Source organism: Somniosus microcephalus, unplaced genomic scaffold (assembly GCF_052327205.1).
Source record: "Somniosus microcephalus isolate GS21.2 unplaced genomic scaffold, FLI_Smic_1.0 unresolved_chr1, whole genome shotgun sequence".
Classification (NCBI taxonomy): Eukaryota; Metazoa; Chordata; class Chondrichthyes; order Squaliformes; family Somniosidae; genus Somniosus; species Somniosus microcephalus.
Window position 1 is genome coordinate 3079834 of NW_028225179.1, and position 58220 is coordinate 3138053.

Below are 58220 nucleotides of genomic sequence, written 5' to 3' on the forward strand. Positions count from 1 at the left end.
AGATGTTTACAGGTAATCTTGCCAACTGCCATTTATCACACCTCGGCAGAGAGATAATCACAGCAATCAAAGGTGTGAATGGTGTCCAAACAGGCCAGTCAGGAAAACATTACATCAAAGAACAATGAGGTGTGGTCACAAGGGGTCAAATATTGCAGATGCTGGGGTCTGTATGAAAAACAAAAAAACAGACAAAATACATTTTTTTTGCTGGAAATCACAGCAGGTCCGGCCGCATCTGTGTAGAGAGAACAAGCCAATGTCGACTCATGTCTGGATGACCCTGCATCAGGTGGGGTTACATGTAGCGTGACATGAACCCAAGATCTCGGTTGAGGCCGTCCTCATGGGTGCGGAACTTGGCTATCAGTTTCTGCTCAACGATTTTGCGTTGTCGTGTGTCTCGAAGGCCGCCTTGGAGAATGCTTACCCGAAGATCGGAGGCTGAATGTCCTTGACTGCTGAAGTGTTCCCCGACTGGGAGGGAACACTCCTGCCTGGTGATTGTTGCGCAGTGTCCGTTCATCCGTTGTCGCAGTGTCTGCATGGTCTCGCCGATGTACCATGCTCCGGGGCATCCTTTCCTGCAACGTATGAGGTAGACAACGTTGGCCGAGTCACATGAGTATGTACCATGTACCTGGTGGGTGGTGTCCTCATGTGTGATGATGACATCTGTGTTGATGATCTGGCATGTCTTGCAGAGGTTGCTGTGGCAGGGTTGTGTGGTGTCGTGATCACTGTTCTCCTGAAAGCTGGGTAATTTGCTGCGAACGATGGTCTGTTTGAGGTTAGGCGGCTGTTTGAAAGTGATTAGTGGAGGCATGGGGATTGCCTTAGCGAGGTGTTCATCGTCATCGATGACATGTTGAAGGCTGCGAAGAACATGGCATAGATTCTCTGCTCCGGGGAAGTACTGGACGACGAAGGGTACCCTGTTGGTTGTGTCCCGTGTTTGTCTTCTGAGGAGGTCGGTGCGATTTTTCGCTGTGGCCCGTCGGAACTGTTGATCGACGAGTCGAGCGTCATATCCCATTCTTACAAGGGCATCTTTCAGTGTCTGTAGGTGTCCATCGCATTCCTCCTCATCTGAGCAGATCCTGTGTATTCGCAGGGCTTGTCCATAGGGGATGGCTTCTTTAACGTGATTAGGGTGGAAGCTGGAGAAGTGAAGCCTCGTGAGGTTGTCCGTGGGCTTGCGGTAGATGAAGTGCTGAGGTGTCAGTCTTTGATAGGGATTCGTGTGTCCAAGAATGAAACCGATTCTGAGGAGTAGTCCATGGTGAGTTTGATGGTGGGATGGAACTCGTTGATGTTATCCCGTAGTGTTCCTGCTTAGGCCAACATCCCCAGCAGCGAAGCTTTGACCACGCTCGATCAGCTCCGATGGACGGGTCACATTGTCCGCCTGCCCGAAACGAGACTCCCAAAACAAGCACTCTACTCGGAGCTCCGGCACAGCAAGAGAGCCCCAGGTGGGCAGTGGAAACGCTTCAAGGACACCCTCAAAACCTCCTTGAAAAAGTGTAACATCCCCACCGACACCTGTGAATCCCTGGTCCAAGACCGCACAAAGCGGAGGAGAAGCATCCGGGAATGTGCCGAACACCTCGTGTCTCTTCACCGGGAGCAAGCGGAAGCCAAGCACAGGCAGCGCAAGGAGCACACATCAACCCAAGCACCCCACCCACCCGCCCCTTCAACCACCGTCTGCCCCATTCAGCCCCTTGAGCCTGCTCCGCCATTCAATGAGATCATGGCTGATCATACAAATTCAGTACCCTGTTCCTGCCTTCTCTCCATATCCCTTGATCCCTTTAGCCTTAAGAAATATATCCAACTCCTTCTTGAATACATTTAATGAATTGGCCTCTACTGCCTTGTTTGGTAGAGAATTCCACAGGTTCACCACTCTCTGGGTGAAGAAATTCCTCCTCATCTCTGTCCTAAATGGCTTACCCCTTACTGCCAATGGATTTGCAGGATCTTGCGGAGGCAGCATTGGTGGTACCTCTCCAGTGCTTTGATGTGCATGCTGTACATGGTCCATGTCTATGAGTCATACAGCAGGGTGGGTATCACTGCTGCTCTGTAGACCATGAGCTTAGTGCCGGGTTTGAGGTCCTGGTCTTCAAACACTCTCTTCCTCAGGCGACCGAAGGCTGCACTGGCACACTGAAGGTGGTGTTGGACTTTGTCATCGATGACAGACACCCACTCACATACAGACAGACTCACACAGACTCTACAATTTGCAGACACACAGACACTCACTCACATACAGACACACTCAGACAGACTCTGCAATTTGCAGACACTCACATTCACACATCCATTTTGAAAGGGGTGCAGCCTGGGAGCGGTTGAGTCATGTGACCCTGTGGCAAGGCCTCTGACCTCACAATGGGACATGACGTGATCAGTTCGAGCTGGAAACCCTTAAATTATATTAAAATCAAATCAACGGCCGGAAATGGTCACACAATGGGGCAGTGACGTCATCACTTGTAATGGTCACACAATGGGAGCAGTGACATCATTAATTGTAATGGTCACACAGACACACTCAGTCCGGGTCTTGTTTCCTGCAGCACCCTCAGGAGTCTCTCTCCAGATGAACTGAACTGATTCCTCCACGGCCTGAAACTGATTAAAGATTAAACAGGAAATAAACAGATTGAACATCAGTGTGAACAACCGCGAGACAGGGGTTAATATTTCAATAATACAGTAATTACAGACAAATATTACCCAGAAAAGTGACTGAATCCCATTGATATTTTATTTAAACATTAACACAAACACTCACCCGATCCACTCCAGACTCCTGCAGGTCAGTATGAGGCGGTGGAGAGCGGGGACAGATCGGTCTGTGAAGGAGTTTGATCCCAGGGTCAGAATCCTCAGTGAACGGTTTGTACTGAGACCGACACGACTCAGACTGGGGATCAGAGAGAGAAATAACAGGAATCAGAGTAAATCCCCAGAGTTTATTAATAACAGTGTTACTGATACTAATAATAATGTGCAGTGTCAGACATCCAGTTATTATAAACACTATCTCACACAGTCTGGTACTTACAGCAGTTTCTGTATTTTACAGTCCGGGATCCTCAGAGCCGCAGACAGTAGTTTCACTCCTGAATCTCCCAGTTTATTATCACTCAGGTTCAGATCCGTTAGTGAGCGGTTTGTACTGAGAGCGGAGGCGAGATCCTCGGCACAAGAATCTGTGAGACCGACAGACCATAGACTGGGGATCAGAGAGAGAAATAACAGGAATCAGAGTAAATCCCCAGAGTTTATTAATAACACTGTTACTGATACTAATAATAATGTACAGTGTCAGATATCCAGTTATTATAAACACAATCTCACACAGTCTGGTACTTACTGCAGTGTCTGTATTTTACAGTCTGGGTTCCTCAGAGCCACAGACAGCAGTTTCACTCCTGAATCTCCCAGTTTATTATTACCCAGGTTCAGATCCATCAGTGAGCGTTTGTACTGAGAGCGGAGGCGAGATCCTCGGCACAAGAATCTGTGAGACCAACTCTCCGTAGACTGGGGATCAGAGAGAGAAATAACAGGAATCAGAGTAAATCCCCAGAGTTTATTAATAACACTATTACTGATACTAATAATGTACAGTGTCAGACATCCAGTTATTATAAACACTATCTCACACAGTCTGGTACTTACTGCAGTTTCTGTATTTTACAGTCCGGCTTCCTCAGAGCTGCAGACAGTAGTTTCATTCCTGAATCTCCCAGATTATTGTTGCTTAGTCTAAACACAAACAGAGAGAGAAACAAACTGAATCAAACCCGGAGCTGATATAATTTTCTCTCTCGAATATTACAGCAATCACAAAGTATTTCAGGAAATTAATAACTCAGTTTTCCCTGTTGGTGGTGGGCCGGGTCGGGTGGGGCTGGGGGGCGAGGTTGGGTCGGGTGTGGCCGGGTTCTGGGGAGGGGTCGGGTCCGGGGTCGGTGGCGGGTGCGGCCGGGGTCAGTGGAGGGTGTGGCTGGGGTCGGTGTAGGGTCGGGGTCAGTGGAGGGTCGGGTGGGGTCGGGGTCGGTGGAGGGTCGGGTGGGACCAGGGTCGGTGGAGGGTCAGGTGGGGATGGGGTTGGTGGAGGGTCGGGTGTGGTCGGGGTCAGTGGAGGGTCGGGTGGGGCCGGGGTCGGGTGGGGTCGGTGGAGGGTCGGGTGGGGCCGGGTGGGGCCGGGGTCGGTGGAGGGTCGGGTGGGGCCAGGGTCGGAGGAGGGTCGGGTGGGGCCGGGGTCGGTGGGGGGTCGGGTGGGTTCGGGGTCACTGGAGGGTCGGGTGGGGTCGGGGTCGATGGAGGGTCGGGTGGGGCCGGGGTTGGTGGAGGGTCAGGTGGGGTCGGTGGAGGGTCAGGTGTGGTGGGTTCGGGTGGGGCCGGGGTCGGTGTAGGGTCAGGTGGGGTCGGGGTCGGTGGAGCGTTGGGTGGGGCTGGGGTAGGTGGAGGGTCGGGTGGGGCCAGGGTCGGTGGAGCGTCGGGTGGGGCCAGCGTCGGTGGAGGGTCAGGTCAGGCCGGGTGGGGCCGGGGTCGGGTCGGTTGGGGCCGGGGGCAGTGGAGGGTCGGGTGGGGCCGGGGTCGGTGGAGTGTCGGGTGGGGTTGGTGGAGGGTCGATGGGGTCAGGGTAGGTGGAGGTTATGGTGGGGCCGGGGTTGTTGGAGGGTCGGGTGGAGTCGGTGGAGGGTCGGGGTAGGTGGAGGGCCGGGTGGGGTCGGTGGAGGGTCGGGTGGTGTCGGTGGAGGGTCGGGTGGGGCCGGGGTCGGTGGAGGGTTGGGTGGGGTCGGTGGAGGGTCGGGCGGGGTCAGGGTAGGTGGAGGGTCGGGAGTGGCTGGGGTCAGTGGAGGGTCGGGTGGGGTCGGTGGAGCGTCGGGTGGTGTCAGTGGAGGGTCGGTTGGGGTCGGTGGCGGGTCGGGTGGGGCCAGGCTCGGTGGAGGGTCGGGTGGGGTCGGTGGAGGGTCGGGTGTGGTCGGGGTAGGTGGAGGGTCGGGTGAGGTCGGTGGAGGGTCGGGTGCGGCTGGGGTCGGTGGAGGATCGGGTGGGGCCGGGGTCGGTGGAGGGTCGGGTGTGGTCGGGGTCGGGTGGGGTCGGTGGAGGGTCGGGTGGGGTCGGGTGGGGCCGGGGTCAGTGGAGGGTCGGGTGGGGCCAGGATCGGTGGAGGGCTGGGTGGGACCGGGGTCAGCAGAGGTTCGGGTGGGGTCGGGGTCGGTGGAGGGTCGGGTGGTGTCGGTGGAGGCTCAGGTGGTGTCAGGTGGGGCCAGGGTCAGTGTAGGTTTGGGTGGGGCCAGGGTCGGTGGAGCGTCGGGTGGGGCCAGGGTCGGTGGAGGGTCAGGTCAGGCCGGGTGGGGCCGGGGTCGGGTCGGTTGGGGCCGGGGGCAGTGGAGGGTCGGGTGGGGCCGGGGTCGGTGGAGTGTCGGGTGGGGTTGGTGGAGGGTCGATGGGGTCAGGGTAGGTGGAGGTTATGGTGGGGCCGGGGCTGGTGGAGGGTCGGGTGGAGTCGGTGGAGGGTCGGGGTAGGTGGAGGGTCGGGTGGGGTCGGTGGAGGGTCGGGTGGGGCCGGGGTCGGTGGAGGGTTGGGTGGGGTCGGTGGAGGGTCGGGCGGGGTCAGGGTAGGTGGAGGGTCGGGAGTGGCTGGGGTCAGTGGAGAGTCGGGTGGGGTCGGTGGAGCGTCGGGTGGTGTCAGTAGAGGGTCGGTTGGGGTCGGTGGTGGGTCGGGTGAGGCCAGGCTCGGTGGAGGGTCGGGTGGGGTCGGTGGAGGGTCGGGTGTGGTCGGTGGAGGGTCGGGTGAGGTCGGTGGAGGGTCGGGTGTGGCTGGGGTCGGTGGAGGATCGGTTGGGGCCGGGGTCGGTGGAGGGTCGGGTGTGGTCGGGGTCGGGTGGGGTCGGTGGAGGGTCGGGTGGGGTCGGGTGGGGCCGGGGTCGGTGGAGGGTCGGGTGGGGCCAGGGTCGGTGGAGGGCTGGGTGGGACCGGGGTCAGCAGAGGTTCGGGTGGGGTCGGGGTCGGTGGAGGGTCGGGTGGGGTCGGTGGAGGGTCAGGTGGTGTGAGGTGGGGCCAGGATCAGTGTAGGTTTGGGTGGGGTCGGGGTCGGTGGAGCGTTGGGTGGGGCTGGGGTCGGTGGAGGGTCGGGTGGGGCCGGGGTCGGTGCAGTGTCGGGTGGGGCCGGGGTCAGTGGAGGGTGGGGTCGGGTGGGGGTCAGTGGAGGGTGGGGTTGGGCCGGGGCCGGGGGAGGGTCGGTTGGGGCCAGGTTCGGTGGAGTGTTGGGTGGGGTCGGAGGAGGGTCGGGTGGGGTCAGGGTAGGTGGAGGGTCGGTGGGGGCCGGGGTCAGTGGAGGGTCGGGTGGAGTCGGTGGAGGGTCTGGTGGGTTCGGGGTAGGTGGAGGGTCGGGTGGGGTCGGTGGAGGGTCGGGTGGGGTCGGTGGAGGGTCGGGTGGGGACGGGGTCTGTGGAGGGTCGGGTGAGGTCGGTGGAGGTTCGGGTGGGGTCAGGGTAGGTGGAGGGTCGGGCGGGGCCGGGGTCGGTGGTGGGTCGGGTGGGGTCGGTGGAGCGTCGGGTGGGGGTCACTGGAGGGTCAGCTGGGGTTGGTGGAGGGTCCCGTGGGGCCGGGGTCGGTGGAGGGTCGGGTAGGGTCGGGGTAGGTGGAGGGTCGGGTGAGGTCGGTGGAGGGTCGGGTGTTGTCGGGGTCGGTGGAGGGTCTGGTGGGGTCAGTGGAGGGTCGGGTGGTGTCGGGGAGGGTCGGTTGGGGCTGGGGTCAGTGGAGGGTCGGGTGAGGCCGGGGTCGGTGTAGTGTCGGGTGGGGTTGGTGGAGGGTCGGGTGGTGTCGGGGTAGGTGGAGGTTTGGGTGGTGCCCGGGTCGGTGGAGGGTCGGGTGGGGTCGGGGTAGGTGTGGGGTCGGTGGAGGGTCGGGTGGGGCCGGTGGAGGGTCGGATGGGGCCTGGGTCGGTGGAGGGTCAGGTGGGGCTGGCGTCAGTGGAGTGTCGGGTCGGGCCGGTGTCAGTGGAGGGTCGGGTGGGGTCGGGGGAGGGTCGGTTGGGGCCGGGGGCGGTGGAGGGTCGGGTGGGGCCGGGGTCGGCGTAGTGTCGGGTGGGGCCGGTGGAGGGTCGGGTGGTGTCAGGGTAGGTGGAGGGTTGGGTGGTGCCCGGGTCGGTGGAGGGTCGGGTGGGGTCGGGGTAGGTGTGGGGTTGGTGGAGTGCCGGGTGGGGTCAGTGAAGGGTCGGATGGGGCCTGGGTCGGTGGAGGGTCAGGTGGGGTCGGTGGAGGGTCGGGTGGGGTCAAGGTAGGTGGAGGGTCAGGTGGGGCCAGGGTCAGTGGAGGGTCGGGTGGGGTCAGGTCGGGGTAGGTGGATGGTCGGGTGGGGTCAGTGGCGGGTCGGGTGAGGTCGGCAGAGTGTCGGGTGGGGTCGGTGGAGCCGGGGTCGGTGGAGGGTTGGGTGGGGTTGGTGTATGTGGAGGGTCGGGTGGGGTCGGTGGAGGGTCAGGTGGGGCCGGGGTCGGTGGAGGGTCAGGTGGGGCCGGGGTAGGTGGTGGGTCGGGTGGGGTTGGTTTCAGTGGAAGGTTGGGTGGTGTCAGTGGAGGGTCGGGTGGGGATGGGGTCAGTGGTGGGTCGTGTGGGGCCGGGGTCAGTGGAGGGTCAGGTGGGGCCAGGGTCGGTGGAGGTTCAGGTGGGGTTGGTGGAGGGTCGGGTGGGTTGGGGTCGGTGGAATGTCGGGTGGGGTCGTGGTTGGTGGAGGGTCGGGAGGGCTGGGGCCGGTGGAGGGTCGGGTGGGGTCGGTAGAGGGTCGGGTAAAGTCACCCATGATAACTGCTGTGCCCTTATTGCACGCGTCTCTAATTTCCCATTTAATGCTATCCCCAACCTCCGCATTACTGTTTGGAGGTCTGTATACCACACCCACTAACATTACACGAGGTCAGCCCGCTGGATGGAACCTCAGGTGCCCTGAGTTTGATCTCCAGTCCCGACTGCCCCCTTACATCAGTATCCCCTCACTTTTATACCCTGCAGTGATTCATCTCTGGCACCTGACTCTTCTTTGTCTTCTCTGCTGGGTTTTGGCAGGAAGCGAGGAAAAGACAGCTGGAAGTTCGCTAATCTGTGATTTACAAGGACACATTCCCTGGTTCCCAACAGTTACTTTTCTTCAGTAATGTTCTCATCATCCCTAAACTACCATGCCCACTGTTATTTATGTTGTTTCTTATAGTTTTACAATTATACGTATGAACAGCACACATTATAATTTAATCTATTCTACTACTCACTGTGCTTTAAGCTTATATTGTGTTTAATAACAGACACACCCTGTTCTTTCCCCTGATCTGACTACAGATTCCAACCAGTCGATTCAGTGAATGGAATGTCTTATCAGTGTTGCCATAGCGACCTGTCTGCAGTGAAACACCTGTTTGAATTTCTAACTCAGACTAAACTTCTCTTTCCCATAATGCATATTACATAAGACATTTGATGTCAATGAATTTTAGCCTTGTTATGTTAATATCTCTAAAACCTACAAGAAAGAAAGACTTGCATTTATATAGCACCTTTCACCACCTCAGGACGTCACAATGTGCTTCACAGCCAATGAAGTACTTTGGAAGTGTAGTCACTGACAGTGCTGTATTGTAGGAAACAAGCAGCTCAGATACACAAACGTTTAAAAGTGGGAGGACAAGTTAAGGCTCACGGTATTAAATGGAGTGGGGCAGCGTGGATAGGAAGTTTTGTAAAGGACAGAGAGTAGTGGTTAATGGATGTTCAGACTGGAGGGATGTAAACAGTGGTGTCCCCCAGGGTCAGTGTTGGGACCATTGCTCTTCTCAATATAGGCAAATGATCTGGGCTTGGGTTTATGTAGCACAAGATCAAAATATCTAGATGAGACCACAATAGGGAGTGTGGGGAACTGTGAAGAGTGATTTCAATGTGATATACATGGGTTAGTAGATTGAACAGGGAGAGGTCAGATGAAATTTAGTGTAGAGATATGTGAAGTGATACATTTTGGGAGGAAAAATGAGGAGAAATGTACATTTTAAGTTGAAACATATAAGATTTTGAGGGGTATTGACAGGGTAGATGCTGAGAGGTTGTTTCCCCTGGCTGGAGTGTGTAGAACTAATGGGCATAATCTCAGGAAAAGGGGTCGGCCATTTAAGACTGAGACAAGGAGGAATTTCTTCACTCAGAGGGTTGTGAATCTTTGGAATTCTCTGCCCCAGAGGGCTGTGAATGCTAAGCCTTTGAGTATATTCAAGGCTGAGATAGATAGATATTCGGACTCTAGGGGAATCAAGGGATATGGGGATCAGGTGGGAAAGTGGAGTTGAGGTCGATGATCAGTCATGATCTTACTGAATGGTGGAGCAGGCTCGAGGGGCCGTGTGACCCTGTCCTGCTCCTAATTCTTATATTCTTATGTAAAACTTTAAAAGGAGTAGAGGAGCAGAGTGATTTATGAGTTCAGGTACAATGGTGTTCCACAGGGATTGGTGCTGGGATCACTGCTGTTCATAAACGATTTGGACTTGGGAGTCAGAAGAACAATTTCAAAGCTTGTCGATAACAACAAAAGAGTTAATACTGAGGAAGACAAAATGCAAGGAGCCATTGATAAATTTCAGCATCGGGGTGTAATTGGCAAATGAATTTCATGGAAGATCAGTGAGAGGTGGTGTGTTAATGAATTTCACTATAGATCAGTGTGAGGTGGTGTGTTAATGAATTTCACTATAGATCAGTGTGAGGTGGTGTGTTAATGAATTTCACTATGGATCAGTGTGAGGTGGTGTGTTAATGAATTTCACTATAGATCAGTGTGAGGTGGTGTGTTAATGAATGTCACTATAAATCAGTGTGAGGTGGTGTGTTAATGAATTTCACTATAGATCAGTGTGAGGTGGTGTGTTAATGAATTTCACTGTATATCTGTGAGGTGGTGTGTTAATGAATTTCACTGTAGATCAGTGTGAGGTGGTGTGTTAAAGAATGTCACTATAGATCAGTGAGGTGGTGTGTTAATGAATGTAACTATGGATCAGTGAGGTGGTGTGTTAATGAATTTCACTATAGATCAGTGTGAGGTGGTGTGTTAATGAATTTCACTGTAGATCAGTGTGAGGAGGTATGTTAATGAATTTCACTATAGATCAGTGTGAGGTGGTGTGTTTTGGTGGGAAGAATAAGGAGGCCACACATTACTTGGACAAGGGGGTGAAATTGGGTTGCTTTGTGCCTCCTGTGATATTCAGCGGGAGGTTAACGGCGGCGGCAGCCGGTAGTGCCCCGCGGCACTGCACCGCCGGCAATGACATCATCACCATGCGCAGCACCCTGGCTGCAACCTTGGGTAGCGACCCCTGACCTATCACCGGACAATATGTCCGACAGGGTCAGGGGTCGTTCCTGCAGCCGCGGCGACACCACTTAAAGGACAGGTGTCGGGCGGCAACTTTTTATTTTGGCCGACTGCCAGCACATGCCCCCTTCCCCTGTCTTCTTTGGGGTGTCGGCCGCAATCGCTCAGCCCTGTGCTCCTCTTGATCCAACACCCCGCTCCCCGGTGGTCCAGCAGGGCCCCGGTGAGCGCAGTGCTAGGCCCCTCCCCTTTAATCAGGGAGGGAGGCCTGCTATGACGCGGTGCTATGTGCCGACGGGCATGGCGCTGTTACACGAAGCACCGTGAAATTCACTGGTATCACCTCAAGAGGGAGGGGAGTGCTTCCAGTAGCACCCCGCCTCCTGCTTGGGGCGCTACCACTGAATTTAATGCGCAGGGGCACTAACTTTGTCAGGGGGCTAAAATTAGCCCTGGTGACCTTAGCGACCCAAAGGGGGCGCCACCGAATTTCCCCCTAAGAGTCTAAATGGGCTGGAGGAGCAGAGGGATCCAGGGATACAGATACACAAATCACTAAAAGTAGCAACACAGGTTAATACAGCCATTAAAAAAAAGCACTGGGGTACATTCCTAAAGGAGCCTTCTGTTCCGTGCCTAGGAGCTCTGAACCATGGCAGAGAGCGGCTGGCACATGTTTCTCACACGCCTCGAGATTAACCCTCATGGGGACTTTGCTGTCAGTGAAGAGAGATGAGAAAGACCAAACTGCCGTTTGCCCCTCTCAGTGTAGCCCTGAAGGACTGTGTCCAGGCTGGAGTTCTGTTCCCGCTGTACGATCCTCCCCCCGATTGTCCTTTCTGAGCTCCAGCCAGGTGATGCTAAACACTCAGGTGGGAAAGAAGAAAATCTACAATAATGTGTTTAAAACAAAGCTGGTTTATTTGACATCTATCCAGAATATTAAACCCCAGCCCAGTTATAGGGGTTATTAATATCAGCAGAAACAATCCCCACCTGTCAGAATGAACATGGTTCAGTCCTGGATGTGATTAACAGCAGCAACAACAGCAGAATCCAACCCCTGCAGTCACTTGTGAACTCGCTGGTGTGTCAGCAGGTTGGATGACTGAGTGAATCCCTTCCCACACTCAGAGCAGGTGAACGGCCTCTCCCCAGTGTGAACTCGCTGGTGCCTCAGCAGGGTGGATGAGCAAGTGAACCCAGTCTCGCAGTGAGAGCAGGTGAATGGCCTCTCCCCAGTGTGAGTGCGCTGGTGTACAGTGAGCTCAGATGACTGCCTGAACCCAGTGCCACAGTGAGTGCACCTGAACGGTCTCTCGTCAGTGTGAACACGTTGATGGAACATCAGTTCCCCGGAACTTTTAAAGCACTTCCCACAGTCCGAGCATTTAAAAGGTCTCTCGTCAGAGTGAACTCGCTGGTGATTCAGCAGGGTGGATGAGCGAGTGAATCCCTTCCCACACTCAGAGCAGGTGAATGGCCTCTCCCCAGTGTGAGTGCGCTGGTGTATAGTGAGCTCAGATGACTGCCTGAACCCAATCCCACAGTGAGAGCACCTGAACGGTCTCTCGTCAGTGTGAACACTTTGATGGCGTATCAGGGCCTCGGGACTTTTATAGCACTTCCCACAGTCCGAGCAGTTAAAAGGTCTCTCATCAGTGTGAACTCGCTGGTGTCTCAGCAGGTGGGATGTCTCAATGAATCGCTTCCCACACTCAGAGCAGGTGAACGGTCTCTCCCCGGTGTGAACACGCTGGTGTATCAGCAGTTTGGATGAATTAGTGAATCCCTTCCCACACTCAGAGCAGGTGAACGGCCTCTCCCCGGTGTGAATGCACTTGTGTCTCGATAGGCCAGAGGGTTGGCTGAAGCCTCGTCCACACACAGAACACGTGTACGGTTTCTCCCTGCTGTGAACGGTGCTTTTTGCTTCCATGTTCAGAGTCCGGTGATATTCAGATCCGATGAGTCGACTGACTCTGTCAGATCTTGAAGTGATGTTTGGTTTGAGCTTCCTGTCTGTAAGTCCTCCCCTTCCAGTGCCCTGTAAAATTAATTTAAAACATGGAGCGTGAGAGACAACCCACAAAGGCAGGTTGTGAAATTGAGCTCAATGAATCTGGTCAATTGTGGGGCCGGCACTGGAAAAAAGTGACCATGACAGCTGCTGGATTGACATAAAAACCCAACTGGTTCACTAATGTCCTTCAGAGAAGGGAATCCACCACCTGGTCTGGGCCTACACAAGACTCTGGCCTATATGGGAGGAGAGAGAGAGAGAGAGGTGGGAGGGGGAGGGGGAGGGGCGAAGGAAAGGAACTTTATACATCTGCAACTCGACCAGAATTTTGATAGAACCTCCAAAACCCGCAACCTCCACCACCTAGAAGGGCAAGGGCAGCTGTTGTATGGGAGCATCATCACCTCCAAGTTCCCCTCCAAGTCACACATCATCCTGACTCAGATATATTCATCGTTGCTGAGTCATAATCCTGGAACTCCTTACTGAACAACATTGTGGGAATACCTTCACCACACGGACTGCAGCGGTTCAAGAAGGTGACTCACCACCCCCTTCTCAACGGGCAACTGGGGATTGGCAATATTTGGTGCACTTGCGAGCGACACCCACATCCCAAGAATGAATTAAAACAAATCTGTAGATGTAAACTGGATTAAAAGCCTGTACAGAAATACTTGTTCCTAAAACAATACTCTTTTACATTGTACGGACAGTGTCTGATTAACAACCTAATCTCCCCCAGAATCCACCTCCCCTGACAGTCTCACATTGGAAATTGTTGTGTCCTCCTGGGCTCAGAAGTACTGGCGGTTAAACCCAGCAGCTTCTCCTCCATCTCCACTCCAGCTCAAACGGAAGCATAGAAACATACAAACATAGGAGACAGGAGCAGGAGTAGGCCATTCGGCCCCTCTAGCCTGCTCTGCCATTCAATGCGATCATGGCTGATCATCAAAATTCAGTACCCGGTCCCTGCTTTCTCCCCATACCCCTTGATCCCTTTAGCCTTAAGAAATATATCCAACTCCTTCTTGAATATATTTAATGTATTGGCCTCTGCTGCCTTCTGTGGTAGAGAATTTCACAGGTTCACCACTCTCTGGGTGAAGAAATTCCTCCTCATTTCTGTCCTAAATGGCTTACCCCGTATCCTTAGACTGTGACCCCTGGTTCTGGACTCCCCGACCATTGGGAACATCCTTTCTGCATCTAGTCTGTCCAGACCTGTCAGAATTTTATAGGTTTCAATGAGATCCCCTCTCATTCTTCTAAACTCCAGTGAGTACAAGCCCAATCGTCCCAATCTCTCCTCATACATCATTCCTGCCATCCCAGGTATCAGCCTGGTGAATCTTCGTTGAACTCCTTCCACGGCAAGAACATCCTTCCTCAGAAAAGGCGACCAAAACTGCACACAATACTCACGATGTGGTCTCACCAAGGCCCTGTACAACTGCAGCAAGACATCCTTGTTCCTGTACTCAAACCCTCTCGCTACAAAGGCCAACATACCATTTGCCTTCTTAACCGCCTGCTGCACCTGCATGCTTACCTTCAGTGACTGGTGCACAAGGACACGCAGGTCTCATTGCACTTCCCCTTCTCCCAATCTATTGCCATTCAGATAATAATATGCCTTTCTGTTTTTGCCACCAAAGTGGATAACCTCGCATTTATCCACATTAGACTGCATCTGCCATGCTTCTGCCTAATCACCCAACCTGTCCAAATCATACTGGAGTTTTTCGGCATCCTCCTCACACACGCCCACCCTGCTTTGTGTCATCTGCAAACTTGGAGATGTTACATCTAGTTCCCTCGTCTAGATCATCATTTATATATATTGTGAGTAGCTGGGGTCCTAGGACCGATCCCTGCGGTACCCCATTAGTCACTGCCTGCCACTCAGAAAAAGACCCGTTTATTCCAATTCTTTGCTTCCTGTCTGCCAACCAGTTCTCTATCCAAGTCAGTACCTTGCCCCCAATCCCATGTGCCTTAACTTTACACGCTAATCTCTTATAGGGTACCTTATCGAAAGCCTTCTGAAAGTCCAAATTCACCACATTCACTGGTTCTCCCTTATCTATTCTACCAGTTACATCCTCAAAAAATTCCAGTAGATTAGTCAAACATGATTTACCTTTTGTAAATCCATGTTGACTTTGTCCAATCCTGTCACTGTCTTCCAAGTGCTCTGCTATTACATCTTTTATAATGGACTCTAGCATTTTCCTCACTATCGATATAATTCCCCGTTTTCTCTCTACCACCTTTTTTGAATAGTGGGGTAATATTAGCTACCCTCCAACCCATGGGAACTGTTCCAGAGTCTATCGAATTTTGGAAGATGACCAGCAATGCATCTACTATTTCTAGGGCTACTTCCTTAAGTACCCTAGGATGTCAATTATCAGGCCCTGGGGATTTATCGGCCTTCAATCCCATCAATTTCCCTAACACCATTTCCCTACGAATACTGATTTCTTTCAGTTCCTCCCTCTCAATAGACCCTATGTTACTCCAACATCTCTCAGAGGTTATTTGTGTCCTCCTTTGTGAAGACTGAACCAAAGTATGTATTTAATAGGCCAGCCATTTCTTTGTTCCCCATTATAAATTCCCCTGATTCTGACTGCAAGGGACCTATGCTTGACTTCACCAATCTTTTTCTCTTCACATATCTAGTTAGCTTTTATGTTCCCTGAAAGCTTACTCACATACTCTATTTCCCCCCTCTTAATTAATCCCTTTGTCCTCCTTTGCTGAATCCTAAACTGCTCCCAATCCTCAGGTTTACTACTTTTTCTGTCCAATTTATATGTCCTCTCCTTGGATCTTATGCTATCCCTAATTTCCCTTGTTAGCCACGGTTGAGTCACCTTTTTTGTTTTATTTTTATGCGAAACAGGGATGAACAAATTCTGTAGTTCATCCATGCGATCTTTGAATGTTTGCCATTGCCTATCCACCATCAACCCTGAGTAACATTCCCCAATCAATCCTACCCAACTCGCGCCTCATACCATCGTAGTTTCCTTTATTTAAATTCAGGACCCTAGTCTCTGAGTCAACTACTTCACTCTCCATCTTAATGAAGAATTCTATCATATTATGATCGATCTGACCCAAGGGGCCTCGCACAACAAGATTGCTAATTAATCCCTTCTCATTACATAATACCCAGTCTAAGATGGCCTGATCTCTAGTTGGTTCCTCGACATATTGGTCCAGGAAACCATCCCGTATACACTCCAGGAATTCCTCCTCCACAGTATGGTTACTAATTTGGTTAGCCCAATCTATATGTAGATTAAAATCACCCATGATAACTGCTGTGCCCTTATTGCACGCATCTCTAATTACCCATTTAATGCCATCCCCAACCTCTGCATTACTGTTTGGGGGTCTGTATACCACTCCCACTAACGTTTTCTGCCCCATGGTATTTCTCAGCTCTACCCATACAGATTCCACATCAGCAGAGCTAATATCCTTCCTTTCAATTGTGTTAATCTCCTCTTTAAAAAGCAATGCTACCCCATCTCCTTTTCCTTTTTGCCTATCTTTCCTGAATATTGAATACCCCTGGATGTTGAGTTCCCAGCCTTGGTCACCCTGGAACCATGTTTCCGGAATCCCAATCATATTATATCCGTTTACCTCTATTTGCGCAACTAATTCATCCACCTTATTACGAATGCTCTTCGCATTAAGACACAAGGCCTTTAGGCTTGTTTTTTTAACACTCTTACACCTTTTAGAATTATTATTTACTGTGGCTATGTTTGATTTAAACCCATGATTTCTCTGACCGCCACCTTTGTTTTTCTCCTTCCTGTCTTTTGCTTCTTTCCTTGTTTCCCTTTCCTCTGTCTCCCTGCTCAGGTTCCCAACCCCCTGCCATTTTAGTTTAAACCCTCCCCCAGAGCACTAACAAACACTCCCCCTAGGACATCAGTCCCGGTCCTGCCCAGGTGCAAACCGTCCGGTTTGTACTAGCCCCACCTCCCCCAGAAGCGGTTCCAATGTCCCAGGAATTTGAATCCCTCCCCTTTGCACCATTCCACTAGCCACGTAGTCATCTGAAATATTCTTCTATTTCTACTCTGACTAGCACGTGGCACTGGTAGCAATCCTGAGATTACCACCTTGGAGGTCCTATTTTTTAATTTACCTCCTAACCCCCTATATTCAGCTTTTAGGACCTCATCCCATTTTTTTACCTATATCGTTGGTACCTATATGCACCACGACAATTGGCTGTTCACCCTCCCCTTCCAAAATGTTCTGCAGCTGCTCTGAGACATCCTTGACCCTTGCACCAGGAAGACAACATACCATCCTGGAGTCACATTTGCGACCGCAGAAACGCCTATCTATTCCCCTTAAAATAGAATTCCTTATTACTATAGCTCTCCCACTCTTTTTCCTCCCGTCCTGTGCAGCAGTACCACCCACGGTGCCAGGAAGTTGGCTGCTGCTGCCTTCCCCTGATAAGCCATCCTCCCCAACAATATCCAAAGCGGCATATCTGTTTGAGAGGGGGATGGTCACAGGGGACCCCTGCACTACCTGCCTGTGCCTACTACTCTGCCTGGTGGTCACCCATTCTCTTCCTGCCTGTGCAGCCTTTACCTGCACTGTGACCAACTCCCTAACCGTGCTATCCACGATGTCGTCAGCATCGCAAATGCTCCAGTATGTATCCACTCGCAGCTCCAGCACCGCAATGTGGTCTGTCAGTAGCTGCAGCTGGATACACTTCCCGCACACATGGTTATCAGGGACACAGGAAGTGTCACAGGAATTACAGACACCCTATGAACTCCGCCGCCTCGCTCTTTATATCACCGCCGCCGCTCCTCACAGGTCCGCTGCTGTGGGGCCTACCTGCTCCACCACCTCGCTTTATATCACCGCCGCCGCTCCTCACAGGTCCGCCGCCGCCGCCACTGTGGGACCTACCTGTGCCTCGGATAAAAGATACATAGAAGATCGGAGCAGGAGTTGGTCATTCGGCCCCTCGAGTACTTGAAGGAAAGAAATTTGCAGGGTTACGGGGAAAGGGCGGGGAGCGGGACTCACTTAAGTGGTCTTGCAGATAGCCGGCATGGGCTCGATGGGCCGAATGGCCTCCTTCTGTGCTGTAACCATTCTATAATTCTATAAAATATTAGAAAGTTTGTTCCACAGAAGCACGGGGTTTATCTGCTTTTACTGATGAATTTTAAAAGTCTCTATTAAAACCTGAGCCAGTGTGTTGTGAGCCAAAGAGCCTTGTGTCCAATGCGGGGAATAAAGGCCCACAGCCTCCCCTGGCCCCGGGCCCTGAACAAGGGACTGGAGAAACTCGCTACCCTGCGGATCTGACAATCAGCCAGCGCTAGTCCTGCCCCTTGGGCTCCCCGATTGGTTGGAGGACCCGCCACCGGCTCGCTCCTCCAGCCCCGCCCCGCTCGCTCCCTATTGGTCGGAAGCTCCCGTCAATCAGGCCGCAGGCCCGGGCCACGTGTCCCCGAGGAGATCACGTGCTCCGTCCAACTGACTGCGCTCGGTCCGGGGCCTCACGGACTCTCAGGTTTTTCTATTTCTCTTTATTCTCTCCCGAACCCCACTCCCCCCCCACCCCGTGTGATTCTCCACCCAATCAGAGCGGAGAAAACTCACTTTGCATCACCAATTGTGACTCTGGAACCGGCACCAAGGCCTTTCCCCGGAATGCCCCGCGCCGACTCCGTCTGGCAGGATCCGACCATGCAGGCGCAGCTCTGAATGGGGGAGGGGGGTTGGTGTCCTCTGGGCATGCGCAGTTATTACCCTTGGTGACCGGGAGGGGTCGCTGTGCCGGACTCGGTCCAAACCGCCACTCTCCGTGTGCGCATGCGCGAACGCTCGGCTGTCAATCAACCATCAGCCAGAAGAGGGCGCTGGTGAGACCAGTGAAGAAAGAAAGACTTGCATTTATATAGCGCCTTTCACCACCACTTGACGTCCCAAAGCGCTTTACAGCCAATGAGGTAGAGTCACTGTTGTAATGTAGGAAACGCAGCAGCCAATTAGAGCACAGCAAGCTCCCACAAACAGCAATCTGATAATGACCAGATAATCTATGTTTTTTGTTATGTTGATTGAGGGATAAACACATTGGCGAGGACACCAGGGATAACTCCCCTGCTCTTATTCAAATAGTGCCATAGGATCGTTGACGTCCACCTGAGAGAGCAGATGGGGCCTCGGTTTAACGTCTCCTACAAAAAAAGCACCTCCGACAGTGCCGCACTCCCTCAGTACTGTACTGGAGTGTCAGCCTAGATTTTTGTGCTCAAGTCTCTGGAGTGGGACTATGAACCCACAGCTTCCTGACTCAGAGGCGAGAGTGCTACCCACTGAGCCACTGGAGAACAAGCAGTTCTGACGAAAGGTCATCGACCTGAAACGTTAACTCTGTTTCTCTCTCCACAGATGCTGCCTGACCTGCTGAGTATTTCCAGCATTTTCTGTTTTTATTAAAGAAACGAGGGAGTGATTGCTGACTGCAAGAATGTTGGGTCATCCTGTGCATCTCCCTGGCAGCTGAGGCGAAACACCGACTCGCCCCCACCTGAGCCGCGCACGCGTACAAGATGTTGCGGCTCCGCATGCGCGCCCGATCTTCCAACCGTGTGGGGTTTTGTGCGCTGAGCATGCGCATTGCGGACCGATCGGGACGGGCGATTGTAGAGCAGGAGGGAGAGCGCGGGGGCCATGAGCACATGCGCGGGACTCAGAGTCAACAGAGCACTTTCTGCAGCGCCGGGGGCTTGTGGGTATTACAGCCGTCATTACTGCTGATCCTTTCAACCGACCTGTGCAGCAGCTGGGGCCTGAAAATCAGCTTCACTGCCCCTAGGTTCGGAAAGGGGAAAATTAAACAACAGTTTGCCTCTGATCCTTTTCTGATCTCAATTTACAGGGTTATAGAAGTGGAGCAGTTACAGGCGGGAAGCTCAGACCAAACATCACGTCAAAATCTGACAGAGTCACTCGATTCATCAGGACCTGAATATCATCGGCCTTTGCACATAAGAACATAAGAAGTAGGAGCTGGAGTAGGCCATACGGTCCCTCGGGCCTGTTCCGCCATTCAATAGGATCATGGCTGGTCCGAATCTCGACTCACGTCCACTTCCCTACCCTCTCTGCGTAATCCCTAATTCCCTTATCTGCTAGGAAACTGTCTATCTCCATTTTAAATTTATTTACTGTTGCAGCTTCCACAGCTCTCTGGGGTAGCAAATTCCATAGATTTACTACCCTCTGAGTGAAGAAGTTTCTCCTCATCTCAGTTTTGAAAGGGCAGCCCCTTATTCTAAGATTATGCCCCCTAGTTCTAGTCTCACCCATCAGTGGAAACATTCTCACTGCATCCACCCGATCAAGCCCCCTCACAATCTTATATGTTTCGATAAGATCGCCTCTCATTCTTCTGAACTCCAATGAGTAGAGTCCCAACCTACTCAACCTTTCCTCATACGTCAACCCCCTCATCTCTGGAATCAACCGAGTGAACCTTCTCTGAACCGCCTCGAGAGCAAGTATATCTTTTCTTAAATATGGAAACCAAAACTGCACGCAGTATTCCAGGTGTGGCCTCACCAATACCCTGTATAACTGAAGCAAGACTTCCCTGTTTTTATACTCCATCCCCCTTGCAATAAAAGCCAAGATTCCATTGACCTTCCTGATCACCTGCTGCACCTGCATACTAACTTTTTGTGTTTCATGCACCAGGACCCCCAGATCCCTTTGTATTGTAGCACTTTGCAGTTTCTCTCCATTTAGATAATAACTTGCTCTTTGATTTTTTCTGCCAAAGTGCATAACCTCACACTTTCGAACATGATATTGCATCTGCCAAATCCCTGCCCACTCACTTACCCTGTCTATGTCCTTTTGCAGGTTTTTTATGTCCTCCTCACACTGCTTTCCCTCCCATCTTTGTATCGTCGGCAAACTTGGATATGTTGCACTCGGTCCCTTAATCCAAATCATTAATATAGATTGTAAATGTAGTGTATGTACCCGTCTACCTTTAAGGGAACGATTGAGTGTAACCGTTCACCTTTAAGAGAACTACTTTAGGTGTGGCACTATTTGATTGGCTTCTGTATACTGTAATACCGACAGTGACCACACCAGTATATAAGTGATGTTACAGGATAACTAGGGCAGATTCGCCCTGACCTCTGAATAGTAAAAACCTGTTTGTTTGTACTTCAAAAGTCTGTGTATTTATTTACTGCACAACCCACAGACTTTACAGTGGTGACGAGTCCGATCGTACCCTGCGGCAAGAATAGCAAAGTAACAAAGAGCGTCGAAGAGAGGCAACCGCCCTCGTCGTGCTACCAAAAGAAAACACGAGGCTACAACAACAGAAAGTGTGGTACTTTACAGAAGCTGGAAGACTAGCAACAAAAGCTTCATCAGCAACAGGCACTGATTACCCTGCTACCACGGTGTGGAGTGAGCCGACCAGCAAGAAACAAGGCGGCCAAAGAGACTGTGAGTAGGGGAAGGGGTAGAAGTATCCGGAGGAGAAGGGCAGAGCACTCGACCTCGGTCGAGGGGGAGCTGTACCAGCCAAAAGTCGGGTCCAACGGCGTCGGGTGACAGCCGGACTGCGATCGGCGGGAAAAATCCGGGCAGCGACCGCAGCCACGAAGCGCTGAACCTGCGAGTAGGCGCGGGAGGAGAAACCCAGCCGCAGCCGGGGAGGGAAACACCGGTCTGCGAGGGGGCTGGGGAGGCGAACGGGAACCGTGCGGGTGAGAGCCGGGTGCGGAGTGAGAGACTGCGAGGAGCCAGTCCAGCGGCTGAACTGTTCTCCACCTACGGAGTACCCAGAGCCAGTAGAACCGAATGTGCGGGAGAGGGAGAGACAGAGCCGAGCACCGGGAGAGAGAGACTGCGCGAGGGCCAGTCCAGCGGCTGAACTGTCCTCCGTTAACGGGGTGTACCCAGAGCCGGTAGAACTGAACGTGCGGGAGAGGGAGAGACAGAGCCGAGCACGGGGAGAGAGAGACTGCGCAAGAGCCAGTCCAGCGGCTGAACTGTCCTCCGTTAACGGGGTGTACCCAGCGCCGGTAGAGCCGTGCGGGCGGGAGGAAAAGACAGAGCCGAGTAAGGGGAGCCGTGCGAGAGCCAGCCCAGTGGCTGAACCTGTCTGCTGTGGGGAAAGCGTACCCCTTACACCAGGGAGAAACGCGGAAAGCCGCCATTAGGCGGAGAAGACGACAGAGGCGGGAAACCGCCATTGAAGAGGGCGGGGAGAGAAAGGAAGAGCGGGAAACCACCATTTTCGCGGGAAAAGAACCGCCATCTTAACTGCCATTGAAGTGGGCAGAGAGAGAGAGAGAGAGAGAGAAGGGAAGAGCGGGAAACCGCCATTTTCGCAGGAAAACCGCCATTTTAGAAAAAAAAAAGATAATAAATAATACTTAAAGAAATACTGTGCTGCTTCAAACAAAAGAAAGATGCCTAAGCGAGGGAATATTAACGATTTTAATTCTGAAATAGAAGACTGGGCCACGTACGTGGAACGCATAGAGATCTATTGCGAAGCCAACAAAATAGAGGAAGACGACAAGGCGATAACATTGCTAAACTCGATGGGGGCAAAACATATGGGCTCTTGAAGCATCTAATAGCACCAGCTAAACCAGCGGATCAGACCTTCGAAGAAATTGTGGCTGTGCTGAAGGACCACTTGAACCCCACACCGTTGATGCTGGCTGAGCGATTCAAATTCTACGCAAGAACGCAGAGGAAAGACGAAAGCAATGCGGAATACTTGGTCGAACTGCGTAGGCTAGCAAAATACTGCTAGTTCAGAGGGAATCTGACAGAGGCACTGCGGGACAAGTTCGTATGCGGATTGTCCAAAGAAGGAACGCAGAAGCGACTACTGGAAGAAAACGACCTCACACTGGACAGGGCTGTCCTCATAGCTGCATCACACGAAGCCGCAGCGAAAGGAACGGCCAAAATGCAGCTAAAGGCGGTGGCACTTGGGGTGGACCAAATTACTTCGAGCACAACAAAATGCTACCATTGTGGGAAGACCACGCACGACCAGAATCACTGCTGGTTTAAGAACCAAGAGTGTCGGAAATGTGGCAAACTGGGTCACATCGCGAAGGTATGCAGGTCCGGGAAAAAGACCAACAATCAACGGAAGCCACCACAAGAAAAGTACAACAAGGTACACAAGGTGGCTGAAAAGAGTTCAGACGAACAGAATTCAGACTCAGACCCAAACAACCAGGAGCTGGGTAGTCTGAAGATCCACAATGTGGGGAAAGAAACTGATCTACAAACGATTTGGGTCGTACTAAAAATAGCTGGAGTCCAAGTACGAATGGAGCTGGACACTGGATCAGCTCTATCAGTCATCAACCGAAGGGACTACCACCGGCTGTTCTCTCACATACCTTTGAGAAATACCAAGTTCGTATTACAGACATACACAGGGCATAATGTATACCCCATGGGGAAAATAAGAGTCAAGGTGAGAGATAGAGGGAAAGAACACCCAAGAATGAATTTGTACGTATTACCTGAGGGAGGACCACCACTTCTAGGATGGGAGTGGATTAAGAAAATAGACATGGAATGGCACTACCTAAAAGCCATAATGAAGGAGGATTCGGTGCAAGCTATCAGCTCAGATTCTGAGATGGATGACGATAAGACCAATTCAAATATGCATGGCAAGGCTAAAGGGGACTTGCCGACGATGGGGAAGGAAACAAAGACATGCAGAAAGACTTATGTCACCAAGAAGAATAAAGTTACAGAGCGAACTCCAGGTTGACAGAGAATTCTGAGCCTGTTCAAGCTAAGGATTCATCCACGACGGAAGAACACCGAGCTCGGACTCAAACTTATGTCAAAGTATGACAACAATTAGAACAGTGGAGTGACCGTCTCGTACAAGAGATGAAAAATATGGAAAAGTTCTGGGACACTGAATGGGAGAACCTGGAAAGACAACAGAGACAGCTAGCTCGAGAAAAGAGCGACCATAGCGCCATCGTGGCCAAGTACCGATCACATCTCCCTGAAAATGTTCAGGAACTAGACTATTTACAGAACGACCTAAAGGAAGAGGAATCTTCAGGTAGCCAGGATTTTATCCCAGTTCATCTCTACGACTCGTTGCAAGCAGAGTGTAACAAGTTGAAGGAACAGTATGAACGGGCCCAGACTACAATCCTGGAAGGGGTTAACTCGGCAACCTCCGAAAAGCTAGTTTTAGTGAAAGCATATGAACAACTAAAGTTTGAACATGAGCGAGAATTACAAAGGCTGCAGGAAATGTTTGACGAGCTCCAGGCCAAGACAGACTCATCGGTAGAGATTCCATCCGTAGATGGAAAATTAGAGGTGGAAGACATAGCAGAACGTGAAATTCAAGATGTCCAAGAACTCGTTAAATTATTGAAGGAAACCCAAGACAAATATGAGGCGGCAATGGCAGAGGTCCAACAACTTGAAGAACATATTCAACTAGGAATCCGGGCAGTGGAAGGAAAGGCCAATGGAAGGAACACAGAGACTGTAAGAATGGCCCCTGATCAGGAGTTAGAGAACACCAAGGCGCAATTTCTTCGAGCGCTTAAAACCAAAGGACCGGAGGAAAGGAAGGTGAAAACATTGGAGGGAAAGGTGGATGAAATGGAGAAGGCGCTAATCCACAGTGTCCCCATAGAAGAGTTAACGGCCAGCCAACTCTTATACACGCTGAGGGACAAGACTCCAAAATGGGAACACGAGTTTCAGGTTTCAAAGGGAAAGAATTCGGAGCTTCCAAAAGTCACGGAGAGAGCTGAGGGGGCAACACAGCTTGCACATGGATGTCAAAAGTATGCTGAATTACGTCAAGGGGAACAGAAGAATGCGGAAACAGCTACTTCAGTAGAAGGATTAAATAGCCTGATAACGGAATCCCCGATGGAAGGGAAGGTATTGAACTCACAAATGAGGCCAGGCGTGAAGGAATGGCAGACATCCCAGGAAGAGCGGGATGAATATGAATGCTTGAAGAAGTCTTTTCAAGAAAGATGGTCAGAGAAGGAACCACCGTCGGCTAACGTCCAGTTGGATAAGAAGGAAGTAGAAGGGCCCCTCACTGGCCTAGCTCAGGACGACCCCGAATACTATCCTGACCTATTGAGTGACACTGAATATTACGAGGATCTGGTCTGCCCAGTTTGTGATGAAAACTCCCAAAGTACAGAAATCCACATGAAGCACTTAAGGTTTAATGAACATAGAGAGTTGGTGGCGCTACAGATGGCCGCAGAGAAAGGAGCTCCAAGAGTTTCAAAAAGGCAGAAAAGAAAAAGAAGAAGCAGGAGATAATAACTGTCTAAAATACTATCATCTCAGGCGGGACACCATGAAAGGGGCTAAATTAGTTGAAAACCCGAAAATTATCAAGACAGCCAGTTGGTTGTAAAAGTCCGCACTGCTGGTTCAACAGGACGGAAGGTCAAGCTGTTACGTTAAGAAAAAGGCTATGGAGGAGTCACGCTGGCCATGTGAACCGGCTACACCAAAGAGATGCTGTTCGGAATGAGTCAAGATCAGAGACTGAATCTATGAACTGTTTCCGCAGAGACTGAACCTGTGAACTGTTCCCACCGAAAGTATATCTTTAAACTGTTTTATATGACGTTGACTCCACCGGAATTATCTCTGTAAATTGTTTGTTCTCCACCGAGAGTATATCTGTAAATTGTTATGTGAAGTTGAAGATATGTATGTTAACGGGGACCCTGTAAGTAATAAGCTAAAAAGGGAGGATTGTAGTGTATGTACCCGTCTACCTTTAAGGGAACGATTGAGTGTAACCGTTCACCTTTAAGAGAACTACTTTAGGTGTGGCACTATTTGATTGGCTTCTGTATACGGTAATACCAACAGTGACCACACCAGTATATAAGTGATGTTACAGGATAACTAGGGCAGATTCGCCCTGACCTCTGAATAGTAAAGACCTGTTTGTTTGTACTTCAAAAGTCTGTGTATTTATTTACTGCACAACCCACAGACTTTACAGTAAAGAGTTGGGGTCCCAGCACTGACCCCTGCGGAACACCACTGGTTACTGATTGCCAGCCCGAGAATGAACCATTTATCCCAACTCTTTGTTTTCTGTTAGATAGCCAATCTTCCACCCATGCCAGTATATTACCCCCAAACCTGTGATTTTTTATCTTGATCAGTAATCTATTGTGTGGAACCTTGTCAAATGCCTTTTGGAAGTCCAAATACACTACATCCACTGGTTCCCTTTTATCCACCCTGTATGTTATGTCCTCAAAGAATTCGAGCAAATTTGTCAAACATGACTTCCCCTTCATAAAACCATGCTGACTCTGTCCTATTAAATTATGTTTATCCAAATGCTCTGTTACTGTTTCCTTAATAATGGACTCCAACATTTTGCCAACCACAGATGTTAGGCTAATTGGTCTATATAGTTTCCGGCTTTTTGTCTACTTCCCTTCTTAAATAAGGGTGTTACATTAGCAGTTTTCCAATCTGCCGGGACCTTTCCTGAGTCCAGGGAGTTTTGGAAAATAATCACCAATGCATCCACAATCCCTACCGCCACGTCTCTCAAGACCCTAGGATGTAGGCCATCAGGTCCGGGGGATTTATCCGCCTTAAGTCCCATTATTTTATCGAGTACCATCTCCTTAGTGATTTTAATCGTGTTTAGCTCCTCCCCCCCCCACCCCATTGCCCCCTGTTTGTCCAGTGTTGGGATATTTTTAGTTTCCTCTACTGTAAAGACTGATACAAAATATTTGTTCAGCGTCTTTGCCATCTCCATGTTCCCCACCACTAATTTCCCGGTCCCATCCTCTAAGGGACCAACATTCACTTTAGCCACCCTTTTTCTTTTTATATAGCTGTAGAAACTCTTGCTATCTGTTTTTATATTTTTGCTAGTTTACTTTCATAATCTATCTTCCCTTTCTTAATTAATCTTTTAGTTATTGTTTGCTGGCTTTTAAATGCTTCCCAATCTTCTATCCTCCCACTAGATTTGGCTACTTTATATGCCCTTGTTTTCAGTCGGATACTATCCTTTATTACTTTACTAAGCTACGGATGGCTGTCTTTTCTTTTACGCCCCTTTTTCCTCAGTGGAATATATTTATCTTGAAAGATGTGAAATATCTCCTTGAATGTAGACCACTGCTCTTGTACCGTCTTGCACTTTAATCTGTTTTCCCAGTCCACTTTAGTCAATTCTACTCACATACCTTCATAGTCGCCTTTATTTAAGCTTAGTACGCTGGGTTCAGATCCAACTCTCTCACCCTCAAACTGAATTTGGAATTCAACCATATTGTGGTCACTCATTCCAAGGGGATCCTTTACTAGGACATTTTTTATTAATCCTGTCTCATTACACAGGACCAGATCTAAGATTGCCTGCCCCTGGTTGGTTCAGTTACATACTGCTCAAGGAACCCGTCTCTAATACACTCTATGAACTCTTCCTCAATGCTGCCATGCCCAATTTGATTAGTCCAGTCAATATGAAAGTTAAAATCCCCCATGATTATAGCTGTTCCCTTATTACAAGCCCCAACTATTTCCTGATTTATACTCCGACCAACAGAGTTGCAACTGTTAGGAGGCCTATAGACTACACCCACTAGTGACTGTTTCCCCTTATTATCCCTTATCTCCACCCAAACTGTTTCACTATCCTGATCCTTTGACCCAATATCATTTCTGACTATTGCAGTGATCCCATCCTTGATTAACATAGCAACCCCACCTCCCTTTCCTTCCTGTCTGTCCTTCCTAATTGTCAAAAACCCTTGCATGTTTAGTTCCCAGTCATGATTATCTTGCAGCCATGTTTCCGTAATGGCCACCAGATCATACCCATGTGTAGTTATTTGCACCGTCAACTCGTCAATTTTGTTACGAATGCTGCGTGCATTCAGATAAAGAATTTTCAAATATGTTTTCTGACAATGTATTCCTGCTTTTACCCCTTTTACTACTTTACCTTTTTCATTATACATTCTGTCCCTTCCTGACACGCTCTGGTTTTTAATTCCCCCACTGCTACCTTGCTCTATTGCCTTCTCCGCTGTCATTTTTATTTTTTGCTCTCTTAAAACCTCCCCCCAACTAATTAGTTTAAAGCCCTCTCTGCAGCCCTAGTTATTCGATTCACCAGGATTCTAGTCCCAGCACTGGCCAAGTGAAGTCCGTCCCAACGGAACAGCTCTTGCCTGTCCCAGTACTGATGCCAGTGCCCCAGGAAGCAAAACCCATTTCTCCCACACCAGTCTTTTAGCCACGCATTTAACTCTCTGATTTTATTTACCCTAGCCAAATTTGCTCGTGGCTCAGGTAGTAATCCAGAGATTATTACCCTTGTGGTTCTGCTTTTTAATTTGGCCCCTAGCTGCTCAAACTCCCTCAGCAGAACCTCCTTCCTTGTCCTATCTATGTCGTTGGTACCAACATGGACCACGACAACTGGATCCTCCCCCTCCCACTCCAAGTTTCTCCGCAGCCCAGAGGAGATGTCCTTAACCTTAGCACCGGGCAGGCAACACAGCCTTCGGGACTCTCGCTCTCGGCTGCAAAGAACTCTATCTATCCCCCTAACGATACTATCCCCTACCACTACAACATTTCTTTTAACGCCCCCCACTTGAATGGCCCCCCACTCCACGGTGCTGTGGCCAGGTTGCTCATCCTCCCCGCAGTCCCTGTTCCCATCCTCACAGGGAGTAAGAGCCTCAAACCTGTTGGACAAGAGCAAGGGCTGCGGCTCCTCCAACACTACCTCCTGGATCCCCGGACCTGCCTCACTTCTAGTCACACCATCCTGATCCTGGCCACGGACTACATCTGAATTAATTAATCTAATTGGTGTGACTACCTCCTGATACACAGTGCCCAGGTAACTCTCGCCCTCCCTGATGTGTCTCAGTGTTTGAAGGTTGGACTCCAGCTCTTCAACACAGAGCCGGAATTCATCGAGCAGCCAACACTTACTGCAAATGTGATCACCATGAGCATCAATGGTGTCCACCAGCTCCCACATATTGCAGCAGCAACACATCACCTGATCTCCCATTCTATGTAATTAATTACATTTATTAATATTATTTTTAAATACCCTCTGCCCCGATTCTAGATGATGAATATCGCACCTTAGAAACTATAAATCAGAGTTTAAGCTTAAAAAAAAAGAGAAATACCTACCAACCAATCACTTACCCGCTTTCTGATGACGTCACACTTGGATTAATTTTTACCTCTCTCCTTCCCTCCGAGTTCGGAGACTGGTTGGCCTTACCTGGTCTCTGGGGCCTTTTATAGCCCCGCTCTGCCGCTCGAGATTCCCGCCGATGCTGTGAGGCCTTACCTGGTCTCTGGGGCCTTTTATAGCCCCGCTCTGCCGCTCGAAATTCCCGCCGACGCTGTGAGGCCTTACCTGGTCTCTGGGGCCTTTTATAGCCCCGCTCTGCCACTCGAGATTCCCGCCGACGCTGTGAGGCCTTACCTGGTCTCTGGGGCCTTTTATAGCCCCGCTTTGCCGCTCGAGATTCCCGCCGACGCTGTGAGGCCTTACCTGGTCTCTGGGGCCTTTTATAGCCCCGCTCTGCCGCTCGAGATTCCCGCCGATGCTGTGAGGCCTTACCTGGTCTCTGGGGCCTTTTATAGCCCCGCTCTGCCGCTCGAGATTCCCGCCGATGCTGTGAGGCCTTACCTGGTCTCTGGGGCCTTTTATAGCCCCGCTCTGCCGCTCGAGATTCCCGCCGACGCTGTGAGGCCTTACCTGGTCTCTGGGACTTTTATAGCCCCGCTCTGCCGCTCAAGATTCCCGCCGATGCTGTGAGGCCTTACCTGGTCTCTGGGGCCTTTTATAGCCCCGCTCTGCCACTCGAGATTCCCGCCGACGCTGTGAGGCCTTACCTGGTCTCTGGGGCCTTTTATAGCCCCGCTCTGCCGCTCGAGATTCCCGCCGACGCTGTGAGGCCTTACCTGGTCTCTGGGGCCTTTTATAGCCCCGCTCTGCCGCTCGAGATTCCCGCCGACGCTGTGAGGCCTTACCTGGTCTCTGGGGCCTTTTATAGCCCCGCTTTGCCACTCGAGATTCCCGCCGATGCTGTGAGGCCTTACCTGGTCTCTGGGGCCTTTTATAGACCCGCTCTGCCGCTCGAGATTCCCGCCGATGCTGTGAGGCCTTACCTGGTCTCTGGGGCCTTTTATAGCCCCGCTCTGCCGCTCGAGATTCCCGCCGACGCTGTGAGGCCTTACCTGGTCTCTGGGACTTTTATAGCCCCGCTCTGCCGCTCAAGATTCCCGCCGATGCTGTGAGGCCTTACCTGGTCTCTGGGGCCTTTTATAGCCCCGCTCTGCCACTCGAGATTCCCGCCGACGCTGTGAGGCCTTACCTGGTCTCTGGGGCCTTTTATAGCCCCGCTCTGCCGCTCGAGATTCCCGCCGACGCTGTGAGGCCTTACCTGGTCTCTGGGGCCTTTTATAGCCCCGCTCTGCCGCTCGAGATTCCCGCCGACGCTGTGAGGCCTTACCTGGTCTCTGGGGCCTTTTATAGCCCCGCTTTGCCACTCGAGATTCCCGCCGACGCTGTGAGGCCTTACCTGGTCTCTGGGGCCTTTTATAGACCCGCTCTGCCGCTCGAGATTCCCGCTGATGCTGTGAGGCCTTACCTGGTCTCTGGGGCCTTTTATAGCCCCGCTCTGCCGCTCGAGATTCCCGCCGACGCTGTGAGGCGTTACCTGGTCTCTGGGGCCTTTTATAGCCCCGCTCTGCCGCTCAAGATTCACCACACACTTCACGTGAAGCCTGTCCCAATGGAACAGCTCCCTCTTTCCCCAGTACTGGTGCCAGTGCCCCATGAATTGAAGCCCATTTCTCCCACACCAATCCTTGAGCCATGCATTCAACTCTCTGATCTCATTGACCCTATGCCAATTTGCTCGTGGCTCAGGTAGTAATCCAGAAATTATTACCTTTGTGGTTCTGCTTTTTAATTTAGCCCCTAGCTGCTCATACTCCCTCAGTAGAACCTCTTTATTAGTCCTACCTATGTCGTTGGTACCTGTGTGGACCACGACAACTGGATCCTTTCCCTCCCACTCCAAGTTCCTCTCCAGCCCAGAGGAGATGCCCTTACCCCTGGCAGGCAACACAGCTTTCAGGACTCAGGCTCTCGGCTACAGAGAACAGTATCTCTCCCCCTGGCTATACTGTCCCCTAGCACTACTACATTCCTTTTTATTCCCCCAACTTGAATGGCCCCCTGTACCACAGTGCTGTGGTCAGATTGCTCATCCTCCCTGCAGTCCCTGCTCTCGTCCACACAGGCTGCAAGAACCTCGTACCTGTTGGACAAGTGCAAGGGCTGAGGCTCCTCCAATGCTACCTTCTGAATCCCCATACCTGCCTCACTCGTAGTCACACCCTCCTGGCCCTGACCACGGACCAAATCTGAAGTATTTAACGTAAGGGGTGTGACTGCCTCCTGGAACAATTTGCTCACTCACCCAATTCCCGAGTTAAGTACTCTGTAGAAGCCGTACGCCGTAGAACTGGACTCGGTGCTACTTACCTCCCAATCATTTCTCCTTCCACACTCAAAAGGCCGAAGAATTTCAGGTCCTGATGAATGGAGTGACTCTCTGAGATCTTGATGTGAAGTTTGGTTTGAGCTTCCCCGTCTGTCAATCCTACCCTTCTCATAGCCTGTGAAAGGAGTTTACAAAAGCCATCACTGAGAGTCCAGGACAGAAATTGACAACATTCCTCCTGCTCCCTGGCCCAAGGGGGCCGTGCATGCGCCCCACTGCACACTCAGCCTCTCAAGATGGCGGCCATTGAGCTGGGCCTGTGACCGGGAGAAAGCCCCGCAGCCGCCGCCCCGCTCGGGGCAAACGCGGGACCCGTAGGTTCTTATTCGGAGGCTTGAGGCCTACACCGGGTGTTTATAAAGCCTCCCCGCCGGTTCCATTGCTCCCCTGTGCCCCTCCACCTCCCTGCTCCAGAATCCTCTCTCTGCCTTCCGCCGCCATCACCCGACTGGCGGCACTGACTGCGCATGCGCGGAACACGCCCCGCCTCAAGCCGCGCCTGCACACCAGGCCCCTGCAGCATTGATAGGGCCTATTCTACCTCGTGCAGCATTCTGGGTAACAACCACTGCCATTGTCTCAGCTGGCTGAGGAGCACAGAGATACATTTAGAGCAAGCAATAGGAGGAGGATGAGAAAATCAATGGAAGTTGATTCCTGTGATTTCAGATACTGGGATGAGCCGCGCGGCATCCATTGGAGCAGTGCTCGGATACACTCAGCGCATGGGCAACTAGCACAATTTTAGAAAGGGTTAGAAGATGAGATTAAATTGTTATAGTTTATTATTCTATTTAAAAAAATAAATGGATGATTAGCATGGGTTAGATACAGATTAAGACTCCCTCTGCACTGTCCCATTAAACACTCCCAGGACAGGTACAGCAGGGATGAGATAGAGAATACCGCTCCCTCTACATTTCACAGAATCACAGAATCACAGAATCCCCACAGTGCAGATAGAGGCCATTTCGGCCCATCGAGCCTGCACCGACACATATCCCACCCTATCCCCGTAACCCCACGTGTTTAATCCCCTAACACTAAGGGTCAATTTATCATAGCCAAATCAACCTAACCCGCACATCTTTGGACTGTGGGAGGAAACCGGAGCACCCGGAGGAAACCCACGCAGACACAGGGAGAATGTGCAAACTCCACACAGACAGTCGCCCGAGGCCAGATTTGAACCCGGGTCCCTGGCGCTGTGAGGCAACAGTGCCAACATTTATGGGATATGGGCATCGCTGGCAAGGCCAGCATTTATTGCCCATCCCTAATTGCCCTTGAGCAGGTTGTGGTGAGCCGCCTTCTTGAACCGCTGCAGTCCTTGTGGTGAAGGTTCTCCCACAGTGCTGTTAGGGAGGAAGTTCCAGGATTTTGACTCAGTGACGATGAAGGGACAGTGATATATTTCCAAGTCAGGATGGTGTGTGACTTGGAGGGGAACTTACAGGTGGTGGTGTTCGCATGCACCTGCTGCCCTTGTCCTGCTAAGTAGTAGAGGTCACGGGTTTGCGTGGGTTTTCTCCGGGTGCTCCGGTTTCCTCCCACAGTCCAAAGATGTGCGGGTTAGGTTGCTTGGCCATGATAAAAAAAAAAATTGACCCTTAGTGTTAGGGGGGATTAAATGCGTGGGGTTACGGGGTTATGGGGATAGGGCTTGGGTGGGATGGCTGTTGGTGAGGTAATCAGCGTTACTTTCATTCTTGTGCTGATTCCTCCTGAAGAATTTGAATCGTTCCGCTATCAGCAGCGGTGTTGGTTATAAGTGCTCTTGTAAGGTATCAACAATCTCCTTAAAATTCTTTTTCATCGGTTTGGCTGGAGTGATCAAGTTTCGTAACAGCCCGTATGTCCTTGCGCCCATCAGATTTAGAAGTACCGATGCCTTTTTATCATCCGCTACTTCATTCGCCTTGCAATATACCTCCACTCTTTCCACATATGTGGTCCAATCTTCTATATCACTATCGAAAGCAGTAATATTGCCAGTCTTCAGCATCTTGAAAATCTAAAATGGCGCTTCCCGCGCTTTTCCTCTGTCCCCGATGGATCAAAATGGCGCCTCCCACGCTTTTCTTTCTTCCCCGCCGAGTTCAGATGGCACCTCCCGTGCTTTCCCGCCACTGCCGATGCTGCCAACGCTGTTCTCCGCGTTTCCCGTTGCGACCTGCAGCTTTTCGCGGTATTTCTATTTTTTTTTTATATATATCGCTTCAATAGTTTCTCCGTTACTTGGAGAACCGTTCCCATCGTGGAGCGGACCCTCTGGGACTTTCCCTTTCCTCTGCTCGGTCCGAACGCCGACCTGCTTTGCAGCACCGGCCGCGCCCTGAGTGCTCCACCCTCTCTCTCTCTTTGCTTCTGCTTCCCGACTCGCTGCCCGGCCCCGTTGCAGAGCCACCCGATCGAGCTCTAGCCCGCCGCAGCCCAGGAAGGATCAGTGCACTACCTGCCACCAGCCCGTTTAGCTGGTGAAACCAGTTTTTTTTTCTTGTTTCTGGCTTTGACCTTCGTCTGAGGAATCGATCCCCTTGAGGTGCTGCCGAATTGCAGGTAAGTTCGTTTCTAACTCGTCGCCACTGTTAGGTCCGTGTGTTAATGGAGACATGGAATGCAGGAGTTGATTTAACAAGTGTTTACTGAACAAAGTGAACTTTGTTTACTGAACAAATAGAGAGCATCCTGACAAACTGTATCACGGTATGGTATGGCAGCTGTAGCTCCCATGACCGGAAAGCCCTGCAGCGGGTAGTCAAAACTGCCCAACGCATTACCGGCACCTGGCTACCGACCATAGAACATATATATCAGAAACGCTGCCTACGGAGGGCACGGTCCATCATCAAAGACCCTACCCACCCCAGCCACAGTCTGTTCACCCTCCTACCATCTGGAAGATGCTACAGATGCATTCGCACCCGTACGACCAGATTTAGGAACAGCTTCTTTCCCAGGGCTGTCATCCTACTGAACTCCACAAATAAACACTAAAGCCTGCACATCTGCCGATGCACTTTATTATGGTCATATTTATGCTAATATATATGTACAAATGTATGTTGAAATGTTTAAGTGTCCTAATCCAAATTGTACACTCTCGGGAGCCGCAAGGCTACATTTCGTTGTACTGCACTTGTGCACTAACAATGACAATAAAAGTTGATTTGATTTGATTTTGATTTGATTAGGTGAACTAACTACACAAGACGCTACACAGGCTTATATACCCGAGTGGTCATTACTGGTACTACAGTATACAGGGGCTTCAAAAACATAGTTCCTCTTAAAGGTACATACACTACAGCTGGGGGCTCATTTCTCTGGAAAAGAGAAGGCTGAGGGGTGACCAGATAGAGATCATTAAGATTATGAAAGGGTTTGATAGGGTAGATGTGGAGAAAATGTTTCTACTTGTCGGGGGAGACCAGAACTAGAGGTCATAAATATCAGATATAAGAGAGAGAAATAGCACCAGAGTAAAGAAAAGTTCAGAAATAGGAGGAATCAGACGGGGCAGAAGCGATGCAGACTAAGATGGGTTTGGAGTGCATGTGTGTAAATGCACATAGCCTGGTAAATAAGGTTGGTGAGCTGCAGGCACAAGGTGCCACAGGGGATTCTGATATAGGGGCAATAACAGAGACCAGACTCAAAGAAGGGGAGGATTGGGATCTTAATATTCCTGGCTACAAGGTATTCAGGAAAGATAGGGAAGGAAAAAGAGAAGGGGTGACAGTATTGATCAACTAAACTATTACAGCGCTGGAGAGGGTGATGTAGTCGAGGGAGCAAAGGCAGGTTAGAATTCAGGAACAATAGAGGAGCGATTACACTGCTGGGTGTTTACTACAGGCCACCAAATAGTGGGGAGGAGATAGAGGAGTTATTACACTGCTGGGTGTTTACTACAGGCCACCAAATAGTGGGAAGGAGATAGAGGAGCTATTACACTGCTGGGTGTTTACTACAGGCCACCAAATAGTGGGGAGGAAATAGAGGAGCTATTACACTGCTGGGCGTTTACTACAGGCCACCAAATAGTGGGGAGGAGATAGAGGAGCTATTACACTGCTGGGTGTTTACTACAGGCCACCAAATAGTGGGAAGGAGATAGAGGAGCTATTACACTGCTGGGTGTTTACCACAGGCCACCAAATAGTGGGGAGGAGATAGAGGAGCTATTACACTGCTGGGTGTTTACTACAGGCCACCAAATAGTGGGGAGGAGATAGAGGAGCTATTACACTGCTGGGTGTTTACTACAGGCCACCAAATAGTGGGGAGGAGATAGAGGAGCAAATGTGCAGGCAAATTACAGAAAGATGCAAGAACTACAGAGTAGTGATAATGTAGTGACGAACTGTACCACAGTATGGTATGGCAGCTGTAGCTCCTATGACCGGAAAGCCCTGCAGCGGGTCGTCAAAACTGCCCAACGCATTACCGGCACCCGGCTACCGACCATAGAGAACATCTATCAGAAACGCTGTTTACGGAGGTCACGGTCCATCATCAAAGACCCTACCCACCCCAGCCACAGTCTGTTCGCCCTCCTGCCATCTGGGAGATGCTACAGATGCATTCGCACCTGAACGACCAGATTCAGGAACAGCTTCTTTCCCAGGGCTGTCATCCTACTGAACTCCACAAATAAACTCTAAAGCCTGCACATCTGCCAATGCACTTTATATTGTTTATGTTAATGTATTACAAGCCAAATGAATGTTGAATGTTTAAATGTCTTACTCTAAATGTACACTCTCGGGAGCCGCAAGCCTACATTTCGTTGTACTGCACTTGTGCACTAACAATGACAATAAAGTTGATTATGATTATGATTATGATTATGCAAATATAGATAGTAACAGTGTAAAGGGTAAATTGGGGAGGAATCCCTGAAATGTGTACAAGAGAACTTTCTGGATCAGTGTGTTTCCAGCCCAATGAGAAAGGAAGCAGAGCTGGCTCTAGTTCTGGGGAATGAAGTGGGGCGAGTGGAGCGTGTTTCAGTGGGGGAGTATTTGGGGGATCAGTGATCATAATATCATCAGGTTTAGAATAGTTATAGAAAAGGACAAAGAACAATCAAGCATAAAAAATACTTAACTGGAGGAGGGCTAACTGCAGTGAGAGGAAAAGGGATCTGTCCCAGGTGGATTGGAGTCAAAAATTGGGAGGCAAAACAGTAAATGACCAATGGGAGGCCTTCAAAGAGGAGATGGTTCGGGTACATAGCAGACACATTCCTATGAGGGGGAAAGGAAGGGCATCCAAAGCTAGAGCTCCCGGGATGACTAAAGATAGAGGTTAAAATGAGACAGAAAGAGGAGGTTTATGACAAATGTAAGGTTGATAATACAGTGGGGAATCATGCTGAATATAGAAAGTACAGAGGAGATCTAAACAATGGAATAAGAGGGGCAAAGAGAGAGTATGAGAATAGATTAGCAGCTAACATAAAAGGGAACCCAGAATCTTTTATAAAGACTTAAATAGTAAAAGGGCAATCAAAGGAAGGGAGGGGCTGATTGGGGACCTAAAGGGAGATTGTCTTGTGGAGGCAGAGGGCTGGGCTGAGGGACTAAATGAGAACTTTGCATCTGTCTTCACTGGAGAAGAGGATGCTGCCAATGTAGCAGTAAAGGAGGAGGCAGGAGCGATACTGGATAGGATAGAAATAGATAAAGAGGAGGGACTTCAAAGGTTGGCAGTCCTCAAAGTAGAAAAGTCGCCGGTCCGGATGGGATTTGTCCTCGGTTACTGAGGGAAGTGGGGTGAAAATTGCGGAGGCTCCGGCTACAATCTTCCAATCCTCCTTGGACATGGGGGTGGTGCCAGAGGACTGGAGGATTGCAAATGTTACACTCCAGTTTAAAAAAGGGGAGAGGGATAAACCCGGCAACTATAGGCCAGTCAGCCTAACGTCGGTGGTGGGGAAACTTTTAGAGACAATAATCCGGGACAAAATTCATTGGCCCTTGGAAAAGTCTGGGCTAGTAACTGAAAGTCAGTTTGTTAAAGGCAAATTGTGTCTGACTAACTTGATGGAGTTCTTTGATGAAGTAACGGAGAGGGTTGAGGGTAGAGCGGTTGATGTTGTGTATATGGACTCTCAAAAGGCGTTTGACAAAGTACCACATAATAGACTTGTTGGCATTAGTCCATGGGATTAAAGGGACAGTGGCAGCATGGATCTAGAATGGGCTCAGGGACAGAAGGCAGAGAGTAGTGGGGAACGGCTGTGTTTCAGACTGGAGGGAGGGATTCAGTGGGGTTCCCCAGGGCTCGCAATTAGGACCACTGCTCTTTTTGATCCATATTAATGACCGGGACTTGGGTGTACAGGGCTCAATTTCAAAGTTTGCAGAGGACATGAAATTTGGAAATGTCGTAAACAGTGAGGATAGTAACAGACTTCAGGAGGACACAGCCAGACTGGTGAAATGGGCAGAAACGTGAGATGAAATTTAACTCAGGAGTGTGAACTGATTCATTTTGGTGGGAAGAATGAGGAGAGGCAATAAAACTAAATGGTCCAGTTTTAAAGAGGGTGCAGGAACAGAGAGGCCTCGGGGGGTATGTACACAAATCTTAGAAGGTGGCAGGACAAGTTGAGAAGGCCGTTAAAAAGCATACAGGATCCTTGACTTTATTAATAGAGGAATAGAGGACAAAAGCAAGCAAGTTATGCTAAGCCTTTATAAAACACTGGTTAGGCCTCAGCTGGAGTATTGTGTTCAATTCAGGGCACCACACTTTAGGAAGGACGTCAAGGCCTTGGAGAGGGTGCAGAGGAAATTTACTGGAATGGTACCAGGGATGAGGGACTTCAGTTATGTGGAGAGACTGGAGAAGCTGGGGTTGTTCCCCTTGGAGCAGAGAAAGTTAAGGGGAGATTGACCAGAATGGTACCGGGGATGAGGGACTTCAGTTATGTGGAGAGACTGAAGAAGCTGGGGTTGTTCTCCTTGGAGCAGAGAAAGTTAAGGGGAGATTTACTAGAATGGTACCGGGGATGAGGGACTTCAGTTATGTGGAGAGGCTGGAGGAGCTGGGGTTGTTCCCCTTGGAGCAGAGAAGGTTAAGGGGAGATTTGATAGAGGTGTTAAAAATCATGGATGGTTTTGACAGAGTAAATAAGGAGAAACTGTTTCCAGTGGAGGAAGGGTCGGGAACCAGAGGGCACAGATTTAAGGTGATTGACGGAAGAACCAGAGGTGACATGAGGAAACTTTTTTTCCACAGCGAGTTGTTGTGATGGGGAAAGCGCTGCCTGATAGGGCGGTGGAAGCAGATTCAACAGGAGCCTTCAAAAGGGGATGGGATAAACAATTGAACGGAAATAAATTGCAGGGATATGGGGAAAGAGCGGAGGAGTGGGACTAACTGGATTGCTCTTCCAAATAGCCGACGCAGACTCGATGGGCCGAATGGCTTCCTTCTGTGCTATTCTATGATTCTATGAATACAGAGAGACAATGTCCCTTTAAATATCGAGGTGTTACGCTGAGGTAAGGAGACACATTGTCCCTTTAGTTACAAAGGAGAAGACAAAAAGGTCACAGACTCTTTTAACTGACACCAATACTCAGAGAGAAGAGGATGTGACGGTCGATGTCCCTTTAACTGGGCCGCACATGCATGTGATTAAAGGCATCGGAAACAGTGGAATCGACCCACCGCAGTCACACTGTGGACACTCTGGTGTGTCAGCGGGTGGGATACACCAGAGAATCCCTTTCCACACACTGAGGAGTACTCCAGATGTGGTCTCACCAATGCCCTGTATAACTGAAGCATAACCTCCCTACTTTTGTATTCAGTTTCCCTCGCAATAAACGATAACATTCTATTAGCTTTCCTGATTACTTGCTGTACCTGAATACTAACCTTTTGCAATTCATGCATTAGGACACCCAGATCCCTCTGCATCGCAGAGCTCTGCAATCTCTCACCATTTAGAAAATATGCTTCTTTTTTATTCTTCCTGCCAAAATGGACAACTTCACATTTTCCCACATTATATTCCATTTGCCAGATCTTTGCCCACTCACTTAACCTATCTATATCCCTTTGTACCCTCCTTATGTCCTCTTTACAATTTACTTTCCTACCTATCTTTGTGTCATCAGCAAATTTAGCAACCATGCCTTCGGTCCCTTCATCCAAGTCATTTATATAAATTGTAAAAAGTTGAGGCCCCAGCACTGATCCCTGTGGCACACCACTCGTTACATCTTGCCAATCAGAAAATGACCCATTTATGCCTACTCTCTGCTTCCTGTTAGCTAGCCAATCTTCTATCCATGCCAACATGTTACCCCCTACACCATGAGCTTTTATTTTCCGCAATAACCTTTGATGTGGCACCTTATCAAATGCCTTCTGGAAATCTAAGTACAGTACATCCACCGGTTCATTGAAACATAGAAGATAGGAGCAGGAGTAGGCCATTTGGCCCCTCGAGCCTGCTCCGCCATTCAATGAGATCGTGGCTGATCATCCAAACTCAGTACCCTGTCCCTGCCTTCTCCCCATATCCCTTGATCCCTTTAGCCTTAAGAAATATATCCAACTCCTTCTTGAATACATTTAATGAGTTGACCTGCACTGCCTTCTGTGGTAGAGAATTCCACAGGTTCACCACTCTCTGGGTGAAGAAATTCCTCCTCATCTCTGTCCTAAATGGCTTACCCCTTATCCTTAGACTGTGACCCCTGGTTCTGGACTCCCCGACCATCGGGAACATCCTTCCTGCATCTAGTCTGTCCAGTCCTGTTAGAATTTTATGTTTCAATGAGATCCCCTCTCATTCTTCTAAACTCCAGTGAGCAAGGCTTGGAAGCTAAGCCAGAGCCAGGCCTGGTTAGTACCTGGAGGGGTGACCATCAGGGAAGACCAGGTGCAGGTCACGGAAAGAGCCCCGAGGAGGGGCGGTTGGTGAGAAGGTCACGGAAGGAGCCCCGGGAGGGGTGGCTGGTGAGCAGGCCCGGGTGTTGGGCTGAAGATTGTCGGACAGGAGGAATGGTGGAAATGGAATGGCGGCGCGCACAGACGCAGCGGCTTTGCTTCTCCCAGGACAGTGCTATTTATGTTTAATGTTAATGTTATTTGTACTGGACTCATGGGAGCTTGCAAGATCACATTTCGTTGTTCATGTACTTGTGCATTGTACAATGACAATAAAGTTGAATTATTATTATTATTATAAGCCCAATCGACCCAATCTTTCCTCATACGTCATTCCTGCCATCCCAGGTGAATCTTCGCTGCACTCCCTCCACGGCAAGAACATCCTTCCTCAGGTAAGGCGACCAAAACTGCACACAATACTCAAGATGTGGTCTCACCAAGGCCCTGTACAACTGCAGCAAGACATCCTTGTTCCTGTACTCAAACCCTCTCGCTACGAAGGCCAACATACCATTTGCCTTCTAACTGCCTGCTGCTCCTACATGCTTACCTTCAGCGACTGGTGCACAAAGACACCCAGGTCTCGTTGCACTTCCCCTTCTCCCAACCTATTGTCGGTCAGATAATAAGCTGCCTTCATGTTTTTGCCACCAAAGTGGATAACCTCGCATTTATCCACATTATACTGCATCTGCCATGCTTCTGCCCAATCACCCAACCTGTCCAAATCATACTGGACTTTCTCGGCATCCTCCTCACAGCACACACGCCCACCCAGCTTTGTGTCATCTGCAAACTTGAAGATATTTCATCTAGTTCCCTTGTCTAGATCATTAATATATATTGTGAATAGCTGGGGTCCTAGAACCGATCCCTGCGGTACCCCACTAGTCACTGCCTGCCACTCGGAAAAAGACCCGTTTATTCCAACTCTTTGCTTCCTGTCTGCCAACCAGTTCTCTATCCAAGTCAATACCTTGCCCCCAATCCCATGTGCCTTAACTTTACATGCTAATCTCTTATGCGGGACCTTATCGAAGGCCTTCTGAAAGTCCAAATACACCACATCCACTGGTTCTCCCTTATCTATTTTACCAGTTACATCCTCAAAAAATAAATAAGGAGAAACTGTTTCCAGTGGAGGAAGGGTCGGGAACCAGAGGGCACAGATTGAAGGTGATTGACGGAAGAACCAGAGGTGACATGAGGAAACTTTTTTTCCACAGCGAGTTGTTGTGATGGGGAACACGCTGCCTGATAGGGCGGTGGAAGCAGATTCAACAGGAGCCTTCAAAAGGGAACGGGATTAATACTTGAACTGAAATAAATTGTAGGGATATGGGGAAAGAGCGGAGGAGTGGGACTAACTGGATTGCTCTTCCAAATAGCCGGCACAGACTTGATGGGCTGAATGGCCTCCTTCTGTGCTATTCTATGATTCTATGAATACAGAGAGACAATGTCCCTTTAAATATCGAGGTGTTACGCTGAGGTAAGGAGACACATTGTCCCTTTAGTTACAAAGGAGAAGACAAAAAGGTCACAGACTCTTTAACTGACACAAGTACTGAGAGGGAAGAGGATGTGACGGTCGATGTCCCTTTAACTGCACCGCACATGCATGTGATTAAAGGCATCGGAAACAGTGGAATCGACCCACCGCAGTCACAATGTGGACACTCTGGTGTGTCAGCGTGTGGGATACACCAGGGAATCCCTTTCCACACACTGAGGTTGATTCTAATGATCGGGAGTCCCAGGGTTTTGGATACCAGATAATCAAGCTCACAAGAACACAAATTGTCTCTCCAGGCTTTATTAAGAGCGCTGCATAACACAGATTGGGTGATAATTCCCTCAATCTGGAGAATAGAAGTACAGTGGATTCACGCGCGATCTTCTCGAGTCTGTTCCAACTGACAACGGCTTAAGTGGCCTGTTCTTATACACAAGCTTGGTTACCGCTTAGGAAATGGGATTGTTTGGACCCGTCTGTTGACCGCCTCCTGAACTCCTGCTAATTCAGGGAATTTAGTCCATCTGTGACCAGACTATAACCACAAGCCCGTCTGGTTATCACACCTATACGGTCCGTGAGGTTATTATTAGATTCACACCCAGACGTTGTGCCTTCACTTGTCTGGCACTTCATCCCATAACATGGGTACAGGGGCTCAGTAATGTTTAATTCATCAGCAAAAGATAAAGTACAACAACATACTGGTCAGCTTAACAAAATCTCACCATATTTATGTGGCTATAAATATAAAAGTCACTAAGAAATCCAGTAGTGAATTCAGGAGAAATATCTTTACCCAAAGAGTGATAATGGGGAACTTGCTACCACAAGGAGTAGTTGCGGTGGACAGCATAGATGCATTTAAGGGGAAGCCACACGAGGGAGAAAGGAATGGGAGGAGATGCTGATCGGGTTAATTGAAGTAGGGTGGGTGTGGAGCACAAACACCGGCATGGACCAGTTGGGCCGAATGGCCTGTTTCTGTGGTGTACATTCTATGTAACACCATGAACAGTCAATCGAAGGGAATCATCAGCACAACAGTCTTAAAGATTAAACAGCAGTACAAGATTTATAAAACATTCATCCATTCCATGTTCATGTCACCCCAGCTTTCTACAGGGCCCTGCACTACAGTACAGTGTGAACTCGCTGGTGTGTCAGCAGAGTCGAGGACTGAGAGAATCCCTTCCCACACACAGAGCAAGTGAACAGCCTCGCCCCAGTGTGAACTCGCTGGTGTTCCTTCAGAGTCCCGGAGCTTTTAAAGCTCTTCCCACAGTCAGAACATGTAAATGGTCTCTGATCGGAGTGAACTCGCTGGTGTTTCTTCAGATCCCCCGAGGTTTTAAAGCTCTTCCCACAGTCAGAACAGTTAAATGGTCTCTCATCAGTGTGAACTTGCTGGTGACTCAACAGGTTGGCTGATTGAGTGAATCCCTTCCCACACACGGAGCAGGTGAACGGTCTCTCCCCAGTGTGAACTCGCTGGTGTTGCTTCAGATGCCCAGAGGTATTAAAGCTCTTCCCACAGTCAGAACATGTAAATGGTCTCTGATTGGAGTGAACTCGCTGGTGTTTCTTCAGATCCCCAGAGGTTATAAAGCTCTTCCCACAGTCAGAACAGTTAAATGGTCTCTCATCAGTGTGAACTTGCTGGTGTCTCAACAGGTTGGCTGACAGAGTGAATCCCTTCCCACACACGGAGCAGGTGAACGGTCTCTCCCCAGTGTGAACTCGCTGGTGTTGCTTCTGATCCCCAGAGGTTTTAAAGCTCTTCCCACAGTCAGAACATGTAAATGGTCTCTGATCGGTGTGAACTCGCTGGTGTTGCTTCAGATCCTCAGAGGTTTTAAAGCTCTTCCCACAGGCAGAACATGTAAATGGTCTCTCATCGGTGTGAACTCGCTGGTGTCCGTTCAGATTCCTGGAGCTTTTAAAGCTCTTCCCACAGTCAGAACAGTTAAATGGTCTCTCATCTGTGTGAACTTGCTGGTGTCTCAACAGGTTGGCTAACTGAGTGAATCCCTTCCCACACACGGAGCAGGTGAATGGCCTCTTCCCAGTGTGACCTCGCTGGTGTCCATTCAGATTCCTGGAGCTTTTAAAGCTCTTCCCACAGACAGAACATGTAAATGGTCTCTGATCGGAGTGAACTCGCTGGTGTTCCTTCAGCTCCCCAGAGGTTTAAAAGCTCTTCCCACAGGCAGAACAGTTAAATGGTCTCTCATCAGTGTGAACTCGCTGGTGTAACTTCAGTTCCCTAGAGCTTTTAAAGCTCTTCCCACAGACAGAACATGTAAATGGTCTCTCATCAGTGTGAACTCGCTGGTGTAACTTCAGATCCCCAGAGGTTTTAAAGCTCTTCCCACAGTCAGAACATTTAAACGGTCTCTCATCAGTGTGAACTCGCTGGTGTCTCAACAGGTCGGATGACTGAGTGAATCCCTTCCCACACACGGAGCAGGTGAACGGCCTCTTTCCTGCTCTCTCCAGCTGGTGTCCCTTCAGCTCTTGGTTCCTTTTAAAGCTTTTCCCACAGTCAGAATGTTTCACCGGTCTCTCCCCAGTATGAACTCGCTGGTGTGCCAGCAGATTCGAGGACCGAGTGAATCTCTTCCCACACACGGAGCAGGTGAACAGAATCTCTCCTGCTCTCTCCAGCTGGTGTCTCTTCAGATCCTGGGACCTTTTAAATCTCTTCCCACAGTCAGAACATTTAACGTGAACAAGCTGGTGTCTCAGGAGGGTGGCAGAATGAGAGAATCGCTTCAAAAACACGGAACAGGTCAACGGTCTCTCATCAGTGTGGACAAGCTGGTGTCTCAGCAGCACGGAGGGTGCAATTAATCCCATCCCACACACGGAGTGGGTTAAAGGTCTCTCCCTCGTGTGATCTTGCTGGTGTATCATCGGAGTGGATGACTGAGTGAATCTCTTCTGGAACACGGGGCCAGTGAACAGGCTCTCCCCAATGTGTAGCCACTGGTGTTGCTTCAGGTGCTTGTAGATCTTGAAGCTCTTCCCACACTCAGAACATTTAAAAGGTCTCTCATCAGTGTGAACTCTCTGATTCACTGGTGTGCCAGCAGATTGGAGGACCGATTGCATCAGGTCCTGAGGAATCCTGTAACTCTGACGTGATGTTTGGTCTCAGCCTCCTGTCCGTAAAGGCTCCACTTCTAAAACCCTGTGAAAGGAGTGTAGAAAGGGGTAAGAGGGAGAATGTTGTCTCAATTTTTTTTATATAATCATTCATAGAAACATAGAAGATAGGAGCAGGAGTCGGCCATTCTGCCCCTCGAGCCTGCTCCGCCATTCAATTGATCCCTTTAGCCTTCACGGGATGTGGGCATCGCTGGCAACACCAGCATTTATTGCCCATCTCTAGTTGCCCTTGAGAAGGTGGTGGCGAGCCGCCGCCTTGAACCGCTGCAGTCCATGCGGTGAAGGTGCTCCCACAGTGCGGTTACACTTCTTTGCAGTGGTTTGGTATAACTGAGGGGCTTGCTAGGCCACTTCAGAGGGCAGCTAAGAGACAACCACATTGCTGTGAGTCTGAAGTCACATATAAGCCAGTCAGATTAGTGAACCAGATGGGTTTTTAATGACGGTTTCATGGTCACCATTACTAGCCTTTTAATTCCAGATTTATTTAATGAATTTAAGTTCTGCAGCTGCCGTGCTGGGATTACATAGAAACATAGAAGATAGGAGCAGGAGTCGGCCATTCGGCCCCTCGAGCCTGCTCCACCATTCAATGAGATCATGGCTGATCATCCAAACTCAGTACCCTGTCCCTGCCTTCTCCCCATATTCCTTGATCCCTTTAGCCTTAAGGAATATATCTAAGTCCTTCTTGAATATATTTAATGAATTGTTAAATATATTCAAGAAGGAGTTAGATATAGTTCTCACTTGAACTCACTTCTCCAGATCACTAGTCCAGGCCTCTGGATAACTAGTCCAGTAACATAACCACTATGGAACGGTACCTGTACTCATGTCCCTTTTCCCAGCCCAGGGGCAGTGAAGCTGATTTCAGGCCCCAGCTGCTGCACAGGTTGGTTGAAAGGATCAACAGTAATGGCGGCTGGGCCGCCGCGCTGAGCTGTGGCTGACCCCGCGCATGCGTCCCATTGCCCTGTCCTCTCCTGCTCCACAGGCGCCCGGCCCGCACCGCGCATGCTCAGCACACACCCTGGGCCCCTGTCAATCATCCTCCCCCGCGCCTGCGCACTGGGCCCGAGCTCCAGGCTGCCACGCGGGGCTTTCTTTGTAAAGTCGGTGTTGGTGAAGAGCTGCAATCAGTGAGGGAAAGTGAGTTTTCCCCCAGATCCGATTGAGATCACAGGAGGGGAGAGAATAAAGGGGAATCCAAACCTGAGAGTCCGCAGATCCGGGCCCCGAGCGGAGCTTCTTCAGTTTGGCGAAGCGCGCTCTAGGGACACGTGACCCGGGCCCAGGGCCTGATTGACGGGAGCTTCCGACCAATAGGGAGTGAGCGGGGCGGGGCTGGAGGAGCGAGCCGGCGCCCCGTGCGCCCAGCCCCCTCTTCGCCCAACCAGTCACGTCAAGACGTCGCCGTCGTACAATGATAGACCTGAGCTCTCCACCAATGAGCGAGGGGAGGCTGAGCCTGGAGGACCGACCGAGGGGCTTTGGTCCTCCAACCAATCACGGCGAAGGAGGAGGCAGGACCTGGAACCGGCTCATTGGACGGATCGGCCCGCCGCCATTTTGTGAAGGGGTTCAGGATCCGTGATATAATAGCAAAATGCTGCGGATGCTGGAAATCTGAAATAACAACAGAAAATGCTGGAAATACTCAGCAAGCCAGGCAGCATCCGTGGAGAGAGAAACAGAGTTAACGTTTCAGGTCTGGGACCCTTCATCAGAACTGGAAAAAGCTGGAGATGTAACAGGTATTAAGCAGGTGCAGAGACAGGGGGGGCGGGGGGTTTAGGAGGGGAGGAAGGAATTGAAAGAACATGCTGTGAAAATGTTGCGAATGGGAATGGCAAAATCATACAGCATGAAAAATGGGGGCAGGGATTATGATCTGAAATTGGTGAACTCGATGTTGAGTCCGGCAGCCTGTAAAGTGCCCAATCGAAAGATGAGGTGCTGGTCCTCGAGCTGAGCCTGGGAAAGTTTATTTTTAATGTTCCTTTCACATTTTACAGCTCAAACTAATTTTGTTTTGCAGAAGATACTTTTTATTAAAGAAAAGAAGTTCGCTTTTAAACTGATGAAATAACAAACCCTGTGGAACAAATACTTGAGTAAAAATATTTTTTCTCCCTGAATTAATTTTCTTAATATTAATTTTCAGCATTTTTAATTATTAATTTCAAGCACTTTAAGAGAAATATGGGAGTGGTGGGGGTTCTCTTAAAGGGACAGGCACTCTCTTTTTCTATGTGATGTTCATTAAAGGGACCGTGTCCCCATGGATGACTGATTTTAAAGGGACAGCGTCTCCCTTTCTATAATGTGTAGATAAGAGACTGACATTTAAAGTCGGGCTAATCCCCTGCTCCCGTGAGTGCTTGGCGAGAAATCAGGTGCTGTTTGCTCTCGCCCCCTCCCAATTTTCTGCCAAGGGACAGAAAGCAGAGAGTAGTGGTGAACGGTTTCTTTTCAGACTGGAGGGAGGTTAAACAGTGATGTTCCCCAGGGGTCGGTATTAGGATCAATGTTCCCTCTAATTTTTTGAGGTGCGTGGCCCCTTTAACAGGCTGCACGGCCCATTCAAATTTCCATGCATGCGCGTTTTTTCCATTTATAGGGCGGTGAGCCGGCTGCGCAGGACCTCCAGACCGCTGCATGGCTGCACAGCTTAACGTGAACATTGATTCAGACCACTGCTTTATTGATATGTATTAATGACCTGGACTTGGGGATACAGGACATAATTTCAAAGTTTGCAGAGGACACGAAAATGTAGCAAACAATGAGGATAGTAACAGACTTCAGGAGGATGTAGCCAGACTGGTGAAATGGGCAGAAACGTGGCAGATTAAATTTAATGTAGAGAAGTGTGAAGTGATCCATTTTGGTAGGAAGAATGAGGAGAGGCAATATAAACTAAATGGTCCAGTTTTAAAGAGGGTGCAGGAACAGAGAGGGCTCGGAGTGTGTGATGAAATAACTCTGCGTTCTGACATTTGTATTGTCTGTTTTGTTGCACTTGTTAATGTCTGGAATGTGTTACAGGTGCAACCACTAATGCTCCTCCCTAGCCCCGCCTTTATGGATCCTCCTGATTGGTGTGAGTCTTATTTATAAGAGCTGGGTCTTACTCATAAGGGTTGGGTCGGTGATGAATGATGGTTGCCCTGTGTTAACTTGATGCCATGATTCTTACTTAATAAAAGCCTTTAGTTTTAAGTTTTAACCTCTTGGATTCAGGCAGTTATTTGGCACATCAATTTTATTAAGTAACAACTTTGGAAGATGGATCGATTTTTGAAACCAGAGTGTCTGGATATCGATCCCCATTCGGCAGATGCGTCGAATAAATTTACGCATTGGCTTCGATGTTTTGAACACTTTATCGCATCGATCGATCCGATGGTTAACAAGTTGGGTCTTTTAACCAACTTGGTAAGTCATCAAACTTACTCTATATTTGAAGATATTACTACGTATGAAGAGGCCCTTGCAGCTCTTAAGGCCCAGTACCTTAAGTCGGTTAATGAAGTATATGCCAGGTATCTTTTGTCTACTCGCAGGGAATTACCCGAGGAATCCCTGGATGATTTCCTGCAGGATCTTAAGGCTTTGGCTAAGGATTGCAACTACAAGGCTGTCTCTGCCATATTGTATCAGGAAGAAGCCATCCGCGATTCTTTTATATCTGGCCTCCGATCTAATTATATTAGAGACTCCTCGAGAATGACTCGTTAGTTTTAAAAACAGTCGTCGTTACGGCTCGATCGTTAGATGTAGCCCAGAAGAATTTAGAAAGTGTATGCATCAGCCCATGCGTCTCTCTCAGCCTCGTGTGTTCCGAGTATGGAGGCATCCATAACGCCAATGGAGCCTCCACTTAATCCTACTGTTGCGGCTGTACCCCATGGGTCTAAGTGTTATTTTTGTGGCCAATCTAAACACTCCAGGCAAAGATGCCCAGCCAGAGAGGCTATTTGTTTTAAATGTAAGAAACGGGGACATTTTAGTAAAGTGTGTAAGGGTAATCCTGTACCCGATGTCTTCTCTGCTGCCACCTATCATTTTACTCTAGCCTCGGCTACGGTTGACCAGAACATACCATGTTCCTTGTCGAAATCTGTGATGGACATTAAGATTAATGGTCGTCCTACTGGGTGTTTGATAGACTGTGGCAGTACTGAAAGTTTTATACATCCCAACCTTGTTAACTCCTGTTCATTGAAGGTGTATCCTACTCGAAGTGAAATTGTGATGGCGTCCAAATCCCTTACTTCGCAGGTAACTGGATATTGCAAAGTCACATTGACCGTTAAGGATACGGAGTATAAGGACTTTAAACTCCTTATATTACCTCAGTTGTGTGTAAACTTAATTTTAGGCTTGGACTTCCAGTGTCAACATGAGAGTGTTACCCTTAAGTATGGTGGGTCTCAGCCTCCACTTACAGTCTGCGGCCTTTCTACTTTAAAAGTAAGTCCGCCTTCTTTGTTCGTGAACCTTGCTCCTAATTGTAGACCTATAGCGACTAAGAGTAGACGGTATAGTTCAGAAGATAAAACATTTATAAAAGAGGAAGTGGAAAGGCTTCAACGGGAGGGAATCATCGAACACAGTAATAGCCCGTGGCGTGCCCAGGTGGTGGTGGTTAAAACTAATGAAAAGAAAAGACTTGTGGTCGATTATAGCCAGACTATAAACTTGTATACCCAATTAGACGCCTATCCTTTGCCTCGTATTTCTGAGATGGTGAACCAGATAGCTCAGTATCGCGTGTTCTCCACCATTGATTTAAAGTCTGCCTACCATCAACTCCCCATTAAAATAGAAGGCCGACCTTATACGGCCTTCGAAGCTAATGGGCGCCTGTACCAATTCCTTCGGGTGCCCTTTGGAGTGACGAATGGGGTATCCGTCTTCCAACGGGAGATGGATCGTATGGTGGATGAATACGCATTGGAAGCAACATTCCCGTACCTGGACAATGTTACTATCTGTGGGCGTGACCAACGGGAGCATGATCAAAATCTCGCGAAGTTCCTAGAGACTGCAAAGAGGTTAAACCTGACCTACAACGAAAACAAGTGTACCTTCAATACTGCACGTTTGTGTATTCTTGGTTGCGTTGTGGAGAATGGGGTAATCGGGCCGGATCCTGAAAGATTACGCCCACTTAAGGAATTACCTTTACCTCACACTGTAAAAGCTTTAAGGAGGTGTCTGGGATTCTTCTCGTACTATGCCCAGTGGGTGGCTAGCTACTCAGATAAAGTCCGACCTCTTATTAAGTCGATGTCTCTTCCGCTATCGGCGGAAGCTCAGGAGGCTTTCTGTAATATCAAATGGGACATTGAGAAGGAAGTGGTATGTGCCGTGGATGAGAAGATCCCTTTTCAAGTGGAAAGTGATGCATCTGATTTTGCGTTGGCAGCGACTCTTAACCAAGCTGGTAGACCAGTAGCTTTCTTCTCTCGTACATTGCAAGGACCAGAAGTTCGACATTCTTCAGTGGAAAAGGAGGCGCAGGTGATTATTGAAGCAGTCAGGTATTGGAGACATTATCTCGCTGGCCGACGTTTTACGCTTATTACTGACCACCGATCTGTGGCCTTTATGTTCAATACTAAGCAGAGAAGCAAGATCAAAAATGATAAGATTTTAAGATGGCGAATAGAACTGTCAACATATGACTATGATATTCAGTACAGGCCTGGAGTATTCAATGAGCCATCGGATGCTTTGTCACGAGGAGTATGTGCTAGTCTAGGTATAGATAAGCTTCAAAGTCTCCACGACGCACTCTGCCACCCTGGGGTTACCAGAATGAACCACTTCATTAAGTCCCACAATCTACCCTACTCTATTGAGGAGGTCCGGACAATGACCAGAACCTGTCGTGTTTGTGCTGAATGCAAACCCCGCTTCTATAAGCCGTCCGAGCCAGCTCATCTTATTAAAGCAACTCAACCATTTGAGCGTTTGAGTCTCGATTTTAAAGGTCCCCTTCCATCGAGCGACCGTAATGTCTACTTTCTTAATATTATAGACGAGTACTCTCGGTTCCCTTTTGTTACCCCCTGTCCGGATGTGACCAGTGCTGTTGTAATTAAATGCCTCTGCCAACTGTTTTCTTTGTTTGGCATGCCTAACTATATACATAGTGATAGGGGTTCTTCCTTTATGAGTGAAGAATTGCGACAGTTTTTGCTATCGAAAGGGATTACAACGCCAGTTATAACGCCAGTTGCAACTACCAGTTATAACGCTCGTGGTAATGGGCAGGTCGAGAAAGAAAATGCAACAGTGTGGAAGTCTATCGTACTGTCTCTGAAGTCGCGAGGCCTGCCTACCTCTCGCTGGCAGGATGTCCTGCCAGACGTGCTGCATTCCATAAGGTCTCTTTTGTGTACAGCGACGAATGCCACCCCTCATGAAAGGATGTTTAGTTTTCCAAGAAAAGCTACTAATGGAGTATCGTTACCCACATGGTTGACGACCACGGGCCCTGTGCTGTTGCGCAGACATGTGAGAGGTCACAAGACTGATCCACTGGTGGAGGAAGTACAACTCCTCCATGCTAATCCCCAGTAGGCGTACATTCAATATCCAGATGGGCGAGAGGATACGGTCTCTATTAAAGATCTTGCACCTGCTGGAGCTCAAAGAGTTTGACTCTGAGAGTAGAGTTTTCAATCGTGGTATTGGACCTTTAGAGACACAGACCCTCACTGTGGAAGATACTGATGATTCTGGGAATTCTGATGAACCAGAGTTGGTACTCCGGGAGGAGCCTCGGCAAGAGTTACGTTGTTCCCAGAGGACTATCAGACCTCCTGACAGACTGAATCTATAGCAGGGGGTGAATGTGATGAAATAACTCTGTGTTCTGGATTGTCTGTTGTACTTGTTAATGTCTGGAATGTGTTACAGGTGCAACCACTAATGTTCCTCCCGAGCCCTGCCTTTATGGATCCTCCTGATTGGTGTGATTCTTATTTATAAGAGCTGGGTCGGTGATGAATGATGGTTGCCCTGTGTTAACTTGATGCCATGATTCTTACTTAATAAAAGCCTTTAGTTTTAAGTTTTAACCTTTTGGATTCAGGCAGTTATTTGGCACATCAGGGTATATGTACACAAATCTTAGAAGGTGGCAGGACAAGTTGAGAAGGCTGTTAATAAAGCAAACAGGATTCTTGACTTTATTAATAGAGGAATAGAGTACAAAAGCAAGCAAGTTATGCTAAGCCTTTATAAAACACTGGCTAGGCTTCCGCTGGGCACCACACTTTAGGAAGGATGTCAAGGCCTTAGAGAGGGTGAAGAAGAAATTTACGAGAATGGGACCAGGGATGAGGGATTTGAGTTATGTGGAGAGATGGAAGAAGCTGGGGTTGTGTCCTTTGGTTACCGACCCTCCTGCCACTGGAAACAGTTTCTCCTTATAAGCTACAGCTATACAAAGCCCTGGTTAGACCCCAGAGAGTCATAACAGCACAGAAGGAGGCCATTTGGCCCATCGAGTCTGTGCCAGCTCTCTGTAGAGCAATCCAGTCAGTCCCATTCCCTCGCTCTATCCCCGTAGCCCTGCAAGTTTATTTCCCTCAAGTGTCTATCCAGTCTCCCCTTGAAAACATTGAGTGTCTCCACTTCCACCACTTCCGTCGGCAGCGAGTTCCAGGTCATCACCACTGGCTGCGTAAAAAAGTTTTTCCTCACATCCCCCCTGTATCTCTTGCCCAAAACCTTAAATCTGTGTCCCCTAGTCCTTGTACCATCAACTAGTGGGAACAGCCTTTCCCCGTCTAGCCTATCCAAACCCGCCATAATCTTGTACACCTCTGTCAAATCACCCCTCAACCTCCTTTGCTCTAATGAAAACAAATCCAGCTTCTCCAACCTGTCCTTGTAGCTAAGATCCTCCATCCCCAGAACCATTCTGGTAAATCTCCTCTGCACCCTCTCAAGGGCCTTCACATCCTTCCTAAAGTGTGGTGACCAGAACTGGATGCAATACTCCAGTTGTGGCCTAACCAGCGCTTTATAAAGGTTCAGCATAACTTCTCTACTTTTGTACTCAATACCTCTATTTATGAAGCCCAAGATCCCATATGCTTTGTTAACCACTCTCTCAATATGTCCTGCCACCTTCAGCGACCTACGCACATTAACTCCCAGGAACTCCCTGGAGCACTGTGTACAGTTCTGGGCACCGCACCTCAGAAAGGATATATTGGCCTTGGAAGGAGTGCAGCACAGATTCACCAGAATGTTACCTGGGCTCCAAGGGTTAGATTATGAGGAGAGATTACATAAACTAGGCTTGTGTTCCCTGGAATCTAGAAGGTTAAGGAGTGATTGAGGATTTTAGGATTTTGAAAGGAATTGGTAGAGTAGATAGAGAGAAACTTTTTCCGCCGGTGGGGGAGTCGAGGACAAGGGGACATCACCTTAAAATCCGAGCCAGGCCATTCAGGAGAGAAGTTGGGAAACACTTCTTCACACAAAGGCTGGTAGAAGTGTGGAACCCTCTCCCACAGAAAGCAGTCGATGCCAGCTCAATTAATCATTTTAAATCCCAGAGCCATAGATTTTTGCTGGACAAGGGAGCAAAGGGATATGGAGCCAAGGCAGGTGGGTGGAGTTAAGACACAGATCGGCCATGATCTCATTGAATGGCGGAACAGGCTGGAGGGGCTGAATGGCCTCCTCCTGTTCCCATGCTCCTATTTACTCTATCAAAACCCTTCATGTTTTGAACACCTCTATTAAATCTCCGCTGCACCGTCTCTGCTCCAAGGAGAACAATCCCAGCTTCTCCAGTCTCTCCACGTAACTGAAATCCTCTGTGTGTTTGTCGTGGTGCAGCAGGCTATAGCAAACAGCTTTCTTAAGAACATAAGAAATAGGAGCAGGAGCAGGCCATTCGGCCCTTCGAGCCTGCTCCGCCATTCAATAAGATCATGGCTGATCTTCTACCTCATCTCCACCTTCCTGCCCGATCCTCATATCCCTTGATTCCCCATGAGTCCAAAAATCTATCGATCTCAGCCTTGATTATACTCAATGACTGAGCCTCCACAGCCCTCTGGGGCAGAGAATTCCAAAGATTCACCACCCTCTGAGTGAAGACATTTCTCCTCATCTCAGTCCTAAATGGCCAACCCCTTATTCTGAGACTGTGACCCCTGGTTCTAGACTCCCCAGCCAGGGGAAACAGTCTCCCAGCATCTACCCTGTCAAGCCCTGTAAGAATTGTAGATGTTTCAATGACATCACCTCTCATTCTTCAAAATTCATGGGAATATAGGCCCAGTCTCCTCAATCTCTCCTCATAGGACAATCCCCCCATCCCAGGAATCAGTCTGGTGAACCTTTGTTGCACTCCCTCTAAGGCAAGTATATCCTTCCTTAGGTAAGGAGACCAAAACTGTACACAGTACTCCAGGTGTGGTCTCACCAAGGCCCTATATAATTGCGGTAAGACTTCTTTACTCTTAGTCTTTATTACAAGAGGATTGAAGTATAACATACCATTTGTTTTCCTAATTGCTTGCTGCACCTGTGTGTTAAGATGAGAAATGATAAAGGCAAGAAGTCACTTGTGGGAGTGGTGTACAGGCCCCCTGACAGTAACCACACGGTAGGATGGAGTATAAAGGAAGAAATAATGGGAGTTGTCAGAAAGGTATGGCAATAATCATGGGGGATTTTAATCTACATATAGACTGGAAAAATCAGATGGGCAAAGGTAGCCTAGATGAGGAGTTCATAGAATGTTTCGGAATAGTTTCTTTGAAAAGCATGTTCTGGAGCAAACCAGAGAGCAGGCTATACATAGAAACATAGAAGATAGGAGCAGGAGTAGGCCATTCGGCCCCTCGAGCCCGCTCCGCCATTCAATTCGATCATGGCTGATCATCCAAATTCAGTACCCGGTCCCTGCTTTCTCCCCATACCCCTTGATCCCTTTAGCCTTAAGAAATATATCCAACTCCTTCTTGAATATATTTAATGAACTGGCCTCCACTGCCTTGTGTGGTAGAGAGTTCCACAGGTTCACCACTCTCTGGGTGAAGAAATTCCTGCTAATTTCTGTCCTAAATGGCCTACCCTTTATCCTAAGACTGTGTCCCCTGGTTCTGGACTCCCCGACCATCGGGAACATCCTTCCTGCATCTAGTCTGTCCAGTCCTGTCAGAATTTTGTAAGTTCCAATGAGATCACCTCTCATTTTTCTAAACTCCAGCGAGTACAAGCCCAATCGACCCAATCTCTCCTCATACGTCATTCCTGCCATCCCAGGAATCAGCCTGGTGAATCTTCGGTGAACTCCCTCCATGGCAAGAACATCCTTCCTCAGATAAGGCGACCAAAACTGCACACAATACTCAAGATGTGGTCTCACCAAGGCCCTGTACAACTGCAGCAAGACATCCTTGTTCCTGTACTCGAATCCTCTCGCTACGAAGGCCAACACACCATTTGCCTTCTTAACCGCCTGCTGCACCTGCATGCTTACCTTCAGCGACTGGTGCACAAGGACACGCAGGTCTCGTTGCACTTCCCCTTCTCCCAATCTATTGCCATTTAGATAATAATCTGCCTTCCTGTTTTTGCCACCAAAGTGGACAACCTCACATTTATCCACGTTATATTGCATCTGCCATGTTTCTGCCCAATCACCCAACATGTCCAAATCATCCTGGAGTTTCTCGACATCCTCCTCACAGCACACACGCCCACCCAGCTTTGTGTCATCTGCAAATTTGGAGATATTACATCTAGTTCCCTTCTCTAGATCATTAATAAATATTGTGAATAGCTGGGGTCCAAGGACCGATCCCTGCGGTACCCCACTAGTCACTGCCTGCCAGTCGGAAAAAGACCCGTTTATTCCAACTCTTTGCTTTCTGTCTGCCAACCAGTTCTCTCTCCAAGTCAATACCTTGCCCCCAATCCCATGTGCCTTAACTTTACATGCTAATCTCTTATGCGGGACCTTATCGAAGGCCTTTTGAAAGTCCAGATACACCACATCCACTGGTTCTCCCTTATCTATTTTAACGGTTACATCCTCAAAAAATTCCAGTAGATTAGTCAAGCAGGATTTACCTTTTGTAAATCCATGTTGACTTTGTCCGATCCTGTCACTGTTTTCCAAGTGCTCTGCTATTACATCTTTTATAATGGACTCTAGCATTTTCCCCACTACCAATGTCAGGCTTACTGGTCTGTAATTCCCCGTTTTCTCTCTACCACCTTTTTAGAATAGTGGGGTAACATTAGCTACCCTCCAATCCATGGGTACTGTTCCAGATTCCATCGAATGTTGGAAGATGATCAGCAATGCATCTACTATTTCTAGGGCCACTTCCTTACGTACCCTAGGATGTAGATTATCAGGCCCTGGGGATTTATCGGCCTTCAATCCCATCAATTTCCCTAACACCATTTCCCTGCAAATACTGATTTCTTTCAGTTCCTCCCTCTCATTAGACCCTATGATCCCCGACATCTTTGGGAGGTTATTTCTGTCCTCCTTTGTGAAGACAGAACCAAAGTATGTATTTAAGACCAGGACCAGTGCAAGATAGATTAAGGCGATACTTAGTACAACTAAATCAGGAGGTACAAGCACTAAATAAAGAAGTAAGGAACCAACAACAGATTAAAGATCTAGAAAGGCAGAATGCTGGATGTAAACCAGATGAGTTGCCCAGAATAGGTCAACAAGTAATGACGCAAGTTATCGGAAGAAAGGGAATGGGGCCCGTTGGATGGGGCCATGTACTGTATTAATGACAAGTGATACGTGTGTTTGTCTACAGGAACCGATGGGTATGCGAAGGAAGCACTGGACCCAGGTGAAACCATTAAACACTAAAGACCCCCATTCTACCCTCTCCTCTAGGGGAAAGAGCTCGGAACATGACCAGACCTCTGTTTAAATTACAGATAAACATGGATCCTGTCGACCCTTTATATCAGAGGGTCCGTCTCGGGGAGAAGAAGCTCTCCTGGTTCACCCTTACACCTGAGAACTCATTTTTAATGTGGAAGCAAGTCATCCTCGGTTCCAAGGGACTGCCTAAGAAGAAAGTAGAAGATATAATTGGAGTAAGACTTCTTTACTCCTGTATTCAAGTCCTCTTGTAATGAAGGCCAGCATAACATTTGCCTTCTTAACTGCCTTTCACGACCACCGGACGTCCCAAAGCGCTTTACAGCCAATGAAGTATTTTGAAGTGTAGTCACTGTTGTAATGTGGGAAACGCGGCAGCCAATTTGCACACAGCAAGCTCCCACAAACAGCAATGTGATAATGACCAGATAATGTTTTATCGTCATGTTGATTGAGGGATAAATATTGGGCTCAAAACACCGGGGATAAATTCTTCGAAATAGCACCACGGGATCTTTTACATCCACCTGAGGGGGCAGACGGGGGCCTCGGTTTAACGTCTCATCCGTAAGACAGCACCTCCGAAACTGCAGCGCTCCTTCATTACTGCCCCCCTTCATTAGTGCCCCGCCGACAGTGCGGCGCTTCCTCAGTGCTGCCCCTCCGACAGTGCGGCGCTCCCTCAGCGCTGCCCCTCCGACAGTGCGGCGCTCCCTCAGTGCTGCCCCTCCGACAGTGCGGCGCTCCCTCAGCGCTGCCCCTCCGACAGTGCGGCGCTCCCTCAGCGCTGCCCCTCCGACAGTGCGGCGCTCCCTCAGTGCTGCCCCTCCGACAGTGCGGCGCTCCCTCAGCGCTGCCCCTCCGACAGTGCGGCGCTCCCTCAGCGCTGCCCCTCCGACAGTGCGGCGCTCCCTCAGTGCTGCCCCTCCGACAGTGCGGCGCTCCCTCAGTACTGCCCCTCCGACAGTGCGGCGCTCCCTCAGCACCGCACTAGTGTGTCAGCCTCGCTTTATATGCTCAAGTCCCTGGAGCGGGACTTGAACCCACAACCTTCTGACTCTGCTATCCACTGAGCCACAGCTGACTCCAGTCTTTTACACAGTTTCATCATAACTTCCTTGCTTTTGCACTCTACGCCTCTCCTAAAGCAGGGGAGTTATGATGAATTGTTGAACAGTTTCTTTTGCAGAGTGACCCAGGCTGTCTGCAGGAAACAATTTTGCATTTGAAAGAAGCTTGTATTGTGAAGCTTGTGCCCCTTTGCCAGGCCCGCTGCCTGCGGCCCCTCTCCCAGATTCCAGCCCCAGCTCTGTGCTGACTGCGGCTCTCTCCCAGATTTCAGCCCCAGCTCTGTGCTGCCTGCGGCCCCTCTCCCAGATTCCAGCCCCAGCTCTGTGCTGACTGCGGCCCCTCTCCCAGATTCCAGCCCCAGCTCTGTGCTGCCTGCGGCCCCTCTCCCAGATTCCAGCCCCAGCTCTGTGCTGACGGCGGCCCCGCTCCCAGATTCCAGCCCCAGCTCTGTGCTGACTGAGCTGCTCTCACCTGGGGACAGCGCGTCACAATCGGCCCCAGCGAACCTGAGCTGGA

At 49.6% G+C, this 58220-nt stretch overlaps 2 protein-coding genes across 2 annotated transcripts; both read right to left on the reverse strand.

Annotated features, from left to right (window-relative positions):
- Window positions 1-1710: 1710 nt before the first annotated feature.
- LOC147093190 (ribonuclease inhibitor-like) lies at window positions 1711-18206 on the reverse strand. Its single transcript, XM_085974259.1, has 6 exons — window positions 18095-18206; window positions 3703-3789; window positions 3395-3564; window positions 3083-3253; window positions 2810-2941; window positions 1711-2646 (listed from the first exon to the last, which is right to left on the reverse strand). The coding sequence occupies exons 3-6, from the start codon at window positions 3490-3492 to the stop codon at window positions 2553-2555; spliced, it is 495 nt and encodes a 164-aa protein (XP_085830385.1). The 5' UTR covers window positions 3493-3564; window positions 3703-3789; window positions 18095-18206; the 3' UTR covers window positions 1711-2552.
- Window positions 11319-43738, reverse strand: LOC147093191 (uncharacterized; the record flags this gene model as incomplete). Its single annotated transcript, XM_085974189.1, has 2 exons — window positions 11319-12311; window positions 42690-43738. Coding segments are annotated over 2 exons (1893 nt in total), but the record flags the coding sequence as incomplete, so codon positions are not given.
- Window positions 43739-58220: the final 14482 nt, after the last annotated feature.

Coding starts and splice junctions, on each gene's coding strand:
- LOC147093190 (XM_085974259.1), bottom strand. CDS start 3,492: ATGGATCTGAACCTGGGTAATAATAAACTGGGAGATTCAGGAGTGAAA. Junction 2,942..3,082: donor TGTAAAATACAGAAACTGCT/GTAAGTACCAGA, acceptor TCTGATCCCCAG/TCTGAGTCGTGTCGGTCTCA. Junction 2,647..2,809: donor AGGAGTCTGGAGTGGATCGG/GTGAGTGTTTGT, acceptor ATCTTTAATCAG/TTTCAGGCCGTGGAGGAATC.